General features: G+C 36.9%; 4 protein-coding genes across 10 annotated transcripts in view; 1 reads left to right on the forward strand and 3 right to left on the reverse strand.

The window, feature by feature from the left end:
- Window positions 1-1,844: 1,844 nt before the first annotated feature.
- On the reverse strand, window positions 1,845-4,898 carry LOC135697093 (GATA zinc finger domain-containing protein 10-like). The gene is made up of 3 exons (XM_065216681.1): window positions 4,889-4,898; window positions 4,304-4,585; window positions 1,845-2,140 (listed from the first exon to the last, which is right to left on the reverse strand). The coding sequence occupies exons 1-3, from the start codon at window positions 4,896-4,898 to the stop codon at window positions 1,845-1,847; spliced, it is 588 nt and encodes a 195-aa protein (XP_065072753.1).
- Window positions 4,899-28,550: 23,652 nt separating this feature from the next.
- LOC135697135 (synaptic vesicle glycoprotein 2C-like) lies at window positions 28,551-57,049 on the reverse strand. Of its 7 annotated transcripts, none has more exons than XM_065216728.1 (12): window positions 56,879-57,049; window positions 44,499-44,617; window positions 44,220-44,438; window positions 42,047-42,209; window positions 41,861-41,930; window positions 34,762-34,795; window positions 33,924-34,065; window positions 33,717-33,855; window positions 33,118-33,586; window positions 32,890-33,049; window positions 32,696-32,823; window positions 28,551-28,777 (listed from the first exon to the last, which is right to left on the reverse strand). In XM_065216728.1, exons 2-12 carry the CDS (start codon window positions 44,500-44,502, stop codon window positions 28,722-28,724), a joined length of 1,584 nt encoding a protein of 527 aa, XP_065072800.1. In that variant the 5' UTR covers window positions 44,503-44,617; window positions 56,879-57,049; the 3' UTR covers window positions 28,551-28,721. The 7 variants fall into 7 exon arrangements, with proteins under 7 accessions (XP_065072800.1, XP_065072802.1, XP_065072798.1 ...); XM_065216730.1 differs by having other exon boundaries at window positions 44,499-44,633; XM_065216726.1 differs by having other exon boundaries at window positions 44,499-44,637.
- A 964-nt stretch (window positions 57,050-58,013) lies between these two features.
- lovit (loss of visual transmission) lies at window positions 58,014-66,229 on the forward strand. The gene is made up of 5 exons (XM_065216733.1): window positions 58,014-58,489; window positions 58,550-58,770; window positions 64,360-65,557; window positions 65,615-65,920; window positions 65,999-66,229. The coding sequence occupies exons 2-5, from the start codon at window positions 58,556-58,558 to the stop codon at window positions 66,227-66,229; spliced, it is 1,950 nt and encodes a 649-aa protein (XP_065072805.1). The 5' UTR covers window positions 58,014-58,489; window positions 58,550-58,555.
- Window positions 66,230-66,359: 130 nt separating this feature from the next.
- LOC135697136 (tetratricopeptide repeat protein 21B-like) overlaps window positions 66,360-72,089 on the reverse strand; it is a 7,146-nt gene continuing 1,416 nt past the window's right edge. The window contains exons 1-4 of the mRNA XM_065216732.1: window positions 71,014-72,089; window positions 70,760-70,957; window positions 67,532-67,772; window positions 66,360-67,465 (exon numbers count right to left, since the gene is read on the reverse strand). The exon at window positions 71,014-72,089 is cut by the window's right edge and continues 1,416 nt beyond it. Of these exons, the coding sequence (XP_065072804.1) occupies window positions 66,407-67,465; window positions 67,532-67,772; window positions 70,760-70,957; window positions 71,014-72,089 (2,574 nt within the window). The 3' untranslated portion in view covers window positions 66,360-66,406. The remainder of the gene's footprint in view (window positions 67,466-67,531; window positions 67,773-70,759; window positions 70,958-71,013) is intronic.

The raw sequence follows: 72,089 nt of genomic DNA on the forward strand, positions 1-72,089 counted from the left end.
GCTGTGCTGCCATTTTTCCACCAATGAGAGTGCAGCACATGTTTGAAACGATCGGTGATGATCCTCTGGAGATGTTAATGCTTATATCGGCATGATATAACCGATTACAAATATTTTACTTTTCGGTTCGTTTATCGATTAATCGATTATTTGAATGAAACTCGGCCACCACTAAATGAATGTGAAACGTCATTTCAAATATTAGGACCATACATAAATAATGATACAATTTGAAAGGGACCGGGGCTAATCACAAATTACGTCCCCACGGTTATGAAATAAACACGAGTGTTGACCGGTTGGTAAAACTTGTAAAACTGCACACGTCTAAAAATAAACCTAGCTGAAAAGTAGCGCTAATAAATATTATTAGCTGAGTACAGGTTGTTTAGTTGTTGAAAAAACACTTTTGATGTTTACACTAATAAAATTCGACACATTTTTATTGGCGAATTTCCATGTGAAATTCCACATGATATTCATGTGTACACACATAAACAGAATTCACTCAGAAGTACACATGACATTTATGAGTCAAATGAATAGTATGTGTGGTTTCACATGAATTTTATGTGTACACATAAGAACTATGTGTCCGATACATATATATAAAAAAGTCATGTGTGGGACACACAAAAATTAGCATTGAATTTTTATTACACGGTAACCGCAAAATATCCAATAATGACTACAAAGTAAGCATTTTCGAGGGAAACTGGGACTACCCATTAAATGAGTAAAATTTTACCCATTTATGGACAGTTACTTTTTTTTTTTACTCATTTAATGGGTAGTCCCAGTCTCTCTCGAAAATGCTTACTTTTTAGTCAATGTCGAGTCTTTTATAGTCATTATTTGGTATTTTGCGGTTACCGTATAGTGTATGTTATCAAGCTAGAGTGTTTGGTTGTGTAGAATTGATGGCTTCATGAGTAACATATTCACTTTATTAGCTTTGCAGCTACAAGTTGAAAGTTGATTAGCATGTGTATAAAAGTGACATTAGCGTTTATTGGCTGTTGTTATTCAGACTGACAAATTGAATAATGGTTGTGAAAAAGTTGAGTAAATGCTCTTCAAAACTATTTTGTTAGCTTCTGCTTGTAGCTGTATCTGCAACTTTGTTCAGCTACTTTACAGCACATCGATGCAAAAGTTGGCTCAAAGCAGAAAATGTTAGTTGGCCAATTCTGCTATATGTGCGCGTCTTCCACCCAGGGGTGCTCATCTTGCCCCGGGGTGTCTGAGAACGGTGTTAAAAAGTTACTTTTTTAATTCATATTGTAATTAGTCACATGTTTATCTATTGAACTACAGCATTGATTAGCTTGGAACCCAAGAGAGTACCAGAGCTGAGCCAAAAAGTTGAGCACGTTTCTTCGGGACCTTCTAGTCTTAGAGTTACATCTATGGTTTAGGTTGCGAATGAAGGTTTCGGTTCGCGAGAAAATGGCCTTACAAGGTTTGTTTATAAAATGGAGTTGAGGCCATTTCAATTGTTGGTCTTGACATGTTGGATTCAAACTGAGCCTGTGTTCCATTTGGTGAATTTTAACTTAAATTTGACAAATGGAACTTTTCAAATAATCCTGCTGTTGTACCAGATTGATAATTTTAACAAACACCTTCTCGAAAATCAGAAGATAAACAACTGAGGGATTTTCGAACATTATAATTTATTTCCGATGTGTAAAATTTAAGTGATTATTCACCAAATGGAACACAGCCTGAATTTAAGAAGTTTGTCAGGTTTAGAATACAATGTTGTAAATATAAATGTATCATTTAAACGATGGAAAGCTCCGTAAACCTTTTAAAAACGCTCTTATACCATAGATGTAGCTCTAAGACAAGAAGGTCCCGAAGAAACTGTCGTGACCGGACCGAGGTTTCCAGCCTTGGTCACGGCTACCCGAATTAGCGATGCAGCTCCCACGGGTCATTTGTTTATGCTGCTGCTGCTGTTTCTGTTGCTGCTGTTTTTGCTGCTGCTGCTGTTTCTGTTGCTGCTGTTTCTGTTGCTGCTGTTTCTGTTGCTGGTGGTGGTCCGCCACCTCCAAAATTTCTTTTGCTGCTGTTTCTGTTGCAGCTGTTTCTGTTGCTGCTGTTTCTGTTGCTGCTGTTTCTGTTGCTGCTGTTTCTGCTGCTGGTGGTGGTCCGTCACCTCCAAAATTTCTTTTGCTGCTGTTTCTGTTGCTGCTGTTTCTGTTGCTGGTGGTGGTCCGTCACCTCCAAAATTTCTTTTGCTGCTGTTTCTGTTGCAGCTGTTTGTGTTGCTGCTGTTTCTATTGCTGCTGTTTCTGTTGCTGCTATTTCTGCTGCTGGTGGTGGTCCGTCACCTCCAAAATTCGTTACAAGAATCCTCTCAGAGATATTTCATCCATCAGGTGATAATTATTTTCAAACTTGCCACACTGATATTTATTTCAAAATTATCAATATCTGTTATCATTATTCATCAAAATGACTACCTATTTCAATATAATCATTGAAATCAGTGTCACCAATTTCAACCGCGTACATGAATATTACCGTTCTATTCAAGTTTCAGATGAACTAATTATCCATTAGGTCATGGCTATTTATCCATTACGTCATGGTAAATTTCTTCAATTTACTTTTCCATCCATCATGTTGTATCAATTCTTATTTACCATGAATCAGGTCATGGTAATACTTATTAACCATCCACTATACTATCTATTTTGCCTTGAAGTTTTCTAGCTTCGTGAAATAATACATATTTTGCCTCGGAGACCTTTCACTCCGGAAATTTTCAAGAATCTTTATTATTATTATTTTAAGCATAGTATATCATCCTTCACGTCATGGTAAATTTCTTCAGTTTACATTTTCATCCATCATGTCGTGTCAATTCTTATTTACCATCCATCAGGTCATGGTAATTCTTATTTATCATCAATCAGGTCATGGTAATACTTCTTTAGCATCCACTATACTATCTATCTTGCCTTGAATTTTCTCCTTTCGTAAAATAATACATATTTTTTTCTCGGAGACCTTTCACTCCGGAAAATTTCAAGAATCCTTATTATTATTATTTTTAGCATAGTTTACCATCCTTCATGTCATGTTAAATTTCTTCAGTTCACATTTCCCTCTATCATGTCGTATCAATTCTCATTTACCATCCATCAGGTCATGGTAGTTCTTATTTACCATCCATTAGGTCATGATAATTCTGATTTACCATCCATCAGGTCATGGTAATTCTTATTTATCATCAATCAGGTCATGGTAATACTTCTTTACCATCCACTATAGTATCTATCTTGCCTCGAATTTTCTTGTTTCGTAAAATAATACATATTTTGCCTCGGAGACCTTTCACTCCGGAAATTTTCAAGAATACTTATTATTATTATTTTTAGCATAGTTTAACATCCTTCATGTCATGGTAAATTTCTTCAGTTCACATTTCCATCTATCATGTCGTATCAATTCTTATTTACCATCTATCAGGTCATGGTAATTCTTATTTACCATCCATCATGTCATGGTAATTCTTATTTACCATCCATCAGGTCATGGTAATTCTTATTTACCATCCATCAGGTCATGGTAATTCTTATTTACCATCCATCAGGCCATGGTAATTCTTATTTACCATCCATCAGGTCATGGTAATTCTTATTTACCATCCATCAGGTCATGGTAATTCTTATTTACCATCCATCAGGTCATGGTAGTTCTTATTTACCATCCATCAGATCATGGTAATTCTTATTTACCATCCATCAGGTCATGGTAATTCTTATTTACCATCCATCAGGTCATGGTAATTCTTATTTACCATCCATCAGGTCATGGTAATTCTTATTTACCATCCATCAGGTCATGGTAATTCTTATTTACCATCCATCAGGCCATGGTAATTCTTATTTACCATCCATCAGGTCATGGTAATTCTTATTTACCATCCATCAGGTCATGGTAATTCTTATTTACCATCCATCAGGTCATGGTAGTTCTTATTTACCATCCATCAGATCATGGTAATTCTTATTTACCATCCATCAGGTCATGGTAATTCTTATTTACCATCCATCAGGTCATGGTAATTCTTATTTACCATCCATCAGGTCATGGTAATTCTTATTTACCATCCATCAGGCCATGGTCATTTACCATCCATCAGGTCATGGTAATTCTTATTTACCATCCATCGGGTCATGGTAATTCTTATTTACCATCCATCAGGTCATGGTAAGTATGCTGCGAAAATTTTCTAAGTTTTTTTTTACTATCTCACTATACTCACTTTTACACTATATGCTGCTACCAGCTGCGCCATTGTCGTGACCGGACCGAGGTTTCCAGCCTTGGTCACGGCTACCCGAATTAGCGATGCAGCTCCCACGGGTCATTTGTTTATGCTGCTGCTGCTGTTTCTGTTGCTGCTGTTTTTGCTGCTGCTGCTGTTTCTGTTGCTGCTGTTTCTGTTGCTGCTGTTTCTGTTGCTGGTGGTGGTCCGCCACCTCCAAAATTTCTTTTGCTGCTGTTTCTGTTGCAGCTGTTTCTGTTGCTGCTGTTTCTGTTGCTGCTGTTTCTGTTGCTGCTGTTTCTGCTGCTGGTGGTGGTCCGTCACCTCCAAAATTTCTTTTGCTGCTGTTTCTGTTGCTGCTGTTTCTGCTGCTGGTGGTGGTCCGTCACCTCCAAAATTTCTTTTGCTGCTGTTTCTGTTGCAGCTGTTTGTGTTGCTGCTGTTTCTATTGCTGCTGTTTCTGTTGCTGCTATTTCTGCTGCTGGTGGTGGTCCGTCACCTCCAAAATTCGTTACAAGAATCACTTCAACGAGCTTAGGTACTTCATATTTATACCTGCTAACCTATCAAAATTCTCTAACCAATGAGATTCCGTTTACATACGGACTATCATGCTTCACGCTCACCCGATTCTACTCATTATTTGTTCAACTCTAACTCTATCTACTACAGAAACGTGCTCAACTTTTTGGCTCAGCTCTGGTACTCTCTTCGGTTCCAAGCTAATCAATGCTCCGCTCGAAACATAGGAAAATTGACGAACCCCTCATTTTATCTGTCAAACTTTCATAGCGAATCAAAACAAACATAGTGTAGTACTAGAATTTCGACTAGAATGGGGTACGTTAATCGTTTTGCTTGGGACCAATAGGCTAGTCAAGTAGTGAGCTAATTTAAAATCGTTTTTGACGTTCTGGTACCTATGGGATTTGACATTCTGGTGCAGATTCAATGAAAAAATTAACAAGTTGCTTCGGCCGGCGCCAGTGGTGTAGTGGTCAACGTGACTGTTTTCTCACCCCAATGAGTCTGGGTTCAATTCTGAGGCATAAAAATCTCTGGTCACGTCTTCCTTCGGACGGGAACTGATGATTAACTCTGATGTTGACATCAAAGCATCGTGACTTTCTTAATTTGCATTTAATCCAAAGATAATACCAAGGAGGTAGCGTACTTATCTCTACTAATTATAAGTAACCATAGCCAGCATTACCGCGGGCCTACGCTCTGGACCCGCTTAGATTGATATGAGTTCACGTAATTATACTGATTAGACAATAGTGGCGGCGTGTCAGGTCCTTGGATGATACCGGTTGGAGCTCAGTAAAAGAATTAATAACATAATAAAAACGGATTTCAGACTCGACATTTTTCGATTTTCATGAAATTAATGTAAGTACTCCTACTTACATTTTCCATGGATCGATGAAAACGTATACTGTAATGGATCATCATGAATCCAGAATCAACCCACCCAACTGCTTGGTAAATGCAAGGCATGTAACCACAGCTGCTAAAAATCCCAGCTTTTATCATTGCGTTTAAGCAGGCATACGATTCTATTAATCATCGCGGTTTCCCTGCTCGCTCTATCATGTAACGAGGCTATTTACGTAGCCCAGCATCTTCCAGGTTTCGATTATGTTTGGACAACACTTTATTGCCTTTTCTTTCACGTTTTGCACAGGGATGGCATATACATCTTACATGCATATCATATTACTCAGGTTGTCCTCAATTCGACCCATGTAAATCACACTTCATGGTGCTCAGGGAAAAAAAATATAGCCCGAACAGGAGCATACCTTTTAGAACCATTCGTGTATTCACCCTCTGCTTAAAAGGTTTGATTGCGTGATTGAATAATGAAAGAATGAAACGATTTTTTTCACCACCAGTTAGTAATTGTTTGCGTGGAAGCAATGTGATTTTGACTATTCATTTATAGTTTGGAAATGTTGTTGCATACACTGTCGATTATCATAGCAAATTCCCATGAACTGCTTTGCTGAATATGTCAAAATATTATTTGATATTTTCATTTTCTTGACTTAGATTTAAAAACAAAAGTATCCGTAGAACAACCATTTTTTCCCTAGATTAGTTTTCCGTCGATCTTGTTTTGCGTGCTGAGAACCAATGCTACCGACGCCAGGGAAGCAGCTCCCACACCTGGACCTCGACTCATCAACTCATGAACCGGGGACCAACGGCTTTACTTCCCTTCCGAAGGAAGGCGTGATCAGAGATGTTATGCCTCAGATCAAACCGGCGGCGCCGACTGGGATTGGACCCAGGCCTGTTGAATTGAACAAACATTGTTAAGCACAATAATTTCTATCTTTCACATGTATTAATTTTTTGAATATACTTAATTGATATTAGAATATTTGATGATATTTTAAAATATATCTAAGTTGTCTTTGCCCTTGGTTTGATTATAAATAATGCTGTTGATTATTGCAACAACATTCTATCGGCTATTATTTTTCACAGTTCTGTACCAGTGCACAGTGATTTGAAACAAACAATTCGTGAATCTTTTTATTTAAACATTTGATATTTTTTTCTTCAATAGGATGTATTTGGATGCATTTTTAAAATGACAAGAAATATCGATTGATAATAATTATTTATATTGATCTTCACCGCAGGTGGCGCTGCAAAATTTAACTTCTTAGTTTGGCTAGATGTATGGCCGATAAGCTAAAGTTTAGTAGAAAATATATATAGGAGAAATGGATGTAATTTGAGCAATCGACTAATTTTTTTTAATAGCGACCAAAAATATCCATTAGTACCGTCCCAATGACGCGTTCATCTAGATAAAATTGATACATAGCAGATTTTTATCGATGGGCTCAATCTTATATCCATAGGCCAACATTAGAGCCATTTTCCTATATACAGCAAAAACGATATAGTGGTTCTCAGAATTTCGTAAAAAATTGTAGTTTTGTTTCGTATCGCAAAATATTAGACCTGTTTTTTTCTCATTAGGGTGACCATTTACATGTTAGGGTGGCAAAAATTGCTTTTTTTAAAAATAAGTTTTGAACCCGATTTCAAAAATCAAAATATATCTAATATGAAAGGTAAATGAAAATATTTTTTTGGAAAAATATAATGGTATTAAAACACAGGGATTGTATTTGTTTTTTTATGGGTTTCATGGTTTGTAGACAGAGGATAAAAAATGTTTTTTTATGTTTTTCCTTTAAAATTTAGGCATTTTTACGCAACATATAAAAAAAAAATCAGTGAAGTGTTCGTTTTTGAGTAATATTTTTTTATGTTTCCAAGTTTTGGATTTTTGCTCCATGCTCCTATGCGACTAGACTACTATTCGTTGTGACCATGTTACATTTTTTTATAAATTTTTATTAAGGAGATTTTTAGCCTAGTTCATCTCCGAGACCATGTTACAGTCGCTATAAATCAATGGACATACATAGCTAACATAGTCACTGAAGACGCATGGTAGTCTAGTCGCATAGGAGTATTGAACCAACGGGTGTTCAATAAAAAATGAGAATTTTTTCAGTCATATATCTAGCAAAAAAAAAATTATTTTCAATGAATTCAGTATTTTTTATTAAAAACATAATGTTTATGTTAAACGTCAATGAATATTGGAGAAGGGGCCCTGGTCAGTCGTACGACGCAACTTAGTCGCGATGCTCTCACAAGAGCGCTGGACGGCACTGGAATCATTCTCATTTTTTATTGAACACCCGTTATAACCCAAAACTTGATAACTTCAAATAAATGTAACTCAAAAACGAAAAAAAAATAAAAAACTGATTTTTGAAATGTTGTGCAAAAAAACCTAGATTTTTCAGGAAATATATAAAAAAAATACACTAGCAACCTTGCAATCTGATGCTATCATAATTTTCAGCAACGTCAGGAATGCTCACGAACCCCCGATATTCAGCCAGGAACATAATCGCAATGTGATAATGAAAGCAAGGAGTTCTCATTTATTGTCAAAATGTTAAAAGAATAAAAGGGCTCTCAAGGCGAGTGAAATGTATAAGCAAGTGACTGCATGTAGTTTTCCTGCGATTTTAGGAACTGAACCGAGTTGGGATGCAGACATAAATAAATAACGAAAAAGGTTTCCGGTGATCGATCTATTGTTTTTAGGGATGATCGCGATAAATAGTTATGCAACAAAAAATGTGCTAGAGATGTTTTAGTTAGTGTTGACTATGAATCTGAACAAATTTCATCTTGTAAGTGTAAAGTGTTTAACCAGGTTTGGGTCAAATTTGTCATTGAAGATCAAGTTTATATTTTTGAAGTGAATCTCTTAAATAAAGGATAACAAACGCGGAGAGGAACCAGCCTGCGGCTGAAAATCTCATACATAAAGAGACAAAACAATAAAAAAGGATAACAATCAATATCTTTGCGGCAGTTTTTCCCCCCAGAATATGTAATAAAATTCATTGAAAAAAATGTTTTAGTCTAGCTGGTAATATTATTTTTTTTTTCCTCTGTTCGCGACCAAACACCACTGCGACCAGTAATTTGATCTATTGTAGCATATCCCTTGTCCTTAGTTTAGTACATGTCGTATTACTCCATCACTATTGAGAAATGATGAAGTTTTCGATTTTTTCACAGAGTTGTCATTCTTGCAATTATCGCAAGGATCCGACTCTAATTCAAAGGACCCGCTATTTATACCCTTCGGAGTGTTGAAACACCCTCCAAAGGCGCGCCCCTTTTTCAGTCAAAATTGGATTCCTTAGTAACAAAATTATGGAATGACACCGATAATGACCATGCATCAGAACCCTAGTCTTAACCACTTCAAACTAGGGAACAACGAATAGAAAATTAGGAATCACATAGATGAAGACTCATTTTTTCCTTGTTTCAAGATCATCCTCGGTGGACAAAGCCAAGTCTTATCACTATCAAGCGTTAGCGTTAGCGTTGTTATGATATACTTCGTAGATTGGATACTAGCGACACTCATCTTCTGAAATTCTCAGTTAGACTACTTTCAGGAATAATGCTGGGGAGTAACCATTGGTTCCAATCTAAACAAGAGTAATAGACTGTCGCTACTCCCGGCCATGCCCATCTTTACCATAACTAGGGATAGGGAAGGAAATGTTGATGTAGTACTTACCTAATGAGAGGCCACTGACTTAGCAACACCCTACGCTACGGAGTTGGACGGTTGGGTAGGGTATTCGGTTAGGATTCACCACAAGTTGGCGATGCAACAAAAGTACACACTTTGCGACGATTTGCGTGTTCGGTAATTTTTAACTGGAACAAATCTGTAAATGCAGAATATTATAGATTTTTCGGTAAAAAAATTAAAGTTCAAACGAAGTTTCGGTAATCTGAATGTTTAATTACCGAACATTGTAAAAAAATACAATACGACTGTAAAATGTGGTAAACGCCGAATTCGGTAAAAAATTACCGAACACACTGTAAATGTCAAATCCGTTTACCGAACTTCGGTACATTCAGACTGTCAAATCGTGGGTCGGTTTTTTTTACACATAACCGCAAGCTGAGAGAAGTGTGACCAGTGTAAAGTGTGACCAGTGTAAAGTGTGACCAGTGTAAAGTGTGACCAGTGTAAAGTGTGACCAGTGTAAAGTGTGACCAGTGTAAAGTGTGACCAGTGTAAAGTGTGACCAGTGAAAGTTGTGTAATTTTTTATTATGGAACAGGTATGGAAGCAAATACAAGACCAGGATGAACGCATCATTGAATTTTTTGGAAGACTCGAACGATTGTGCAATATGCTGGAAAAATCTGGCTATTCCAATTGGACGTGGAATGAGGGAAGTGTTTGAAATGTTGATCCAATCGTTCTTCGTTTTTGATACTGTACCGGCACCGTCAGACAAAAAATTCTTCCTATTCTTCGGAGCAATGATTAGCATTGAAACTTTGTCTACAACAGCATAAAAATGTATGCACGCATTGCAGTAATCTTGCAGTCCTTTGTAGTTGAGTAAATATCATAAATTGTATACCAAAATCATAACAGGGCCATAATTTTAATGATGAATAAAAACATGCAATATCAATGTAAAAAAGCACTTTTAATATAAACAATCCGGAAAAATTAGAAAAAAAAAACATTTATATTTTTAGTTCTACGGCACAATCCGGTAAAAAGCATCGAAACGTTCGTTAAAAAATACTGAATCGTTCGGTCATTTTGACATTTCATAAAAAAAAGAGTTTACGGAACGTTCGGTAGTCAATTCGTTTACCGAACGGATTACCGAACGTTCAGCTGTTGAAAGTTCGGTAAAAAATTACCGTCTACGGTAATAATTTCTAAGTGTGTATATGTATTGTTTATTTGTTGTTTATTTAATCTCTCGAAAGCCGGCTATCGAAAGAACCTACACACTTAATCTAGCTCGGTAAAATCTCCAACAGCCGATTACTTCGGCATTCATTTTTGCTGATATCACTGCAAAATATCTGTTTGTTAGCTGATATCTCAGCAAAATTTTATTTGTTAGCTGAGTCTCGGCAATTATTTGACTGAATGTCAGCAAAATAAATTGCTGAATTTCTCGGTTTTTTTTTTTCCTTTGGTTTGTTTTTTTCCGTCGATCTTGTTTTCCGTGCTGAGCACCAATGCTACCGACGTGCCAGGAAGGCAGCTCCCACACCTGGACCCTACCTATCGACCCATCAACTCATGAACCGGGGACCAACGGCTTTACTTCCCATCCGAAGGAAGGCGTGATCAGAGATGTTATGCCTCAGAACATCCCGGTGGCGCCGACTGGGATTGAACCCAGGCCTGCTGGGGTGAGAGGTAATCACGCTTACCACTACACCACCGGCGCCGTTGTTGGAATCTCGGCGAAGAAATTAAAGTGTGTATTCATTTTGTTTAGTTATCATGAATTTTAAGAGACGGAGAGCTTGGGATTAAACCCATGATTTTCTGCTCAGTAAGCAAAAACGATCCCTCCAAGGTCATCGAGCATCTCATAACCATAACACTTCGCGACAAAACACGACTATGTTTTTGCTTGATATGCAAATAGTTTCCGAGGTTGACCTCAAGTTGGTGATGCAACCAAAAGTAGGGGAAACGTCTCTAATGTTAGCCTATGGATCGAAGATTGGGCCCATCGCTAAAAATCTGCTATTTTTCTCAATTTTATCTAGATGAACGCGTTATTGGGACGTTACTAATGGATATTTTTGGTTGCTATTGAAAATTTAGTCGATTGCTGAATTTATGTATGGTCCCAAATTAGGGACACTTAGGCCGACATTTCCTGCATTTCCCCTATATATTGTTTATTTGTTGTTCATTTAATCTCTCGATAGCCGAATATCGAAAGAAAATATTAATTTTGTTTAGTGATCATGAATTTCAAGAGTCATGACGGAGAGCTTGGGATTAAACCCGTGATTTTCTGCTCAGTAAGCAAAAACGATCCCTCCAGGGTCATCAAGCATCTCATAATCCACAGCGCTTCGCGTCAAAGTACGAATATATGGATGAACTATCTATTATTGAATAACTATTATTTACGATAATTACATGAAAGAAATAAAATATAAACTACAAACAAAACGTGACTACTAAAATCTCAAAAAGATATTCCCACAAATATATTTCACGCTACCAGGAATCTCAAAACCATTAGACGCTATTATGATATTCTGCACATGTTAGACACAAGAAGAGGCCAAAAAGCAAGCGTCCGACACACAAAACCTGCCAAATCCACTTGCAGTCACAATCAACGATTCTACGAATCGCGAGCGCTCGCAAATCATAAACGCCCTCCAATCTCCTCCCGTATCCAACAACACAAATCTCCATTACAACATCTAACTAATTCAAAACTCCGAAAATCATTGATCTATAGAAAGTGAGTGGAAGCAACCCTGCATGCAACCATTCATCATGATACACTTTTTCTGCCTATCTTTCTATTAGGCCTGTGGACATGCGTTAGCTTCGAAACTTCTAACCAAAATGGGAAAATGTTCAGACCACAAATAAAAAAGAAAAAAAAAACTTAAAAAAAAACTTTCAAAGGTAATTACAAGTAAAATAAGTATTGATTATTTTACGCAAAAACTCTTGTATCGTATGCTAATGCTTATTGACTGTATCAAAAATAATAAATAATAAATAAATAATGATTACTGAAAAATCCTGTTCCCCTAGTTTGAAGTATCGGTGGTCATCCCGTAACGTACCTCGAAAAGGTGACTTAATATGAAGATTTCGAATTTTACGGTCGAAGCAAACGTTCACGTATATGGGTACTTTAACTAACGGGCAGCCAATTTGATTGTTGATGTCAAAAATGATTCTTTATTGATACCTATTGTATGGGGATAATGAAATACTTCATACTCTGTTTAACAAAAGTGCGGATGTTGAACTAAATCAAATAAGTCAGGTGAAACATTTTAATACTATTAAGAATTGTTTTCCACTGATATGATCGATGATTTTTGCTTAACCACGTCAACCGCTTCTTTTTGGAAAAATGAAGTGTTCCATACTGCAATTGAATACTCCATATTCATACATGGAAAACTGCAATGTTGAATAGTAATTTGTCAGAACCATACTTTGATTTTAGCAAAACAAACTACTTACTTATATTTAAAAAAAATGAACTGTATCGACTGGCAAACTTTTATTCCTAATCATGACATAGAACAAGCAGTTGATACATTATATCAAATTATGTATGATATTTTAGAACGAATTGACTATGAAACAAAAAAAAAAGCACAATACAAAAGCACCAGTATGGTACAGTAGGCAGGTTTTCAATCTTAAAAATAGGAAGCAGAAAGCTCATAAAGCTTACAAAAAAAAATCAATTATGAAAATTTTACGCATTTATGAGTAATTTATAAATCCTGATGAATGTGGGCGCCTTAGTGGAATAGCTGTATAAATAGAGAGAGAAGGATTAGTAATTTCCATTTCATTCCACTACTTTATTTGTTTATCCTGACAGATATGCGTATTTTAGCGGCGCCGGTGGTGTAGTGGTAAGCGTGATTACCTCTCACCCCAGCAGGCCTGGGTTCAATCCCAGTCGGCGCCGCCGGGATGTTCTGAGGCATAACATCTCTGATCACGCCTTCCTTCGGAAGGGAAGTAAAGCCGTTGGTCCCCGGTTCATGAGTTGATGGGTCGATAGGTAGGGTCCACGTGTAGGAGCTGCCTTCCTGGCGTCGGTAGCATTGGTGCTCAGCACGGAAAACAATTTTGACGGAAAACAAATTAAGGAAAAAAAAAAGATACGGGTATTTTTCATCTACAATGTGCAGACTTCTTCGGTGTCTTGAACTAATGCTCGATACTTATTTATAGAGTATTTTTTTTTTAATTATATTCACTTTAACGCTCTTGGGTCATTTGTGACTTGTTCGGGGTGAGATTTGAACTCGAGGCTTTGGTGTGAAAGGTATGGATGCTAACCACTATGCCGAGGTCGCCCCCGTAATTTATAGTACAAAAATTAGAAAAAGCTATTCATTTATGAGTAACATATACTCATAAAAATTTGAGTGGTAGAATATAATATAATGTACATATTTGAGGGGTAGAATATGCATACTTTATAGTCTAAATTGAATCCATTAAAGTAATGTTGGCATATTGTTCGGTTTATTCTTTGTTGATCACTATAATAACATTATCAATCAGTGTTGGCAAATTCATCAATCAAATAATAATTTTCCGCTCTCATACGCTCTCAATATCACGCATGATATTGGAACAAAATATCATGCTTGATATTGATTTTACAAGCTCCTTTGATATTGCGAGGCTATTAACAACGCACAAAAATCAAGTTGAGAGCTGTCCCGAGCCTGGTTCAACTTTTTTCAATTCAAGTGAGTTGATCAAGTCAGTTAAATGGCATGGTTTACACGTTGAATTCAACTGACTTGATCGGTTGACTCAGCTTTATGGAAGCTCAATCTCACCACAGTTTGATGAGATTTGCAGTTGGTGAGTTTTGTTAGCTTGATATTCCGAGCTGCGATATCACAGCTTGCAAAATCAATCGCAGATGTTTGCTTGTTCATTTTGGTATACGAAAATCAAGCGTGATCTTGGGCATTAGTGAGATTTGATTTTTTGATATTTTTCCAACACTGTTATCAATAAAGCAAGCAACTTGCTCGGCTTTATCAAAAGATTTACTTTGCACTTCATAGATCCTTGCACAATGAAAACACTGCATGGGCTCCATATCAAGATACACATGTAAATGGTATTGAATCAGTTCAAAACAGTTTTTTGTTGTTTGCACTACGAACTCGTTCGTGACTTTCTCATTATTTGTTACAATTGCTTGATTGAACCAATATTATGTAAAGTTCGAAACAAGCTTTGAAATGATTATCAAATAAGAAACTTGAAACTAATGTTCTGCCCGACAACAACTGTGTCTCAGAGTCGGCGCACTACTGGGCAAACTGGAAGGGCTACGCGGACGAAAAGGCAATCAAGCTTTCAATTAAACTGAAACACAGCGCGGATCAATTTAAACACTGTATTTTTTCCAATTAACGATAGTGTGGATTGTGTGGTGTTGTGTTCGATTTTCTTGGCACATACCCTTGATGGCGACTACGACGACTGCAGACTAGCGAGCGCTCGCTGTGGTTCCGGAATGATCCTTAAAAGCCGATCTTGTCGGCAAGATGGCGGTACCACCGCTCGGTGAAATTCCGGTACAATTCCGACAATGACGGACGAAGCGAGGCTGACCGAACGTCGACTGTAGTGCGACGGCGGGTTGGTTTTACCGGGGCTGGTATAGCGGTTTGTGGAGATGGTTCCGATGCACAGGCGCTTCCTTCTGACGAAGCCGGTCGACGACGCCGGTCGCAAAGCCGTCCTCTGTCGAACCGGGAAGGGAAATTTTCCTTGGCGTTTAGGTCCTTCGGCCCGAGAACGATGTTCTTTACGTTTAGGTCAAGGTAACTAAATGTCACCTAGACCGTAGCGTGCAATGGCGTTCCTTGACTCGCCAACCAGAAAACCATTTGATTGGTTGAAAAGAAAGGTCCTAGCGAGGAGGTAACATCCATTAGTGCCTTCGACCAATTTAGAGGATGTATTCGGTTAAAGTGTATTCCACAGACACTTCTGGTCTACACGCTCTCCTGAGATAAAGTGAACGATGGCCGTTTTCTAAGCATCGCAGAACCCTTCAGCTCATCACCCGTGACTCCGTGTCACCATTTTGCCGCGGCTATGCGCGCCTTATTCAGCAGCAAGTGTTAAATTTTTTTGAATGCTCGATCACATGGTGCATATTTAAAATATTGTATTGAACGGTTACAAACTGATCAATATCAAGTCAAATGGTCGGATATGCTTTTGCTGTTTTCTCTCAGATCTATTTATTTTGATGTTTATGTTTTCTTTTTTGAGGATGTTTACAATTAACATATGTAACATAAGTCCTGGGAAAAAATCAAAAGCATGCCATTTGAAATCAAACAATTTAATTTTAAAATCTTCTTCAGGGTATTTTATTCTATTTATAAACTGTTGAAAAATGCATTTACAGTACACTCAATGGACCATTATCTTCGATTTTGCAGCGAAATTGTTGAATCAGGGTTTGGACGGTGTCTTTGACAATTTCTTTTAAATTTTGCTTGATTCGATCAACCAATTGTTGCTCAATTTGAGCTTCCCAGTCGTTGTCGTACACCGTAGCCTTGAGTACACCCAATTGGACGAGCCTAAGGCACGTTTGATGGATTGTCCTTTTTCGGACAAATGGTATTTTTTGCTTAGTTAGCATTTTCCATTCGCAAAAGGTTCGCGACGAAGTGCACGGCAACATTTTGGTATTTTTCGAGTTGTTGCTGTGTATATTTCAGAGCACGATGATGTTTCCGATAGATTACGTTGTATATTTTTTGAATCCGATGGTTATGTCATGGTTGAAACATGAAATTTTCGTGCTAATTTGCGTGTTGATTGACCAAATTTGTTTTCAGTACTTGACAACATTTTTTGGTTGTTCTGGCACTCAATTTTGTTTGGCGACCGCAATTCTTTTTATTTTCCGGTTCTTTGCCATCACGAAAATCCTTCAAAACACGATAAATAGTTGATTTTGATATTGGCTTGTCTTTGAAAACGCTTAGAATTTCACTTGTACTGAGCCGTCCAAAAAGGTTGGCGAGTTGTGCACATAAATTCAGCTTGTACGACATTTTAAATGGAAACTACTGCGCAATTTGAGTTTGACAGTTCAGTAGTAGTATACACGGTAAGAAAAAAGTACCCAAAATTGAGTTCCTTTCACTCATCACGTGGCTTCCGTGGGGCTAGGTAAAATTAAGTTAAAGAAGAAAACTCAATTTTGAGTAATCCTGATCATGAATCCACGTTGACCAAGTTGACAAAAAAATAATAAAACGGAGCAGACTGGAACCGAATCATGGACGTTGAGATTACGGGGCCCGTGTGTTGACCACTCGTCTATCAACGCTTGTGAAATTGAAATGGTTAAAGGCGCATAAGAGCAACCTCAATGAAAATAAACTTATATTTGAGTTAATTTATTATTACCCAATAGTTGAGTAAATTTTAACCAACGCCGCTTTTCTGATTCACTCAACGGCGGACCTCAAATGATAGAACCCAACGTTGAGTTTTTTTTTAACTTAATTTTGAGTATTTTTTTCTTGCCGTGTAGATAAGCGTGACAAGTGCATTGGTTGACATATGTGTGTTTGTTCATGCCGTCAAATAAACACCTGAAAGTATTCCCAGGACTTATGTTACATATGTTATTAGCCATTGCTGCATTAATCGTACTTTTTCATCACCAAAAAATTAAATAAAAAGTAAACAGAAATATTTAAACTTGACCATAGTTCGGATTTGAGAAAATCGGACTACATACACACTTAAAAATTATTATTTTTACACGAGACGTAATTCAGCTTTGACGTAAATCATTGAACGTAAACAAATATGGTATGTAAAATTAAGTGTTAACTGAAACATATGCAACTCGACGAAAAGTGCGTTTGATTGAATTAATTTTCTCGTCCTTTTAAACTGATTTTTATGTCAAAAGGGTCGCTTGCATGTGTCGGTCTCAGGGCACTGAAATTTACATGTGTTTTTCGTAGTGTGTAGTTAACACGCATACTAAGAGAGTGAGATCTACATAATGTCTTGCACAATCATCACCATACTGAATGTGAATTGCAGACGTTATCGACGGTTATTGATTAACAACGCTGATTATCACCCATGTATTCTGCGCACCTTCCGTGGTGTAAATGGTCAACGTTAAAGACTTCCATCCATTTGATTAAAACTGAGCCCAGATCAAATTCGCCCCCAAGAGCTCATGGATCTGCTTCTGATGTGATGCAGTGCGTGGATCCAGCGTTCCAGCGCAATCCAGCGTTTGTTTGCAGATTTTGCACGCCTACTCAATCATCCGATTACAAAAGGCAACAAAAGACTACCAGTTCAAACATTGACACAAATGCGTGGCGCAGCCGAGCAATGTTTTCAATTTAACAAAACCTGATGACCACCCACATTAGATCCGGTTCTGACACATTACGGCAAAGTGATAGCTAAATCTGGGGTCTCCCTTAGCTCAGTCGGCAAAGGCGCAGCTACAAAGCAAGACCATGCTGGAGGTGGCTGGGTTCAATTCCCGGTCCGGTCTAGGAATTTTTCGGGTTGGAAAATTTCTCGACTTCCCTGGGCATAGAAGTATGATTGGACTTGCCACACAATTATACCAATGCAAAAATGGTACAGGCATCGAAAGCTCTCAATTAATAACTGTGGAAGTGCATCTAGAACACTAAGTTGAGAACACGCAATAAGCTAATTTGCGATATGCAATAAGCTTGAAAAGCGAAGAAGAAGAAGAAGAAGATAGCTAAATCTTTTGTCTAACAGTCAAATTTACTTCAACGCAACGCAAACGGATCTACCCAACAATCAATTTTAGCTGCAGATCAGCTTATACAGACAAAAATTAGCTGCATAAGGCAATTTTTGGCTGTATAAGCTAGTCTGCAGCTAACATTATTAGTTGGGTAATGTGGGTGGCCCTTAACTGTAGTAAAAGTATGGACGACTGTCACCACAAAAATGACAAAAGTTGTTCCAATCGAGCAAAGCAGTGCATTTTGACGGTTCGATTGGAACAACATTTGACAGACGTCCATACTTTTACCACTGACAAACAGACGTAACTCTTCATTGTGTATCTTCGATCATGCATTTAACGGTTGATTTGAATATTATCAGTTCCGCGAACTACTCGCCGCAGCGCTGGCATCGGATCACTTTGACGTTTCTATACATTCTATAGAACTTTTATGCAATATTGTTTACGAGTTAGCGAGCAAGCTTGTTTTCCGCGAGAAGCCAGAGAGATGTCGTTACTGAGGTTATATGTTTTGAGATACTATGTTTTCAAGAACAAGTTTTTCAAAGAGTTACGTCTGTTTGTCTGTGCTTTTACTTAGAACTTAAAGGACTTTACATAACTGTAGTACCACAGAGGTAACTCGGCGGAACGGCGATCGAAGAAATGATGTGCCCAGGTTTTTTTTAACTTTATTTTTGAGATTTTTAGCCGTTGGCTAGTTCATCTCGTAAAGATGTGCCCAGGGTTGTTAATGGATAACCTTCGATAACGTCAGCGTTAACGTATGCAATGGTAATTTTTCATTGCAGACGTTATCGACGGTTATCGCTTAAAAACCCTTGCTGTGCCAAATCCGATCTTTTGTCCATCAGGGAGGTGCAACTCAAACAGCAGAGACATATGACATTCTTATCCCCGGAAGATACACTAAGATGGAAGCCCCATCACGGAGATAGGAGACCTTATGCCAGCGAAAAATATAACCGTTACAGAAACCAACAATTTAAGACTATGAATTGACTTTACGGCATCGGTTTGTAGCGTAATGTATGTTGTTACAACTGAAAATTGGGAAAAAAAACTCTAGCGAAAATCGCATTAACCCTCGTTCTATACGTTATACATAGTGTCGAAAGCAGTGCGCTGTAATCGCACAATTATGCGCTATAATGCGCACTACTTCCGACACTATATATAACGCAGTTTCGCAGTTTTCTGCTGTAATTACAATATTGGAATTTAATAATTGTGTACCGTAAGTTCCCCATTCTCTACTCAATGCATAATTATTATCATTATGTTTCCAAAAACTTGCAAATTATAGCAATATAAATCAATAGCATGGGATGTTGAATGGTAATATTGGTTTTCTTGTAATAATTTACAGAAATAGTTTTGATAAGTGTGCAGTGAGCGATGATGGGAGCATGAGTGGAAAATGGCGACCTTACGTTCAATTGCAGATAGAAATGTTCAAAAGATCCTATCTGCTTTGCTCGATTTCTTTATATACTTTCTCTCCACGGCTATGTAAACAGATTTCATGCCATTTTTGCCACATATTTTGATAAAAAGATTCTTATCTAGCGTCCAAAACCGTCAAACACAACACAGAATGTTTTTGCAGCTGACTTATTAACGAAAGAGAAAGTCGACGAAGAGCATCGATCATTGCTGCTAGGACCTTTTGAAATGTTTATCTTAATTATCTTTTCACCTCTACCTGAAGGGGAAATTTCTCACAGACTCTTAATTGCCTTTAACATTCAATCATATAAAATAACGTAACAAATTTTCCAACCCCATCGCACTCTGATGAAGATGCTGTGTGAAGTAAAACAGCGTGATTATGTTTATCTCGCTTCCTCTCACATCCATAGCCACGCTAAGTGACGATGAGTATGAAAAATAGGCGTTAACCTTTACCGTAATCTGGTGTTAATGGTTGTATGGAATATGAAAAGAGATAGAAATAAGTGTATTATATCCACAGCCAGTTAGGTGTTAATGGGGGTTGAAAGATTTCGCAACTAGACAGTCAGTATTGAGCATCGCGTGGATCAACCTCAACGTTAGTTGTTTAAAGTGCCGATATGAAACAAGATTATGACAATATAATTGATGATTCTGAAGAGAACACAATGTTAAGTGATTGTAACATTCAGAAGAAAACCACAATTAGTGATTCAATTATAAAAACGAATCATAAAGAAAAAACTGCTCGTAATTCTCGGAAAGTGGATAGAAGTGATTCAAATGTGTGTCCTTTATTTGCTACATGCAGAGATAAGAATAAAAATACTTTTTCAATTGATTACATATTGGGGTTGTCACCAAACCCTATTGTGGATCGAAATGATCAACTATGTTCATATAGAAACAAGTGTGAAACACTCGAAAATTCTAACCATGTGAGTGATAGTCAAATGTTCGTAGAACTATCTTCATCAAAACCAGAAAACTGTGAAATACATAATACCTTAGTGACGAATTTCTTATACCAAGGATGGATACCACACCAATCAGAATCAATTAGGAATAATTATAACATCGGATTTACAAATGACATGTGTAAGTATTGATGGTCTGTTAGTTGAACCAAGTAAGCATATTCAGTTGTTCATTCAAGTCCCATTTAACAAGGTGCTAAAATGAATAAATGTGGTTTAATGTATTTGACATTCTGCTTTTGATTTGTTTGCCTTATATTCTCAAATAAATAACACCAAACAATTCCTCTGTAAAATCGTGGTCAATTGAACATGTTTGAACCGAGAATGTCTTCATTTCTTGCTTCTTTAACGAACCAAGCAATTGAGTCTATAAGCACAAAGCGCTGAAGATAATATGGACTGTACTGTTTAGCACCTACCTGTGAAATCTAGGTAACGAAAAATTAACCCTGCGAGATTCTTTTATTTACTTTTGCGACAGTGTAACCCATTTAATCAGTGGAATCGTTGTTAGCGTCTTAGATAAACATTTTAAAACAGTTACATTCATTACTAGATCGTTACCAAATGAAAGATAAGTCTCAATCTACTGATCTTGTTGCTGATCAATCAAGTTATAAACGATCAATTGATTATATCATGCATAATTACTTCGTAGTGACGGTAGCTGTCGTTCTACCGTATTGTGTGTGCCACGAAAGGAGGGTTCGATCCCCACTCCAGCCGGTGAAACTTTTCGAAACTTTCCTGTCTGTGTCTACTGTGTACCTTGTGTTGCTTGTTGTCTAGTGTTAAGAGTTTAGTCTGTGCAATCTCTGTTTAAAGACGGTGTCAATGTTCATACCTTCCTTCTCAAATTTATACCTGTCGTTAACAGACACTTCCACTAATGTCAATTGAGAGCTTACACAGTACGAAAAAAAAACTCATATGTTATCGCATTGGAACAAAAAACTTCACTTAAGGTTTGAAATACAGATTTAAAAAAAAATTGGATTCATCCTCCTATGGTGCGGTGTAACCCTTCTTACTAATGTAAAAAAATGATATATCGTTCTATAAGATTTAGAGATGAACCAGCATTCGGCTAATAATCTCTTAAATAAAGACTTTAAAAAAATCTTTAAGATTTGGCACACATAAGATTCTTTATTACTTCCCTGGTGGCACCCCGAACATGTTCAGATGTTGCCAATGTGGACATGGGCACTCACTACGAGTCTCATTGATGGTATTTTCGGATTCTCATGTGATTTTATCGGTCACATCATGGGTTTTGATTAAAAACAATTTTGGTCCCTTCTCTGAAAGTCTCCCCAAAAATGTCTAAGTGTAGTTAAGCACTTTGTATAACTGCCAGTGATTTTATTTTTGAATCCTCAAGTGATTTGATGTGCTGGATGAGTTTTGGATCAGTATCAGTTCGCTTCTAACATACCAAGGCTCATACTCAACGGAACATGTCCAGTAGACTGATGCAAAATTTGAAATTTTCGCTCCACAGTGCTCAAACGGTCCCAAAATTTGAACTCATTTAGTTAGAAACTGACTTGGCACAATCCATTTGAAGTTTATATGGAAACTACTATGGAGAAACCATAATTTCGGTTCATATCTATCTCAAAATTCACCAGTTCACTCTACATTAGAAACTGATAACTGAGTTTGTTGAAAACTTTCTCAGCTACAACTTTGTTCAAGACCACTTTTCGATCAAATGTAAGGAACAAAAATTATTAAGGATTCAAGACACTGATGTTTTATGATTATGCTCAATCAACTGTTCAGCAGGCAACATTGGTGTTTATGGCGCGTAGAATACAGGACACAAATCATGGCTACTATGTCACACTGCAGAATACAGTGTTGCCCACAATCTAGTTGCTTAATATTGTCATAAGGCTATCAATCTCTTAAACAATTAATAACAATTTCATTTGACGTTTGACTGAAAAACGATTTTCTGCAAAGTTGTTGCTGATAAAAATTCCCATACGAATAGCAATAGAATTTGTTAGCAGTACAATATGTAAAAAGACTAGAAGACAATGAACAAAAAGTTTTGTTTTCCCATAGTTATTTCCATATAAACTTCAAATGGTTCGTGCCAAGTCAGTTTCTCACTAAATGAGTTCAAGTTTTGGGAGGCTAACCAGGAAACATTGGACTGATTCGAAAAATATGCAACAGTGATTAAATAACAACCAAAAGGCATTGAAGTGCATGAGACGTCGATCCCAACCAGTCGATGGGTGAAAGCATTGTAAATAAAGAAAATAAAAATGAGACGTCGAAGAGACCCCCTAAATCCACACTCGAAAATAAGCGATAAGAAAAACGCGAAGACGGCAGTGGATGGCTGTCGAAAATCAGAATAGGAAAAAACAGAATGACAAGGATGTGAAGAAGAATGAAGATAATTATCAAGGTGAAGGGTGAGCCGACGTACGCTGCTCTCCTTTGGAAAGTGAGAGACGCTCCGGACTAGGAGAACTAAAGGGAGAACTTGGTAAACATCAGGCATACCCAGAAAGGCGAGATGCTCTTCGAGTTGAACAAAGAACATTCAATGTAGAATTCAAGCTTTAAGGGGTTATATGTACCTAGTCAGGAGACCAATAAAAGATTTTTTTTACTAAAGGCTTTTCCATTTATTTAAATAAGTATTGCTGCATTTTATTATTTAAATAAGTATTGTTGCATATAATATTAATGTTTCAAGCTGCTATGACCAGCGGTACCGGTGATGTAGTGGTAAGCGTGATGGCATCTCACGCCAAAGTTCCTGGGTTCATCCCAGTCGGCACCGCCGGGATTTTCTAAGGCATAAAATCTCTGATCCACGTCTTCCTTCGGAAGGGAAGTAAAGCCCTTGTTTTCCGGTACATGAGTTGATGGGTCGATAGGTAGGGTCTAGGTGAGGGAGCTACCACCCTGGCGTTGGTAGCATTGGTAATCAGTGCGGAAAACAAGGTCGACGGAAAACAAATCAAGAATAAAAAAAAAACTTCTAGGGCCTCTCCGAGAGAACCTAAAAAAAGGCGTTTTATGGAGACCTAGATATCTTAAGTCTGCAATCTAAATACAGTACCCGTTCGATTTAGGCACGGTTCACTTTTGGCAACAAAACCGCAAAACCGTTCGTTTTTGGCACCGTGCCAAAATCGAACGGATTTTGGATACAATGTATTTTTGCTCCTTGTGATTACAATCTTTAATAAAAGATTAATTATTCATAACGTCTAGGTCATAAATATTACATGCCAGGCCATCAGAGATGTTCCAGATTTTTAGGGGGTTTGCCAAAAACTTAACCTTCTCCAGGATGGTCATCGCCACTTGTGCGCTAAAAAACATGAGGATTGATACCCATATTGAGGTGATTCAAAAGATTAACATCACTGGTAACTTTACTCTTTCAAGGCAATAATGGTCAGATCTCGTTTGTTTCTCAACAGATCTTGGATCTGTGGGCAGATTTACATTTAGAATTCCTTCTATTATCAAGAAAAAATATGAATTCAAATACATGTTCATAACAGAAAAATACAAGCAATGAAAAATTCAATTTTTGACATGCCCCCCCCCCCCAAGAATTGGCAACATCTCCGGTGGCCACCACACATTTTCAAATGATTTATTAAAACTGATATAAATTTGCCGTCAAATGCAACCGGTTTCTTTTATTTTCCTTGATTTGTTTTCCGTCGATCTTGTTTTCCGTACTGAGAACCAATGCTACCGACGCCATGAAGGCAGCTCTCACACCTGGACCCTACCTATCGACCCATCAACTCATGTACCGGAAAACAAGGGCTTTACTTCCCTTCCGAAGGAAGGCGTGATAAGAGGTTGTATGCCTCAGAAAATCCTGGCGGTGCCGACTGGAATTAAACCCAGGCCTTCTGGGGTAAGAGGCAATCACGCTTACCACTACACCACCGGCGCCGCTATATGCATCCGGCTTCATCAAAACTGGTTTATTTTTCGAAAAGTTAATGCCATTTCGATTATGACAAAATTTTGCCTGTCCCGATCATTTTGTCTATCCGCTATAGAGTTCTCTACTTATTTAAATAAGTATTGTTGCATATAATATTAATGTTTCAAGCTGCTATGACCAGCGGTACCGGTGATGTAGTGGTAAGCGTGATGGCATCTCAAGCCAAAGTTCCTGGGTTCATCCCAGTCGGCACCGCCGGGATTTTCTAAGGCATAAAATCTCTGATCCACGTCTTCCTTCGGAAGGGAAGTAAAGCCCTTGTTTTCCGGTACATGAGTTGATGGGTCGATAGGTAGGGTCTAGGTGAGGGAGCTACCACCCTGGGGTTGGTAGCATTGGTAATCAGTGCGGAAAACAAGGTCGACGGAAAACAAATCAAGAATAAAAAAAAAACTTCTAGGGCCTCTCCGAGAGAACCTAAAAAAAGGCGTTTTATGGAGACCTAGATATCTTAAGTCTGCAATCTAAATACAGTACCCGTTCGATTTAGGCACGGTTCACTTTTGGCAACAAAACAGCAAAACCGTTCGTTTTTGGCACCGTGCCAAAATCGAACGGATTTTGGATACAATGTATTTTTGCTCCTTGTGATTACAATCTTTAATAAAAGATTAATTATTCATAACGTCTAGGTCATAAATATTACATGCCAGGCCATCAGAGATGTTCCAGATTTTTAGGGGGTTTGCCAAAAACTTAACCTTCTCCAGGATGGTCATCGCCACTTGTGCGCTAAAAAACATGAGGATTGATACCCATATTGAGGTGATTCAAAAGATTAACATCACTGGTAACTTTACTCTTTCAAGGCAATAATGGTCAGATCTCGTTTGTTTCTCAACAGATCTTGGATCTGTGGGCAGATTTACATTTAGAATTCCTTCTATTATCAAGAAAAAATATGAATTCAAATACATGTTCATAACAGAAAAATACAAGCAATGAAAAATTCAATTTTTGACATGCCCCCCCCCCAAGAATTGGCAACATCTCCGGTGGCCACCACACATTTTCAAATGATTTATTAAAACTGATATAAATTTGCCGTCAAATGCAACCGGTTTCTTTTATTTTCCTTGATTTGTTTTCCGTCGATCTTGTTTTCCGTACTGAGAACCAATGCTACCGACGCCATGAAGGCAGCTCTCACACCTGGACCCTACCTATCGACCCATCAACTCATGTACCGGAAAACAAGGGCTTTACTTCCCTTCCGAAGGAAGGCGTGATAAGAGGTTGTATGCCTCAGAAAATCCTGGCGGTGCCGACTGGAATTAAACCCAGGCCTTCTGGGGTAAGAGGCAATCACGCTTACCACTACACCACCGGCGCCGCTATATGCATCCGGCTTCATCAAAACTGGTTTATTTTTCGAAAAGTTAATGCCATTTCGATTATGACAAAATTTTGCCTGTCCCGATCATTTTGTCTATCCGCTATAGAGTTCTCTACTTATTTAAATAAGTATTGTTGCATATAATATTAATGTTTCAAGCTGCTATGACCAGCGGTACCGGTGATGTAGTGGTAAGCGTGATGGCATCTCACGCCAAAGTTCCTGGGTTCATCCCAGTCGGCACCGCCGGGATTTTCTAAGGCATAAAATCTCTGATCCACGTCTTCCTTCGGAAGGGAAGTAAAGCCCTTGTTTTCCGGTACATGAGTTGATGGGTCGATAGGTAGGGTCTAGGTGAGGGAGCTACCACCCTGGCGTTGGTAGCATTGGTAATCAGTGCGGAAAACAAGGTCGACGGAAAACAAATCAAGAATAAAAAAAAAACTTCTAGGGCCTCTCCGAGAGAACCTAAAAAAAGGCGTTTTATGGAGACCTAGATATCTTAAGTCTGCAATCTAAATACAGTACCCGTTCGATTTAGGCACGGTTCACTTTTGGCAACAAAACAGCAAAACCGTTCGTTTTTGGCACCGTGCCAAAATCGAACGGATTTTGGATACAATGTATTTTTGCTCCTTGTGATTACAATCTTTAATAAAAGATTAATTATTCATAACGTCTAGGTCATAAATATTACATGCCAGGCCATCAGAGATGTTCCAGATTTTTAGGGGGTTTGCCAAAAACTTAACCTTCTCCAGGATGGTCATCGCCACTTGTGCGCTAAAAAACATGAGGATTGATACCCATATTGAGGTGATTCAAAAGATTAACATCACTGGTAACTTTACTCTTTCAAGGCAATAATGGTCAGATCTCGTTTGTTTCTCAACAGATCTTGGATCTGTGGGCAGATTTACATTTAGAATTCCTTCTATTATCAAGAAAAAATATGAATTCAAATACATGTTCATAACAGAAAAATACAAGCAATGAAAAATTCAATTTTTGACATGCCCCCCCCCCCCCAAGAATTGGCAACATCTCCGGTGGCCACCACACATTTTCAAATGATTTATTAAAACTGATATAAATTTGCCGTCAAATGCAACCGGTTTCTTTTATTTTCCTTGATTTGTTTTCCGTCGATCTTGTTTTCCGTACTGAGAACCAATGCTACCGACGCCATGAAGGCAGCTCTCACACCTGGACCCTACCTATCGACCCATCAACTCATGTACCGGAAAACAAGGGCTTTACTTCCCTTCCGAAGGAAGGCGTGATAAGAGGTTGTATGCCTCAGAAAATCCTGGCGGTGCCGACTGGAATTAAACCCAGGCCTTCTGGGGTAAGAGGCAATCACGCTTACCACTACACCACCGGCGCCGCTATATGCATCCGGCTTCATCAAAACTGGTTTATTTTTCGAAAAGTTAATGCCATTTCGATTATGACAAAATTTTGCCTGTCCCGATCATTTTGTCTATCCGCTATAGAGTTCTCTACCACCGTTAGTATTAGTGAGAAGTTTAACTAATACATGCATTTTACTGGTTGAAAATAAAAAACAAACCGCTGTCAAGTCGAACACTTTGACAGCTGATTTCGTGGTTGAAAATAATAAACAAATCGATTTTACACGGCTACGCTCGCTAGGTTGTATTAGTGAGATCTTGCGTCGAGAAGTCAATAGAGCTTTTTGACGTTTAATCGGCGCACACTACTGCACCATTTAAATCGAACGAGTGCGAGCAAGAGCGAAACAGATTAGTGGGAAAACAAACCGTAAATTCATTCATGTGCGCTAGATAGAGAATCTTGGCTAACCGAACGTCGGTTATCTTCATTATTTGAAATTTTGGAGATGTGTACTTCTGAATTAAAGCAAGATTATGAGGAAATTTTTGACAACATAATAACGACTCAAATCTAATACATAATTTTAGCCTACTACACAACAAACATAAAACGCTATTCTTTGAATGAACAAAAAATAATAAAAAAAAGCTAAATCTAAATAATCTACAAAAAAAATCGTCACTTAATTCCGTCGTTTCCACATTCCAGGTCCCAAAATTGGAATCAAACGCCGACGACAAGGAACTGATCGAAAGCCACGTCAAGCTTACAGTGCCAAGCAGTTGGAAAGGTTCACTTATACATTCGGACCACACCACAGCTTACTAATTCTTAACGATGTTTTCAGATTGGAAAGTGAATTCAAACAAGATAAATATTTGTCAGTCAGTAAACGGCTTGAGCTGTCTAAATGTTTAAATTTGACTGAGGTACAAATTAAAACTTGGTTTCAAAATAGGCGGACCAAATGGAAAAAACAGTTAACTTCCAGAATCAAAATTGCGCACCGTCAAGGCTTATATACAAACCCATATCTAAGCACCAGTTTCCCTTTCATACCTTCAGTTTCTGGTTACATTCAATCTCCGGTTTCAAATTTCGGATTCTCAGCAATTGGTGATAAAACAAAATCAAGACTTGATGTGTAAATAACAATTTTGCAATGACAATAAATGAAATGAATCATAAAGTTTATTTTGTTCTTCTGAATAGCCTATACATTTGAATTAATAATATTGTATCAATATAAACAAAACATTGGTACAGGTAAGCAAATTTAGTGTTGTAAAACCTTAACAATATTATCTACACTTGTATCTTTATACTTGGAAACTGGACTTACGGATAATCAATCTAAAGCTTCACTTCCCGTGCTAGGCAAGAAGAAACACAGTGCTCCGCTAACTGAAAAGAAAAACAAAGCATTTTAAATCAATTATTCAACCATAAACTCTTAACAGCTCCAGCATCAAATTAACGTAAAAACAGTCACGACCTTCTCCGATTCTGATTTAACTTTCTGGAGAAGTATCAAAACTAACATACACTCAATTTTATTTTTACGCGATTTTTTCGTTTAATCGAAATCGTTTGATCTCAGTTTGCAACCAAATTGAATGCAACTTGTTTAAAAAAAAATTACAAAACAATCAATTAAAAATCAGGTCGTATTAAAAATGCTGTTCCTATCTTGCATGAGGGCAAAATCGATAAAATCAAAAGAGCGTAAAAACAAAATTGAGTGTATAATCAGGTTCTTAAAAAGACATGAGTTAAAATCTAATCCACGGAAAATTCACGAATAACATAAAAAGTGTTAATGTGACTGTAATAAAATAAAATAAATGATAGATGATGAACTAGCTCAAAAGTGGCTAAAATAATCCTAATAAAGCTTAAAAACATAGTTTCTGAGTTATAAGCTTTGGCACAAACATATGTATCTATCTGCTCTGAGATACTATTGGTGATGAAAAATTACCTCTCGTAGCGAAAACAAGAAGTAACGAAATGATGATGTGTTCAAAATTGATTCACGGTGAGGTAGTGGTATTTTTCGTGGTATACAAAACTCTACCTTCAGTGATTAATCCGCTACAAGTGAGGTGGACATTATTTTTTTTTTGTAAAAGACGAGCCAGAGGCTTATTGTATTCAACAAAGTTCAAGATGGCGTTACTATAAACAACTTTGCTGTAGGTTTTAACTTTCTAGCTCATGTATTTGCTCATAAATTAGACTCTAAGTTTTATATTTTCTTTTAGCAATCTCGGAGGCGAACCAGCCTCAGGCTGAAAGCCTCCATAATAAAGAAAACTTAACTTAACTTAACTTTTAGCAATTTTGATATGTTATACAAACTTGTTTAAACTGTCAAACTACGAAATTCTGTTGCCGCTTCAACTTGCTATCATCAATATTTGATAAGTTATTTTCACTTTTTGTTCAAACTTAACTCGACTTCCAATACCGATAACTCCTAAACAAGCAAAAACAAGCAGACAGTTCAGTAACGATTTGCATGTTTTTGATTGTTTACACGCAAAACAAACTTCTCTTACAACCAATGAAGGATGGATTTATTTCTTCCACTAAAACCAACACAGGATGATTTTCTTGTCGCACTCACTTAGATTTATTTTTGCCGAAATTGGCACCACCGAGCAGCTCGGCATTTTATTTTGCTGGATCTCAGTGAAAAACATTCCTGCGTCCATATTTAAGAATATGTTGATGTCGCGATACATTACATCCAACCGGGGGATGTAAGATTCGTTTACACTTATGTGAGATTCATGATCGGAGGATCTTAGTGGAGACCGCACGATATACCGAGCTGCGGTCCAAAGCAAGAAAATGGAGAAAGAGTGTACTGGTGAAACGAACGTTGCGATTATTAGACTTGCTCCACTCTCTCTCCATCCAGTATTTATAGTCGAAAGCGTAGACAGAACACGAAATAAAAAAGGAAAAAACCATTACATCGCCTGCGAGGTTAACTTATACCATTTGCTGCGGAATTGGCTGCGGAGGATGATAGGAAATATAACTAACATTGAAAGTAATAGATTTTTGGTTTGCGTGTACAAATTCTGCATACTTTTCATGCAAATCTATAATAATCTCAAATTTCTCAGATGGGTGTACGAGTTATTGGTATTGAAATATGAGATATTTAAATAAAAAAAAGTATAAATAACTTATCAACTTATTGGGAGGATTAATCACTGCTGATTTCAGATAGAGTATTGCATACCAAGAAACATTCCTCAAGACACCAAACTTCTACAAACAGCCATTTCAGCGCAAATAATAAAACGCGTGTTTTGATACCCATGGCACCTTTGTGCCGGCTGTCAAAAAGTCACATTTTAAACATTAAATTAAAACAAAAATGTAATTACATTACTGTAGAGTAAAGTTGAGCATGATTACGCTCTTGGTTTTCAAATTATTGTGATTCTTTGGGGGAAAGCCTGGCTCTAAAAGACCAGGCATCACCTTACTCTATGCGTTGAAAATTGTCTGAAAAACACCAAGTTGAGAGCAGGCAAAACTCTCGCGTATGAAGCGACAAAGTCAGTTAAAAAAAGAAAAACGAAACGAAAACGAAAAATCCGAGGAAGCTAAATTTAGTTTTCGAACTTCTCAATTAGCGAACAATTTTGATGAATAAGGAAAATAAGTAATTTTAGTAACAATTCTAAAGGAGGCTACATTAATCCTAGGGGGATAGCCCCCCTCCCCGTTTTTACCCCAATGACTGTATACATGTTATTTGGACGAAGGTTCGATCTTTGTGAATATACTGTCAGTCCGGCTACATTAAACACTCGTAGAGATATGTGAGATACGCATCACCTACATTTCCGGATGTGCCCAATATGTCGATCTTTCAATATGTTCTCAATTTATTCGTAATTTATTGTATGATGATTTTTTAAACATGTGGCCAATGTGGTCTTAGGAACTCGATATTACTGCCATTGTCCTTTTTACTAATTATTTAAGTTCTTTTAAGTCCGTTTTAGGTTAAGTTCGAATCTTTTGCCTTCCTCGGGGGCTTCCGGAAAATATCTGAATGTGGTTCTTGACCCACGACGAGCATGTCAGTGATATACTTTTGAATTATCATGTGATTTATTGTGTCACATGTTGACATAATCCGGCCACTTCCCATGAGGTTCCTGGCACACGGGAACGTATCGCACGATCGGTGTAGGTCTGAGAACTTGTTATGGTTTTGGCTGAAGTAAGACTCTGACTACTACGCCGGAACCCGATGACGAATTCAAGAAATCCGGTCTATGGTAAATATACCATTTATTTGGTCCTTTTTGTGCATAATCTTGTGTAGTGGATTGGAAAAACAAGTCCACCAAAATTTAAAAGTGCTGTAAAAATATTTACAAAGTCAGTGTATTGAAAACTAAAACGGCGACGTATCAAAAATTATCATGGCGGCGCACCGATTCAAAATCGGCGCACTCCTAGTTATGAGTGCCCACGAGGAAGTGAACAGTTTTTGAGATGCAACTAAACTCATCGACACAATAAATTATATTAGAATGAATGAATAAGTTGCTCAACCGCATTTTATTCAGAAATTATCGTACTTTTTTCTCCATGAATGAAGATTTGAACAATTTAGTCGGAATTTGAATAAGTAAGAAGGGTCATATCTCACCAAAGGTTTTTTTTAAATTTTCACATAAATTGATAGATTTCAACGTTTTTAACCCTGTAGTAAAACCAAATTTAAAAGGATTGCAAATTTATAAAAATACAATCATTTCAAAAATTCTGTCCCAAATCTCAGCGTGAAGGAATTTTAAGCCATCATCATCTCGTTAGTTCTTAATGTTTGCCACGCGAATCGCAAGCCAGTGTTTAGATGCATTTTGTATAGTAAACATTAAAAAAAGAGGTCAAACATATCTTACAATATTGAAAAGCTGCATCAAATTTCATCAATATTTTAACTGCGGATTTGAGCTGGAAACCGTTGTTTAAGGCTCAAACATTACGTGAATGGAAGTAGAGCGGTAGCGCTGCCAAATAAGCCACAAATGTGTCTTAATAATGTTGATTTGATTTAATCTAGTTTTCGATCGGAATGGAGCTCAGTTTTTTTTTCGATGCCATTTAACACTCCACTTCCGTTCTCATAGCGTTTGAGGAGTTTTTTTTTCTATACAAATTTTGAATTCTTGAAATATGCTCCTTCGATATGAATATCTCTGGATATAACAGATGAAAATGTAATACCAATGCCATTCCTTCAATAACCATTGTGTGGCTTAAACTTATGATTAGACTTACTAAATAACATAATCGAGAATATCACAACTGGTACAACGCAGTTTAGATCTATGAGGTAACCGAAAAGTAAATTTCCTATCAATGCTCCTCCTCGTCCAAACGTTAAAGATAAAGCAGCGGCCATAACTCTGTGAATATATAAAATGTTTTTGATTTGAAGCTGTATGGCTGGATAATTATTCCTCGTGAACAACCTTAAATTAGTTGGAAATAGATCCACCATAACACAGTATACCGTACTAATCGCCATGGACGTCAATGCCTCAAATACACATGAAAGAACTAGATTCTGCTTCGAGTCCATCACAAAATATAGTCCCACAGTAACTGCTCCTGCCAGTAGTAAGCTGGATACTGCAAATAAAAAGAAAAAATATTTACATATGTGACAACAACACCAACAACATGTGACTACAAAGTACTTAAGAAGAATTTGGCACCCAAACGATGAACGCATAAAGGCAGCCAGAAGCTAGTGGGAATACATGCAAGTCCAATGAAAAGTGTATGCAAATAGACACTTGTATCAATTGAACCACCACAGAAATCATCCACCAAGGTTCCATTAACATTATCCAGCACGATCGACGACACATCGCATACTGAAGCCGGAGTGTCGGGAAATCTTTTCTCGTACTCCTCGAACCGGTCGAAAAGCTCCGGGAACCAAATCATGAGTGTGTAGTAACTGCTTGTAATGCCAAACTGAATTATACACGTAAGAATTGTATTCTTGAGATGAGGTTTTTTACAAAGAGCTTTAGTCTGGTCCCAAATTTCACCAAATAATATCTTCAGATGATTTGGCTTCCGCATGCTTAAAGTACGTATTGATCTGTTGTGCGTTTCCATAACACTGTTAACTTTATCACTTCTTTTCAAAACTTCCACCTGAAATGAAACGAAACGAATCGAACAGGTAAACATGTGGAATGTACTAGATTAGAATATCATAGTAGAGCAATGGATTAGTGATGTTGATTAGTACGGTATATATATAAAAACGTCTTAAAATGCTTACCGGATATTCGGATCGATTACGCCCAGAGTTGGATTCATAAATGTCTTTTATAATTTCAAGAGCTAAATCTGTTTCACCACATTCAATCAAGAATTTGGGGCTCTCGGGGAACATATGCAGGGCTACTCCAAGAACAAGACTGAAGACAAAGAAGATCGTATTAGTGGTGCATTGCATCAGCACATCCTTTATGACAAATTCGCTTACCTAGGAAAAGCACATACTGCGACGAACAGGTTCCAGCTACTGAAAGCCCAAGTAAACTTGAAACTTCCTATCATCCATTCGTAGCTAATTCGGAAAGTTAGTGGAATCAAAAGCCAGGCAATGATGGGAAGTAGAATAATTCCTTAAAATGATAAAGTAAATAGTAATGCTGTTTGAATATGAACCTGTATGGGAAATAATAGAGAACGTTCAATAATGACGTAAGTAGTTTTTTGGGTTTTCTCCATCCAAAGATTACATCGAATATTTATGTTTTGTATTCACGATAAACATGTGGTGAATTTCATACACCTCCACACCCCCACCCTAATGCTTACGTAATTATTGAACCTTTTCATATCAATAAAAACATAAAGTACAATTTAAGAGATAATTTTCAAATAACCAAAGATTCAAACGTCATTTTGTCGAAACTCTTAGTTCGCCCAAGCAAACTAACACCACCATCATTTAGAGAAAACTTTACCTTGTCTGATGGTGGTGTTAGCTTTCGTGGGTTAGCTAAGAGTTGCAACAAATTGACGTTTGAATCTTTTTTTCCGCAGAAGAAACGCCTATTTGAAAATTTACTCTTGTATTGTAAAAAACTTGCCAAACCGGAAAGCTATAACATGTTATAAGCAATGATCTTGATGGCATTTTTCTTGCCGAGATTTGTTTTAATGTTATAACTCTGCAGTCTGAACAAGACATAACTCGATATACAGCACCAACTATATCACCTATACGATGATCATCTCTTAAAAGGCGAAAAAAATGATCACCTAATGGGTGACAGGATGTTTTGAACATTTCATGTAGATTTCATGATACGTACCCACTGTCCAGAACATTTCCATCCAACAGAGGACCTGGAGAAATGAATTAAAAGGATATTAGTAATGACTGAACCGCATCGCATGTGCATTGATTTCATTTAAAATATCAGGTCTGAGGCCTTAACCCTTATGCGCGCCAGATTTTTTTTTTGCTGTTTTCTACACTGTGATATTTAAATGGGGGCTGGGTTATCGGGAAACTTGTCGCGCACATAACAGTTAAACAGTCCAGTCTGCTGCGGCATGGTATTACCAAGCCGGATGTGGATTCGATTCCCTGCCCAGTCTAGAAAATCTATCAGACTAAAAAATGTTCTCGACTTCCTAGGGCATAGTATCATTGTAATTGATTAACATAGAAAGCTCTCTTTTAATAGCTGTGTAAATGATTCAAAAAAACACTATGTTGATACTTCGAGGGTAGGCGTAAGCTCGTAAGGGGCTGTCCACATGCCATGTGGACAGTTTTTGAGAGGTTTTAGAACCCCCTTTACCCTCCCCCTCTATAGAGTTCCCATATGCCATGATTGGAACACACCATAATAGGAACGTATAACCATGACTGGTACATATCCTATAATGTGTTTCACAAATTTATGTTAGGTATGTCAAATGACTTTTGAGCCGTATAAAATTGGCTTTAGTGAGTTTATAAAAAAAAATATGTTTATATTATTTTCATCACAAAACTTTTATCTTTCAAATAAAATCTTCCATTTAAAAAAAAATTAAACGGAAAAAAATTGCTATAACCAAACCAATTTGTCAAATGACTTAAGAGCGCTCTACTGTATCTAGTTAAGGCATTGAACACCAAATTTAATTTCTTTGTATTTGTTTTAGGAGTTAAGCTATATCATGTATCTATATAATCAAATTTAGGAACGGAGGCCAACCAGTCCCAGCATTGACTATAGCATTTAAGTTGCAGTTGCAGTCCTTTACAAAGCCAAAGTTTTTAATTGAATTGTAATATTTAGCTTTATCAGTACCCACTTTGACTATTTATAAACTCATTGCCAACACTTGTTGGATAAGATCTAAACATTATAGGAGTTTCTATTTAAAAATCAATCCGTTTGTTTGATACCATACTAAAACATGTTCAATGACTCTATTTATTAATGATACAGTTTCAGAAATTTTGATGAAATTTTCAGTGATATATGTAGGGAATATGGAGCAAGATGAAATTTAGTATGTTCCTGAGGTATTTTTTGTGGTATTTTCGTGTGTTCCTAAGGTGTTCTGTGGGATTGTTATTAATCATACAAGGAATTTTTTTAGCGGCGCCGCTGGTGTAGTGATAAGCGTGATTGCCTCTCACCCCAACGGGCCTGGGTTCAATCCCTGTCAGCGAAGCCGGGATTTTCTGAGGCACAAAATCTCTGATCACGCTTAGGGAAATAAAGTCGTTGGTCCATGGTCCATGAGTTGATGGGTCCATAACAAGGGTCCAGGTGTGAGAGCTGCCTCCCTGCTGTCGGTAGTATTAGTACTCAGTACGGGAAACAAGATCGACGGAAAACAAAAAAGGAATATTTTAGGAAAGCGGGTTGATGCCCATAGACCAGGGTGGCTTTTTTGAACCATATGGTTATCATGTCCCACTTTCCCCTACATAGTTAACATGTCAACTTACTGCAGTCATCTGCACGTAAATGGAATTTTAAATTTAATGAAATAGTAAGCATATTATTAAAATACATCGAAAAACCAGTAAGCCGAGGATAGGGCAAACATACCGTTCCGATTCAAATTTCGGGCGATTCAAATTTCGGACACTTTCATTTTTAATTAAATATTACATCCAGTTAGAAACAAAGTAATAATGTTAGATGATCGTGGAGGGCACTAGTCAAAAAAAAATTAAAATTTACAAGACATGTGGATCATATTCGACCGAGATAATCAACTTTTAAAAGTGTCCGAAATTCGAGTTTAAGTGTCCGAAATTTGAATCGGCACGGTACTTTAGAATAAAAAAACCAATAAATGATCCATAACAAATTGAAAAATGCTCCTTAAAAACAAACAAATGATCCATAAAACCCCAGTGAAAATCCCTTAAAATGTGTGAACGATCCATAAAAAATATCAATATTGTAAAAATTTACCACTAAATATGAATGAGCATTGAAATTGTAAGAATTACCCATACACATATTGCAAATGATCCAATGAACAGCAATGAACCTTAATCTAATGAAAGTGATCCATAGAAAATAAAGTTTGCGCTCTTAAAAATATAGGCATGATCCGTAAACTAGACACATACTGTTCATGTTTAGGACATTAACTTTTTGATTTTTTGTTCCATAAATCTTGAAATGATGTTCCATTGTTTTTTTTTTAGTTAGAAGTGCGAAGCGACGGGTAAGCGTCTAGAATTAGCTTCCATAAAAAGCTTCTATAATAATCTTCATAACACTCTGAACACGATGCTTCTGGTCAAATATGTAACGGCAAACTTGTAATGTTTGAAAAATCATAGCTTAGCTATTTATTGATGCATTTCAAATCTATGGGCGCTACTTGAAATTTTCAACATTAAAAATTTATTCGGTATGAGTAAGTTTAAAATCGATTGATAAATTGCGGAGTAATGCTTTTTCAAACATTACCAATTTGCCGTTACATATTTTACCGGTTGCATCGTTTTCGGAGTGTTAAGAAGCATCTTAGGAAATATTTTTTAGAAGCTTCCTTTAGATGCTTATTCTATATATCTTATTGATGCCCATCGCTACGCTCTTCTGACAAAAAAAAACACGGGCAGAACAGTAAACCAGAGTAGCTACGCAGTAATGGGGCAGTTTTCCAAGGTTAATGAATCAAATAAAAAAAAAATAGTGTTGAAAACATGACCAATATATGTCTTATTTATGGATCGTGCCTATATTTTTAGGTACGCAAGCTTTATTTTCTATGGATTGTCGGAGCCGTACCAGACTCCAATGAAGGGAATGGTGGGACTTCCTAGTTCTCTTGCGGTAAAACTAATCGTGTCCTGACAAGACAGGAAAGGGAAAGGGTGCCGCTCAAACAGGAAGTCTTCGTAAAATGAGTGTTCTGCTCAGGCGCTTGGGATCAGTGCTGAGATTTGTCATTGTCATTGATAGACTTTTGCGCGATATTGACAAAATTGTTTTTCACATAGTCAATGGATAGACTTGACATTCTGAGACACATTACTGTTATCCAAGCGGTTCAGGACGTAGATGCTTATTCACTTTAATGGCTTCATGTAATTGTTTTGCTCAAGCCATTTAATTTCATTTCAAATTTAGCTAATAAACAAATCAGCACATGTTCGTCACTGACAAAAATGCTACTGACAATTGACATGGCTTGCCTTGACGATGACTGTTAGCTCAAACGAGTGACCAAAGCAGAATTTTGAGTATCACCGTGTATTGTCGAAATTTTGCAGCACTGCTTGGGATAACGAAAAACTCTTCTTGTCCTGATAAGGACGGTTGGGATTCCGCAAGCCCGTCGACAGCAAGCACTCAACCAGCACTCAACTTGCTCGATCGTTGGTTGAGAGAAATTTAACAAATGGGTGGGGCTTACGACGTTCACTGACTGTCGTTCGCGTTTGGGCGTGAACATGGATCACATTCATTATTTTAAGGTTCATTGCTGAATGTTTTATGGATCATTTGCAATATGTTTATGGGTAATTCGTGCAATTTCAAAGCTTTTTTTAGAAATGTGCGGTACATTTTTACAATTGTGCTGCTAAATTTTACATAAATTATGGATCTTATTGATATTTTTATGGATCATTCACACTTTTTAAGAGATTTCCTGCGGTGTTTTATGAATAATTTTAATGTTTTTAAAAGAACTTTTTTCAATATTTTATGGATCGTTTTATCAATTCTAAAGGTGCATACTTAAGGCTGCCCGAGGATAGATCCCTGTGGTACACCACTCTAAACATGTACTATTTGATAATATATTATTAACGTCAACATGCTTTGATCAAGATACGCCGTAATCGAACTGCAGTTCTTACGATAACCTAATTGTAAAGAACAAAGGAGGGTATTCGTTTAGTTTAGTTCGTTTAGAATAGATTCAAATATTTTTGACAGAGCACAGTTAGTTAATTTTTTTCTGAAACTGGAGTATCGATCATTCTAATAGCAAGAATTTTAGCAACTTTTAATGAATTTGGGAGTTCTGAAGTGATTACATAAAAATAGAATAAGAATGTTATGTAACGAAGTGCAACACGCATTGACGGTTTTTAAGATTAAGTTGAATCAGAATTGTACCAACGGAATCGCATAAAGCAATGGCAATGGCGTTAAGTGGCATTGGGGTTTGTAGTAAGGCTTGTAAATGTTTGTAAACATGTTCATACTGGCTATCAAAAATGTTAGTTTAAATTATATCGACTAAATAACATAAAATTATATTTGGATACCAAATAATGCCTGTGTGGTATTGTTTTGGTATTGCATTTGCTTAATTTGGTATTGGAATGATATTGTGGGATTTTTTGTTTGTTTTATTCTTAGGTATTTTACCTCTTCAATCAACACCAAATTATGGTATCAGGAACATAATTAGGCATTCATAAGTTATTTTCTTCTGCTCGGGATGGTATATCCTACGCTTAAAATCTACATAGTCTAGCTTCTAGGACTAGAAGATTAATACGGCTTTTCTAATACCTCCCGTTAGCCTCACAGGACCTTTTTTAAACCTGCTAGTTCGATAGAAAGTCGCCATTTTCTTTTGTTAGGGAGCCTCGACCAGGGGGACCGATCCGGCGTAGTAGACGTAGTTTGCTACGTCTAACCGCAAAAGAACCAATTCCAATCCTAGGACCAGCCGCCCGTTAAGGAGATTTTCAAGCTCGGTGTCGAACCCCCTAACCGTATAGTAGCATTACCCTCTTTGCACGGTCATTCCGGTATCGTTCTGGGGCTGGCCAATCTCCATCAACGAGGGAGGCTTACAAAGCCACACACGATCGGTAAACCCCGCTAAACCATCGAACGCTTAAACAGCCATGCGCCATCGCCACCGTTTCGGGAAACATCAGCCACTATTCGTCGTCAGCAGCAGCAGGAAGCGCTCGCAGGACGTCGCCAGATTGTCGACATCACCAACAAGAGAGCAGCGGTACGTACCAAAGAAAAGCCCACAAAATCCCACACGCACACAAACTGTAGATTGTGCAATCAAACTACTCCATCAGATCATTAATAGACAGTATTTCTCAACAAATATAATAGCTTTCCCGTTAAATCACATCTTTTAATTCACATGCCAAAATATCCCTAATCAGGAGACTGTACGCAGCACATTTTATCCGTGAAACCCCTTATGATTACTAATTAGTAAGCCGACTCTGAGACCCACCTCGCAAGGTCTCTTCCTACTGAACTTGAACTGAACAAACGACCAGTTACAGTTTTAACACAGACAAACAGACATAACACAAGTTGTTTATCGAACAAGCATTTAACGGTCAATTCAAAAGTATTGTAGTTGGTAGTACAGCCACCCGTGGCGCGCATAGTTAATTCCCTTGCGTTTGACGTTTACACCCTACCGCCATCTGTTCAGCGTACTACCCACCACAGTGTACTCAACAGATGGCGGTAATGTTTTAGCGACGATGTTTTACAGTGAGAAATATTCAATGTGTTATGTCTGTTTGTCTGTGGTTTTAATGTACATACACTCAATTTACAAATTTTACGCAATTTTCGCCTCTATTTTTCTGTGGTCTCAAATTTGAACCAAATTTAATGCAACGTGTTTCAAAAAATCAAGCGGTATTAAAATTGCAGTAACTTTCCTGCATGAGAGAAGAATCATAAAAAAAATCACGTGAAAACAGAATTGAGTGTAAAACGATAACTATTGTTTCTAACTGTGAATTCTACTATTCTAGCGACAAGCAGGTTATATATTCGTTATTTTTTTATTCACTCTTATTCACAATCGTTTTGTACTTATGAGTGTCTCTGACAGAATAACTTGAAAAAAAATCAGTATACAGATATGAACCAGATGATGATCAGTTTTTTTTTTTTTAAATCTTTATTTTAGAGATTTTTAGCCTGAGGCTAGTTCATCTCTTAATGATGATCAGTTCCTACACAGAGATGAACCAACCAATCACGTTAAAAAATAACATATCAAATCAGTATACTTTTTAATCAGCAGATGCCATTATGAATGAGACGAACCAGCCTACGGCTGAAAGTCTCATTAAGAATAGGTATTACTTTCAATAGAAATGTTAACAACATTAAAAAAAAAACATATAAGGCATTTATGAGCATAAATATAAGGCATTACTGACTTAAATACAATGACGATTGTTCTTAGTTTATTTTAAGTTCCACGGCAACTGACGAATCAATTTTATTTTCCACTCTCTGAATTCCATGAAACTTCGCAAAAAAAATACATTTTTAATATTTTTAAACATATGTTTATTAAAAGCTTATCAACAATGCTAACTTCTCTGAAGTGGATATAATGGACGCTTCAAAATTCACCAAAATCAAAGATTGTAGACTATTAGTACAATTAACCTTAATTTCCACAAACAATTTTGATTGTTTTATGGCAGAACCTATTTTTAAGTCCAGAAAATCGTTTCCTATGCACAAATCACATTAATATTATGTGAAAGAAAAGTTCAGAGATTTTGCTAATAATTTATGTTATACGATTTTGTCCAATTTTGAAGTGTCCATTGGGCCCATTTCAGAAAAGTTAGCATAAGATATTAAATAAAATTAAGTTGTAATACCTTAATAAAGCACTTTTTCTATTTTTGTTATTGCAGTTAATTTTTCATTTTTTTGACAAAATGTGTGATTCTTTTCAGCGTCTATTTTTTTTCTGAAAAGGCAATCCAGTTTCCTACAACTTTGTTCAATTCGCTATGATTTATTGTAAAATATCCAATACGCAATTTTAAAAAATTAGGCGTGAACCAAAATGGCACAAACTTGGTTCATTGCTCTCCAGTGAACAGTTTTGTTAAGTTTCAGTGAATTCAATAGAAATTGTTTATTTTTTATCTATTCATTTGGCCTGCACCTGCTCTTCACTAACCTTTTCTCGATATTTTGTAGATTGAAATTCTCCTAGATACGGAAAACATATGCCCATAGCGCCTGTTATTCTGTCAAATGAAAATAAACAATTAATAATAATTAACAGATAAACAGTAATAATAATAATAATAGTTGTTAAATAATCAACTGAATGCAATGTAAAGCTTGTAAAATTTTCACTTACGCAAAACCATTGATGAACCTTAGCAGCATAAAAAGTCCGAAAATGTGTGTTATCGATGAAAGTAGCCCGGCAAATCCGTCGAGGAGCAGGGCAGCAATCAGAACAATGCGTCTTCCTTTTGTGTCAGCTAAGCATCCCCAAAAATATGAACCGATCACCATGCCTGTTATTGGATGTATAGTACACTTTATTTTATGTCTGCGAAAAAGAAATACGGCATCCGGCGGGATTTGAACTCACAAATCAGCGATGTTATTCTCTCTAAAATAATGCACAAAGTGATGATACCCATTCTCACACATAGAGCAACTGTACGTCGACTAAAAATGTAACAGTTAAGCAGAGGAGAGAAAAATAAAGTGTCTCAGTGATGGCTGCGTGCTCTCCTCAATTTTGTGCACTTTGACGAGTAAGGAGAAACTTCATAATCAAAGAATATCAATCTCTATGTGACCAGCGGTATGGTATTTTCTGCAATTCGGGACATTCCGAAATGCAAGTTAGATTAGGTTTTCTTTATTAGGGAGGCTTTCAGCCTGGGGCTTGTTCGCCTCCGGGTGAAGAAAGAAAAATGATGGAAAAACAAACTTGATTAGAGTCATGGAGACTCGAGCACTTCTGACTCAGAATTTTTGGTGGTATTTAACTGATGAAGATCGATACATTCGATACTTTCTAAATTTCGATTGAGTTCGCAGTATCCAGGTACAAATCTGTTTTTTCGCTCCCAGGAAAGTGAAGGTATGAAAATTGAATCTATTAATAGTTGGTCGTTGTAAATAATCTAATAAAAAACAACAGAAATTATATTTAGCATTGTATAACGAGCGCTCGAAACAGATCGCAACAACACAACAACAGATCTCCTTATTAGCGTTCATTCAGCCGATCCAACCTACTTCGAGTTGCTTGTGCCCGAGGGGGGCGACTCTATCTAAAATGCAGGGATGATCTACTCGCTGAGTAGACAGAAAGATTTATGAAGATTTGGTAGATTTCCAGCATAAATATAGAGTTCGATGCTAGTAGATAGATTAAGATGTGTGATTTAAAAAAAAAAAGATTTTCTGAAGGTAGATTCGACTGCGTGAGACTTTCAAGCATCTCAGGAATGTGTCACTCCCCTCGCTTGTGCCGGAATACATTCATCCAAAACAAAACCGAATATGTGCGAGTAAGTTCTCATTCTTGGTGTTCATTGAGACAACCAGGTAACGTGCGATTGTACAACCTTCCACCAGAGGTACTAGTGTTGGGAAAATGCAGGATAGTGATGAGAGAAATTCCTTGCGGAGTTGGGCCTCGACATTTTCACATGTGTGTGAGGATGGGAAAAAAGAGATTCCCTCCTCACTGCATTTCTTCAATTGGAATGGGAATACAATTTATGACAGGAATAAGGATAAATGCTTCCTCCGTAAGATAGAGGGGCACCGGAATTCCTGCCCGAAGTGCAAGTCCTGAAAGCGACCAGAAAAGCATCTCCAGGACGAGGAAAAGCAGCAGCACAATGGAAATCAAAGCAGCAGCAGTACGTTCGCTGATGTGATGGATAAAGGTGCGTCTTTGGACAAGAACAACTACTAACAATTTTTTTTAAATACCTTATTAACGTGATTTTTCGCCGAAAGCTAGTTCATCTCCATTATGTAGTTATTTAAAATGCTAGGTGGATTCGAAAAAGTAATAAAATCACATACACATTTTTGCTGTATTTCTTAAACGTTAAGATAAGAAATATTAATGTTCTGTTTTAAATGGCATAACAAATTATTATTGATCTACAAAAAGTCCATAAACTAAGAAAAAACTAGAAAATCAAAGGTAACACTAGATCTCATCGTTTTATTGTAACTATCAACAAAATCAAAACGATTTAAAAATGGGGGATTTATAAAATTCATCGTTGAACAACTTTGCACAACCCTAAATTATGTCAGATTCAGCCCAAATTTTGATTAGCGTCGTCTTTTTTCGAGCCAATAATCATTTTGTATAGGGTCCATTCAATGGTAATTTGATCACACATTCTTTGGCACTCTAATATACCAACTCACCAAACAACTAATATAATACTACTATGACATCCATAATTATGATTAGCTGATCCGAAAGTGTAGCTCCAATCATAAGTTCTAGTTCGAGAGCGAGTAAATAAGCTAAAGTCACTTACCTAGCATCGGTGCAGCGGTTAACCAGCCTTTATCTTCAGACTTCATCTGAAAATCACACGTCGCCGACGGTAGGACGAAAGAAATAATTGTTATGCCGACCGCTGTATTTGCGTAGATTAATCCACATATTGTTAGCAGCAAGTAGTGGAACTTTCCGAACCCAGCCAGAATGAGTGCATTTTCGTAATCGGCACTGCCTCCTTGAATGAAATCCAATCCTGCAGAAAAAAAAATTGTTTGAAGAGTATGTAGCTAAAATACGCCAAATTTGGATGTACCCATAACTAGCTCTGGGGTGATGAATATCCGGTTCCGTTCTTCCTTAGTATTGGCCTCCTCGTATGTCCAATTGGAAAACTGTTAGGTTTTAGTGTTGATAATGAAAGCCGCGAATAGCCTGCAAATCACAACAACTAGCTATGCATCGTTATCTAAACTATTTTCTTTGAAAATGTATTATTGTTCAACCGACAGTCTATGGCTTTTGTCGTTTGTGACGTGTATTGGACACACACCTACATATCTAGATAGACAACAAATTTTTCTCAATGCAGTGGCATTGTAATAAGAAAACTTCGTGTTCGTCTCAAAGTGCATTTGATCGACGATGTTAGTAAACATCTAAACACATGACACAGTTCTTTTCAAGAATCATACCTTAAACACAATAATCTAATACTCCACTTTTTGATGATTGTGTTGAACAAATACTCCACTGGAGAATTCCGCTACCGAAATCAAGTGATTGAATCTTAATTAGAATTTATTTTTTCTTAAACATTTTTGCACAATACACGAAGCTCGAGCAAACGATTTTTTCAATTTTTGCAGGATGGTTATATAAGGGATACATGTACTTGTTCACTTATCTAAGCTAAGTGAAACTATAACCAAATATTCTACTTAATAGACAGGCCTTATTTCACACCGCTATTCTTCACCAAACATTTCAGGGTTCAATAGACCAATACATAAATCATATCAACGGTATGATACGATGTCACCACTAGGTTGCTGGTCATCAACGGATATGAATTGCGCACTTGACTTTCACGATATGTAAAAATAAAATCTTCTAGGATTGCTGAATCCCAGCCGCGAAAACAATTTACTCAGCTTTCTTCTATTTAGCGACCGAGTGGCAGATAGTAAGAAGTGTACATCCGCTTTCACCAACCGCACTTTCCTAACTGCTGAAACTAACAGAACGTTATTTAAAATTAGAATGCATTCTACACTATAACATGTATGCAAAGTGCTCTGTCGTGAAATTTATTTGCAAAGGGATGTTTACAGATAGATATTGAAATCAAAAGTATCCGTTATTTTTTTCAGCAATGACAAAGTGGCCGTAAGTATACATCTGATATCTGATAGTTAAATTATCTAATCGTGCTTAAAATGATCTAATGGGAAGTCGAATTACTACACGCATTCGCTAACAATCAGTAACGGGTGCACGAAGTTTGTGCATCACTTTTATTTTCTTTGTGTTTCTGCACCCCACTAAATTTGTTTCGCGCCACGACCATTGCATATACATATGTAAGATAAATCATGGCACTAGTGACACTATTGTCAAGAAGTTCGCGTATCCTTAAACTTGCACTTGAGTTAAAGCATACACACAGAGTGGTGACGTGAATATCGTGAATGCCGTTTTTTTTACTGCATCTGCTTAGGTTGTGTTCCTCGTGATACTTCAATGTGTTGCTGATATGAACTGCAATTGTGTTTACGTATAGCATCATAGCTCTGAATGTGGTGAAAAAGTGATTAATTTCCACGAAAAACAACAGACAACTTTAAGTCATGTTACCGCAGAATGAGACTTTACTACAAATGAGAATCTTTTGAATTCAGAAAATAGACAAACCGGACCTGACAAACTGCTCCAAAACATGATCAACAGTTGAATAATTCAGATATTTATCGTTTTTGCAAGGATCCTGCTGGTGTTCACGAATATTTTTGTTGAGAAAAACGGGAAATTAGAATAGTGCCCTAGTAGTTATGATGTTCCCGACTTCTTGTAAAAATCAGTTCAGATCTGTGGAAAATTGTAAAATAAGACAATTGCAGATGGCAAGGTGTTTAATGAAAATTCACAGAACCGAAGTGGAACTTCGGATCAGAAAGTGGATCCACTTTTCATTGGCGAACACTAGCGCACCTAGCGGTAGAAGGTATCTTCTGCCTGCAGTTAAGATAGGCAGCATGCTATGATAGAGTGAGTGCGCATAGAAAGCCACAACGCATCGCTTGTTGAGTAGAAAAACGTACCACTTTGTGCCTAACCAATTTGTTTGCACTTCCCCTTCTGTTCTGTGGAAAATTGCTTTAATTGGGTGGTTCATGCTGCTTTTGACAGCACTCACCACTAGAGGGCGAGTAGCCTTCAATCGTATGCGCTGGTGTAAAATCGACATAATGTATGGCGAAATTCACACAAGAAATCTGGAAGATCATAACCACTAAGGCACTATTCTAGTTTTTCAGTTTTCTCAACAAAAATATTCCAGAATCCTTGCAAAAACGATACAGAATTCAATTTTGCAACTGCAGATAATGATTTGAAGCATCTCAGATGAATCCATTTATCACCACCAGAGGTTGAATCGATCGCTTGGGTTTCTATTAAAAAGGCGTATGCCTTGTTCATGCTTTCGTAAGATATCTCTAGGACCCCTCCCTCCCATGTAAAATAACGGAAGAAATCCCCCTAAATGCTTACGTAACTATTGGATAGCCCCATGTTTCTTGATTTGCGTTCATCAAATGCAACCACACTGCCACCTACGTAGTACTAGAGGCAACTTCATATATTTGAACCAAGGTGGCAGTGTGATAAAACTGCATTTGCACACTAACGGGCAGGAACTCAAAATTTAGTTGAATGTGCGAATCTTAGTGTGGCTACTCAAAAGTGTGTAAACGCACTTCGCTCACTGTTACGTAAACTGCCATTCTCGAGAGACAACCATATTCTGCGTAATTTTGAAACCAGGAGAGTTTTTGATTATGACTTATTTTATTAAAATAAGTATAAAAATATACACACAACCGGGAAATATAAGATTCAATTACAGATTTAAATGAAAAGTATACAAATTTTGCAATGTTTTGCGACATGAACATTTTCTGTAATGGGGTCACTGGAAAGGTTTTTTTTTAATAATTATGTAATTTTAATGTTAGCTTTTTTAATAATTTCGTGAAGGTTTTATACAAAGATATGCATTCTGGAAAAACTAGTTTGTAAACTGAAGCCCATTGCAAGAACTGCCATTACATTAGTTGTATGAAACATATGCAAAGGATGTAATAAATCCAATAGTAAATGGATGTAAGGGAATTTGTTTTTGCGTGTACCGTAATCATTCAGGAGTTTTCATGCTGCGGTGCCTTTTTATTGGGATTCCATTTATTGGGTGAATAAGTGGAATGCTTTCACTCTGTGGAATGCATGCGGCCAGCAGACTGACCAAACATTTCAAAGGTAATGAAGAACAGCCCATATTGCACTGCTGGCGTAAAACGCTCACTTGTAGAAAAACAACGATTACTTTTCCTCATATGCTTTTTACGGGTAACGGATTGTGCTTGTTTTCATCAGGAGGATTCTCAAATAATTCCAGATCATGAAATCATAAATCATACATCACACAGTTGTTCGACTAAAAATTAAGCTTTTATTAGCATATATCGTAAAAGAATGGAAAAAATCACTTTTCGTATATTATTTCGATGTTCTACTTTATGAATAACTGTTTAACACTCTATTGAGACCTCATTTTGTAAGCGATTTAAAAAATGCATTGGAAATCATGAAATCCAATGGAATCTATAAAATGAATAAACATTCTGACATTGCTATGTTATAAGATGGATCCAACCGTACATGTCGATTTGTTTCAGCATACTCAGCGCTGAAGTAAGGGGTTGGCAAAAACAGCCAAGGGCGACTAGCTGAAGGTGTGATCCATAAGAGTATTTAGCTCGAGCTCGAGATATGTTCGAGAGTATCGAGCAAAAAATTATGCTGATCGATATTAAATTGAATTGGTAACAAGGTCAGATTTTGAAAAGAGAAAGAATGTACTTAGAAATTCTCTTAGAAACTTTGAACCCAAACAAATAACTTGAGTTCTGTCTTAAACTTGGATGAGCTTACAGGAAACATTTCCAAAGGAATTTAGATGAGATTTGAGATAGTTTAACGGTTATGTCGAAACGAATTCCTCGAAAAAACTGGAAAGTAATCTTAAGGAATCCCGAGGAAACTTTCACAGTAATTCTAAAAAGAAATCCAAAAAGTTTGTGAGATTTTTTTTGAGAATTTTAGCCGTAGGCTATTTCATCTCGTCAATTTTGTGAGGAGAACTTCCATTTAATTCTGTTGATAAATGAAAAGAAAGATAGTTTTGAGTAGAATAACAGGATCATTTTGATTAGAATTTCAAGAGATTGTAAGGAAATGTCCAGCTGCATTTGAAAGAATCTACGAGCAGAAAGTTTAAATAATTATCCCGGCGGCTCCAGGCCTTTTGGGGTGAAAGGTAATCACGCTTACACTACACCACAAGCGCCGCTGACAAGCAACGTTGACTTCTAAAGAATTCTGACAGGAATCTGAATCAGGAGTTGATTCCAAAATAATGCTATGGTAAATTGAAATTCTTAGAAACGTTATTTAGTAGAAGTTTAGAGTTATATTCCATTGTAGTTTATCCTTAAAACATCTGATGAAAGTGTCATGGGGGTTTCGAGATGAATTCAACCAAATTATTAAAAAATATAACGGTATTTTCTGAAAATTCGATCTGAGTTTAAAAACAAATTACAAATGCATTTCGTAACGGGGAAAAATCAATAGGATTTTGAAACAAGCATTATTTTGATTGTAAATTAAATGAACTATTTTCACCACGGTACAAGGAAACTAAAGTAGTGTGTTCGATCTACTTGTTAATCATATTAGAATCAAAATATTCGTAGAATAGGAAATACGACAAAGTTCTTTAGAAAATATCACCTACAATATCGTGTGGCTTGGAATGGCATGCAAAATTACAGTGAAAATTTGAAAACAATAGAGGGATATCTAAACATAATTTCGGAGGGTTCAAATAAGTCGTTTAGATGAGTATTCCAAGAAAATTCTGACTCCAAATGCATCCTAAAAATAATTCCAATAGCATTGTGATAAGAAACCAGAGGTTGGATAGACTGAACACTTAACAACACACAACTCCTTGTAGACCAGTAGGGAAACTTACGGGTTGCGAAAAGTTCCACTGGCTGTAGCGGGAATCGAACCCTCACTTCGTGGCACTAGTTCACGTTCACGTTCACTCGTACGATCACGCAGCCCACAATAGATTCATAGGAATTCTAAGGTGGAGGAAGATTCCAAGAGAATTCTGAGGAAATTTCAAAGATCTTCTGGATGCGTACATACAATGCAAATTTTCAAGAGAAATTCAACTGAGCAACATGTGATAAGGGCTTAAGTGCAAATTGTAAACAATTACTTTAATCGTCGATTTCTCGTATATAACGACTCATTTAAACAAACCAACACCAGCATTCGGTAGAGGAAGTTTGCTCTATCAGTTGGTATAGTTAGTATGCCTGAACGTGTTGTGATTGGTGAGCAATCAACGTTCAATGTCGTTGTTCACGTTTGGCTTGTGGGCCTTTTCTTCACATGTTTCTCGAGAAAGAATACTAATGCTGCGGTGAGATCTTAGGCAATCAACTGGAGAATTCCAAGTTAAATCAGAGTATTATGATTTGTCATAAGGTTTATTCATTTTATAGATTGCATTGGATTATCAGTTAAAAACTACGACTGTGATATCGAATGATTTTTATCGTTGTTTCACATACTTAGTACATGACATTCCTTTGATTTGAACGTGTTTAGGGATGGGAAAGATGTAAATGAATATTTTCCGATTATTTTAAAGTGAAAAACTGTTGATATGTCATTGGTGGAAACAGACATCTACACAGCAAAAAAAATATAATATCGAGCAACGTAATTCAAGCTGATGTATGAAATAATGATGTAATAGCATAAAACAGATACAATATTACATCAATGGATGTAAATTTGTTTGCAAAATCGTTGTACACCGTACAACGTAACATTTCACAACCAGCGGAATGACCTCTGTGCAGCTGTTTGGATGTATGTAATATTCAACAAATTTTTATTTCTGTGTTGGAACTATCCCAAGCAGCACACTTCCATCAAAATAAGTTGCTGAAACTTGATTGTGACTGGAATGGGTTGCACAAAAGTAACCACAATTGTTCAGTGACAAGTGTGCTGCTAGGGTTGGACAGTCATTTAATTTTGCACTGCAGGAAACCCCAATAACAAATTATTGTTTTTGGGATAAATACTGTTCCCAATACGATATATCTTAAATATGTATCGTTGAATCGATAAATATGACACTTATCACTTTTTACATACACGGCCAATGAGATCAACCCAAATTTGAGTTTAGTTTACTCATAGATCTCAAAAAGTGCAGGGGGGGAGAGGTAGCTCATCGATTCTTCCGGTTCGCCTCCTAGCATCGTGCTATAAGGTACCAGGCGATAACCAGGGTAGTTGATCGATAGCTCGATGACGTCATTTCGTTGGCGTCTGCAATGGGAAATTCTCATAGCAGGCGTTAACGATGGGACGTTGTAGAGTTGTTGAATAGCAACTATCGTGGTAACTCACCGATTACCTGTCGATCTGCCAAATTTGGAAAGACGTCTGCATTGAATTGTCACATAATATAATATACCGCCCACTATATCACAAGAAATTGCGAGTAGCTGAGTGGAATGGAGATAAGTTAAGCATTGGGTACAGGACCAAGTCTCCCCTGGGTGGTGCCAAAAGATGAGCGCAATAGAATCATCAAGTTGCCATAAGGCACGGAATAAGACTATTGCATGACTGGGTAGTCAAAGTCTTCTATTCGTTAGTCATTTCAGGTGGATTAGAACAGGTTTAGGTGGGCGTTGGCCAGATTTGTATTTTTCAGATGTAATCCTGGATAGGACCCTGTCATTGAACGTCGCGTGAAAGTGGAACTTAATGAAGGCCTAAGTACTTTTTCGTAGTTTTTAGTTTTCGGATTTGAAAGATCGTCGCTTACAGTGGCCTGCTTACTGAGCAGAAAAACGCGGTCCCAGGTCCTTACATATCAAAGAGATTTATGATAAAATCGCTTGTGTATCGTGTATTTTGCGAAACTCGTTGTTGTCGTTGGTTCCGGGTTTGAATGGATACACAAATTTGAGCAACGGTATTATGTGATATGAGGGGCTCAGTGGTCTTAGAGCAACCGTTTTTGCTTACTGAGCAGAACATCATGAGTCTAATCTCAGGCCCATCCACATTCAAGATTCGTCAATCGTTTTATTTGTTAATATGACTACATGGTAATAACACCAACTCGGTGATTAAAAAGGTGCTCGTCTGCCTAGTGGCAAACGTTTTTGCTTACTGAGCAGAAGACCGTGGGTTTAGTCCTAAGCTCCTTCGCGTTATATGATCGTTAGGACATCAATTCAGCTTATCGTTTACCAAAACGAACCCTGCTGCAAACCCAACCCTCTTATCCAACATCCCAGTGATTCCTCGTGGAAGTGCAGAGGTGTTCTCGGCTTCCATCAAAGCGAGTGTCATGTCAACACAATCCTTCCCATTCCTTTCTTGACCTGTGATCGGGCGCTGGTATTGCCTAATTTAAGATTACCAGTTTTTACACATTGAGGATGATTGCTGGTGCCAAGCATCGTCTATTGGTTCTCTGTGTAATTACAGCTGATCTGGCAGTAACAGAGTAGCAACCGTGGGCGGTCAATCAAGCTCAAGCTCAAGCTCAAGCTCATAGATCTCAAAAAGTGCAGGAACTCAGCGATGAGTAAATTTGCTTCATGATTTCCAGGTTTTCCAGGGTTTTCCAGGAAAAAATCCCTAAAATGAGAAAAGTAAAGATTGGATTCTCCGAGGGAGGCAACACATTTAAAACTTAATTCTTGATGCTCAACAAATCTCACACTAGCGAATCAATCTTCAAAAAAAAACTTCTTTTATTTCTTGTATCATCTTTTTGCAAGAAATCAATCTTCTTTCTATCTACTCAGCGTGCGTGCAGCTAACCACAGAAAAACACAAATTTTCCTGCATCATAGGTAGAGTCGCCCCCTTCGGGGTTCTCTCAGTCCATTGCTTACTCTTGGACTGAGTAAAATTTTCGTCAATTTTCCTCAGTATGTGGCAGATTTGTTATTTAATTGTTTAATTGTTTTGCTGTGTGCTAAAGGTGGCTGGGTTCAATTCCCGGTCCGGTCTAGGAATCTTTCGGGTTGGAAATTTTTTCGACATAGTATGATTGTACTAGCCTTGCTGTACTTGCCTGCTTATACTAATGCAAAAATGGTACAGGCATCGAAAGCTCTGAATTAATATCTGTGGAAGTACATCTAGAACACTAAGTTGAGAGCACCCAATAAGCTAATATGCGATAAGAAATAAGCTTAAAATGCAAAGAAGAAGAAGAAGAAGAAGAAGAAGAAGAAGAAGAAGAAGAAGAAGAAGAAGAAGCGGTGTCAAGTGTCTCTTTCGCGTAATATTAAATAACTGTATTCCATATTCTGGTAACTATTGCATGGGCACTAGAGTGATGCAAAATTTGAAATTTGCGCTCCACAATACTTAAACGATTCCAAATCGGATCCTGACTAACCTCTCAAAATTTGAACCCATTTGGTGAGAAACTGAGATGGCACAAATCATGTAAAGTTTGTATGGGAATTACTATGGTAAAACCAAGATTTTTGTTCATGTCTATCTAATAATTCACCATATTGGTCTGCTTCAAATGCTTTCATATGTACTTGTAGGAAATTTTTCCAGCCACAACCTTGCTCAAGATCACTTTTTGATTAAATGCAAGGATCGAAAGTTATCAATGGTTCAATGCGCTGATGTCTTATGATCATGCTCAATCAACTGCTCAGCAGGCAACATTGGTGTTTCTGGGGCATTGAATAGGATACAAAAATCACGGCTACTATGTCTCACTGCAAAATACAGTGTTGCCTACAGAGCAGCTGCTTTTTTTTTACTCTGTTCGGGACATAAAACCACTGCGACCAGTAATTTGATCTATTGTAGTATATCCCGTGTCCTTAGTTTAGTGCATGTCGTATTACTCCATCACTATTGAGAAATGATGAAGTATTCGGTTTTGATACAGTTGTCATTCTTGCCTTTATCGCAAGGAATCGATTCTAATTGAAAGGTCCCGCTATTTATACCCTTCGGAGTGTTGAAACACCCTCCAAAGGCGCGCCCCTTTGTCAGTCAAAATTGGATTCCTTAGCAAAAAAAACAAGACATGACACCGATAATGACCATGCATCAGAACCCTAGTCTTAACCACTTCAAACTAGGAAACAACGAATAGAAGATTAGGAATCACATAGGTGAAGACTAACTAACTCATTTTTTCCTTGTTTCAAGATCATCCTCGGTCCACGCAACCCGAGGACTTATCACTATCAACAAGGCATAAAAAGTAACAAGGACTAAGATGTGTTCCTTTGATTACTGTAAAATCCTGTTCCCCTAGTTTGAAGTAGTCAAGACTAGGAATCGGTGGTAGATCTTACATCCCGTAACGTACCACGAAAAGGTGATCTACCCACGTTACGGGGCGAGCAGCTGCTTAATCATGTAATAAGTTTACCAATCTCTTAAATAATTAATAACTTTTTACAGTCTCGTTTTACATAGAAATGATCTTCAACAAAGTTGTAGCTGAGAAAATTTTCTATAAGAATGGCTGTTTCAAACTGTTTCGCAGCTCGATATGGAAAAGACTAGAAGGCAATGAACAAAAAGTTGAGATTTCCCATATTAATTTACATGTAAACTTCAAATGGCTTGTGCGAAGTCTGTGTCTAACCAAATGAGTTGTAACTTTGGGAGGCTAATCAGGACCCAATTTGAAACCATTTAAGCACTGTGGAGCGAAAAAGTCAAATTTTGCATCAGTCTAATGGGCACCCGAAGCATGCGTGAGTGTTGCGTACGTGGTGTAGATCTTTTATTGAGTAGTTAATGTTGTGCTTAGGTGAAAACTACTGAAAAATAGGTACATGCTTACAAGTGAGCAAATGACAATTAAGAGTTTGGTAGCCCCTGCCTGAAAGTCACTCTAATAAAGAAAAAAATAAGGTTCAAACAAAATGATTAATTTTACATTGAACTAAATGCAACAAAAGAAACCAAATGTTGGTGTAGAACTTTATTACGTAGTTGTGTTAAGTGCATGTTTACATGTCTGTACATCAGTATTATTTCAAAGAAATCGGACGTTTTACTAGTTGAATCGTTCTAAACGTGTAATTTGCATAACCTTAGTGATATTTTTTAAATATTTCTAGCTATCGAACAATTTTAAGTATGACACTTTCTCGGGTAAGGTTTAATTTCCTAGATTTTTCAAGACTTTTCTGATACAGTAATTTTCCGTTTTTAATTTGCGTTAAAAATTAAACTAAGCTTTCTTATTTTCCGCATTTCACACCGTAGTATACTCCAACCGAAACCCGCATGAACATTTTCTCTAGTTTTGAATTGGTTTGCTTTTCTCAGCTGAATCCCACCAAAAACTCTTAGTCAGGAATCTTCGGGCCCCCATGCCTCAAATAAAGTTTAAATACCTTTTGTTTTGTCAGAGTATGGTTTATTAGAAGCCGGAGATGCGCTAGCCATAGACTAAAAGTCTCCTTAGTAAAGAATTAAAAAAAAGGTTTATTAGAATTGTAAATCAACTGATTCTACCAAATTGTGCTGGTTTTTATGCTTTCTTCATTGAGTCCGGTGGCTTCTATCGTTGAGCTTATAATAAATAATGTGTATCGTAAAAGTATGGTTAATTTCAATGAGATGACACTACATGAAGATGGATAAGAAGAGAAGCTACATTTGTGACTTCTAAATGTTTACTGATCACGCTGGCTCCCAGTTGACCAACTTTTTTAAAGACTTTATTAGGGTGATTTTAAGTCAACTGGCTAGTTCATCTCCAAGTAGTTTACAAGCATATTAAGTCCACAGTACCCATGTAGACTCCAGCGCTAAAAATAAACCCTCAGAAATGGAGACGGCACCAGCGTAGTGGTTAATATCTATACATCTCACTCCAAAGTCACGAGTTCAAATCTCATCCCTGGAAAATAAGAGATAAACTAGCCTACGCCTAAAAATTTCTATAAAAAATTTAATAAAAATCTCTGTAGAAGTCACCAATGACGCACGATTATTTAAGTGACTATAATAAAACAAAAATAAAAATAATAAAACATATAAAAATGCCCCCAATTTTTTTTGGGCTCGGCCAAACAAAATATGATTAATCAAATTTCTATCGGCTATAGTATGTCAAAATCTGAAAATAATATTCCTTAGTATAAAATAATACAGTATAGCACTATACCTAACCTTTTCAAAATGGTATGAGCGAAATCAATTCTGATGGATTATTTTTAGTGCTGGAGTGGTGGCAAAAAAATGCACCGTTTACTCTTTGCCTGTACCTTGGGGTCAATATGATCCCAGGCAATTTTTACAATCTTAATTATTCACCAATACAATTATTTCAACGACAATCTTGCATACTCATGTCTTTTTGGTTAACCTAGCTCTTATTTGAAACATATATGAATTCATACATAAAACGTGTTTTGAAGAAATATCGCATTAAGCATTGTTCAATGTTTGAGGTACACCTGCGAAATACGCTATACAATTACAGCAAATTTAAAAAAGGTTCCTTTTTTTTCCTTGTTTTTTTTTCCTTCGATCTTGTTTTCCGTACTGAGTACCGACACCAGGAAGGCAGCTCCAACACCTGGACCCTTCCTATCCCCCCTAAACTCATGGACCGGGGACCAACGGCTTTACTTCCCTTCCGAAAGAAGGCGTGATCAGAGATTTTATGCCTCAGAAAATCCCGGAGGCGCCGACTGGGATTGAATGCCTTGTGGGGTGAGATTAAATCACGCTTACCACTACACCACCGGCGCCGCTCAAAAAAGGTTTACCCCAGAATCTTCAATAATGATGAAAAAATACAAAAAATCTCAAAACTGTTATCATTATGCAAAAAAGATGCAACGTAACTTCAGATATTTTTGTCTGCGAAATATTTATTTCTAATTGCTTTAAACGAAAATTTGTCAAAGTCCAGTATTTGTTCCTGAACTTCCGGTGATTCATTAATTAAAGTTCGGAATCTCAAAGCAACCCCGTATTATAACGGGCTCCAAGAAAAAACTGTTTAAACTGCGACAAGACTATACACTCATGGTGGAAAACTATTTGACTATTGACTATTTTATTTGAAAACAGTATTCATTTTTTCCTCCCAACATTAAAGCTAAAGTGTATGTTTCATTCCCAAGATATTTGATACGCACAAAGCGAAAGAAATAATTTCAATAATCACTTCAATTTACCGAACAGAGAGAAACAACCACTGCATTTAGCCGCCTCAAGATAATTAATACCCAAGAGACAGAGGAGCTGACGACGAAAAGAACACCACACAATAGATGTAAACATATTTACCAGTTCGGTCGCATCGGATCGAATTCTGAAAGTAGAAGAAATATGTTCCCCTAGCACAGCCGGGAAAAGACCTCGAGGTACATTTCTGTCGCGAAAAAGGATTGTTCCGTACTTTACTTAAGCTGGTAATTAATTTAACTAAATATTTCACAACAAGTAACAAACTTATGTAAACACTATCTGCAACCAAAACAATAAGTGAGTGTCTCATTATACCACCTATTGTTAACTGTCAAAAACGCAGAAACCGTAAAGCTACGCAAATTTGATCACTATATTTGACAATTTAGTTTTTATCATATGCATACTGTTCTTGAGAAGGACACAACATATCTAGAAAAACATTTCTAAAAGTCCTATCTGTATTGATTGGCTCTCTTTATAGACTTTTGCTTTCGCTAATAACTCAGCTGCTAAACCTTTCCCTGTTGTATTTGAATCTCCTTAATTAAACTATGTGGCAAAAATAGAGTGAAATCTGTTTGTATACCCTAATAAAAAATAACCATAAACGCACGATAACCCAAATCATTGAACTATTCCATAAATGGTTTGGATGATACCCAGAACACGTCGTTAAGCAAATTAACCATACAATTTTTATTAGGGTAGCAGTAGTTATCAAAAGATAAAAGCGATTAAGAGAATCGATCAAAGTAGATAGGGCCTTTTGAAATGTTCAGAATCATAAGGGCCTCACTCATTTATTTTCATGATATCCTGAAGTCAATAACATAACAATGGACATACTTAGGGAAGAATCATTAATTCTATTTCATTATTTGCAATCGAACGTATTGTTTCAATTGTTCGAGGATTATATAATTTAATGAATTATAATTCAAAATATGCTGTACAATCTGTTAATAAAGATGTACCTTTTTCTCGGAAGTTACCATTATTTTGCCAATCTTGATTAACGAGTTGATCAATGTTGATATAAAAATATTAATATTTTTATTAAAGTTGATCTCTAAATTGAAAACATCTTTGTCTTCAGTGCATAGACATCCCTATTTCGTCGCACGAACGAAGACGAGAAGAGAGCTAAACAAATGCTCTTACGAACGAACGGGAAGCTCAATACAGCACTAACAGAATTCGCAAGCTTCATTCGAAATTATACCCGCGATCCAGTCGGATGTAGACTTTTCCTCGCTCAGCGTTTCGCCGAATCAGTGTAGTTTTTTCTGAAAATCTAATCAGAAATACGTTCAACTGTGTGTTTGAGTTATTTGTGATTACATTTTGATTGACTCGAATACAGTTCGTTTGCATAACAACTAATTTAGCCTTAGTTCTATTCATCGATCACATATGACAAAATAGTCGTTAATTAAATTAGTGTTGATACGAATTTTTCACATAGCTTTTCCTTAAAAATATCAAGACCGCTTCTTGTTTCGTTGCATCATGCATGCTGAAAATCTTCTTCAGATATTCAATCTGAAAACGTATTAGAAACGAACGGTGTTAACATCGTGTTCGAAAACTGTCAGAAGCAATTACCATTGGATTATACTTTGTGACCGGATTTGCTAACTTTGGTTTATAAGTTGAGAAAATGTGTGCATTATCATTCGTTACTTAGTTCACGTAATCGAAAGAAAAGTAAATGAAAATCAAAATATAGTAGTTGAGTTGCTTAGAAAATAGTCTTAAGGTAACCAGAAGACCATGGACAAACTACATGACTATCAAGGATGGACGGGAAGGTTCCACGAATTCAAAGAAGGACTGCGAGTAAAACATGCCGCTTGGCGCGAGCAGAGAACGGGTGGATTTACTCAGTATATCCGAGACAGCATAAGAACGCCGAATCAGCGGCAAGACAACATCGACTCTAATGCGCCTTGGGGAGAGAGCAATGTGGATTTTTCTCACATATATCGGTACGTAAAATTCAATTTGAATGGATAGCTATTGGCAATTTATTTGCAAAAGGATTTTGTTTTATTAGGTAATGAATACAAATGACAATCATAGAATTGTATTTGTTGGTGTCAACGATGCTGGGGTGATAAGCTCTTGCCTTGAAATAGTGAGAATGTGTATTTTAAAATTTCCCTAATGCTAAAAATGTACATTTTAAAATATTATTTATGCTAGTAAAATATTTTTTAGAAAAATAAAAAAAATATGCAAATTTGCATTTAACTTAAAAATAGCTGCCACTGTGCTTTTCAGCAATAAAATTACGAATTTCAGTAAAAGTGTGTTGGGGAAAATCACTCATAATCTATGAAGAGCTTTGAGTGGGTTGGTTTTTTTCCTTTAAATTCCCTTATAATTGCTTATCTTTTGACAGATACGCGTATTTCGTCTACTACTTGCAGACTTCATCAGTGCCAAGTACTCAACACCAAGGATGGAAATTCATTTACATTCATTTACATTCATTTGCCTCTAACTTTTTTCATCAACAGAATATCGTTAAATGATGTTTGAAGTTTTTGTAGCTTTTGATATTAACTACAACTTTTGTTAATAACAAAAATCTAAATCTCTTATGCATGATGCAGCAGAGCTGGCAGAACATGTTATTGTTTTTCAGTGAATGCAATTAACATTCACTGAAAAACAATGGTGGGTTCTTATCGCTCTGATTCATCATGCATAAGAGATACAGATTTGATGTAGTTAATATCAAAGACTACAACAGCTGCATGCACTATTTTACTGAATTCTGTTGATGAAAAAAGTTAGAGGCAATTTGCAATGTAAATCAATGCACGAAATGAATGTAAATGATTTTCCATCCCTGCTTAGTATATAACTCGTAGATAAAAGATGTATTCTTCAGTGGTGTTGAGTACTTAGCACGGATGAAGTCTGCAAGTAGTAGACGAAATACGCGGATTTGTCAAAAGATAAGCAATTATAACGAAATTTAAAGGAAATAAACCAACCCACTCAAAGTTCTTCATAAAGGGATTCCGTTAAGAGGTTCGACAAGTTTAAAGGATCGTTCATAATCGATTATTAATTTTTCTGAACAATGAGTCGCTCAAATAGAATGATATGGATCTGATTGCATAAGAAAGTAAGCAACGGTGATTTTGTTTATTCATTTTTACCCTTAACAAAGCAAAGATCCACATAAAGTAGCGGACATCACTTTCAAAATGATAATATGGTATATTTAATGCGCTTATCATTGTCTTTCTGTAGATCATTATTTATATTTTCGTGATTCAGCCATATAATTTCAAAAGTCATAAAATAAGTATTATCTGTTAAAGTCGTAAAGAGACTCTGAAATGTTGACGACACAAATTTTGAAGGATGTTGTTTATTCTACTAGAGTTAGTTTTGCCCCATCAAAGTACTTTTATTATTTGCTAGTTTGATTTCAAATATTTTTCACTCGAAATACATATTTAGAAAAAGTAGCAAATCTTGGAACGGGAACCTAAAGTTAACAAAAAGGCAGAATACGCAAGGAAACTTTATCATACACTGAGACAAATAGACTTAAGAATTTCATAAGACTCGACTTATGAACGACAAATATGAATTTCATAAATGCGACTTATGAAAGATTTTTATCTAACATAACGTGGCTCTTATACGCCTTTAGCCATTCCATTTTTCTTAAGCGTTGAAAGACGAGTGGTCAACACACGAGCTCCGTAATCTCAACGTTCATGGTTCGGTTCCAGTCTGCTCCGATTTATTATTTTTTTTGTTAACATTATTTTTCATAAGGCAAATTAATGAAATCATACTGATTTCTTGTGGCTGCATAAGTGTTTCTTATGGAATTCTTACATTCTTTTGCTTGCGTGTATAGCGACAATATAGGGTAGAGAACTACTTGGGCATAACCGTTCAGTTCCGTCATATCGAGCAGAAACATCAAGTATATCAATGATTTCTAATTGAACGAATCAGTCATAAGTTTGGTACAATAGTTTAGCTCAATTGCTACAAATATATCTATTAGAACGCATAATATGAATATTTACATCCAACTTGCTCAAAAACAAAAGAAACACTCCTAGCTAATCATTTTTTTCTGCCTTCATCAATAGAGTAAGGTGAGGCAAAAGTTCGTTTTGAGGTTTTCGGCGCCTGTACAAAACATAACTCTTTGTTTTGGTACTTGTTTAGAAGGTCTTTTAGAACCAGACTTTTTTCTAAAGACAACGAAAATCAGTGGTGTTTTCGAACAATACTCAAACGATTTTAATATAGTAATTTCAATATAAACTTTATGTCTATGTCTGTTAATGCCTAGTCAATTTCATACTAAATGAGTTCAAATTTTGAGTGGCTAATTAGGACCAGATTTGGAATCGTTTGAACACTGTGGTCGAAAATTTCAAATTTTGAATCAGTCTTCCGAACCCTCTTCCGAAAACATCGTTCTAGCTACGAATGGACTGAAAAATTATCAAATTTTTGTAAGAGAAAATTTTAAACCTTGAATGAGGGATCCTGTGTATGGAATTAGTTTGATTAAAAATGCTTGGAGTTTTTTGAAACTAAGGTTGACTTTATGTCCCACCTTACTCTATAAGAGAATCCATTGACGTTTCAATGTGTTTGGACAGCATTGGAATCAAGAAGTAGCGATATATTTTTAACAATATCTCAACAATGTGTAAATATCAAATCGTACGTACGGTTAGTATGGGGAATAAATTTAGAAGTCATCATTGATAGAAACGTTCAATTTTTTATTGTGTAAGCCCGTTCGAGATTAAGTGCGGGTTGTGCTTACTATTTCGGAAATTAGATAAAGCCCTACAAACGTAGGGTAGAAATAAAAACTAAAATACAGTGCCATTTGTCAAGTCGATTGGAATGAGTTCTGCTCGATTGGAATGATGTTTAACAAATCGTTAACGGATAATCGGCAGTTCCAATGTAGACATGTTTTCACTCTACTTATTTACACCGTAAACTAAGGATAACTAATCGATAATTTTTTGCCGTTTATTTTATCGCTCAATGCGATAACGATCACGTTATGTCGATAATTTTTATATATTAGGTGGATCACCATTATATGGAAAAAAGCATACCTGACCTCATCAAGCGAGAACAACCTTTTTTGGTTCCATTTGGCGAACAAATTTTTATGCAAAATTTAAAGACGATTGGTTATAAACCGGCTTTCCACATTTCGTTTGAAATTTGTATGGGAATTAGTATGAGAAAACCTAGTTTTTTTTTTGCATTTCCATCCCTAGGGACCACAACTAATCATGTTCAAATATAGTCCAGAAAGTACCTAACAACTTTGCTCAAGGAAGTACGGTGCTAGAATGTATCTAAAAAAAGTCATAGCCGTTCAAATATTTATGGTTTGAATTAAATGCCAAAAATCACTTTTCCTGCCAACACTGCCGGTCAGATAATAATTTAGGAGTATCTCATCGCATCGACTTTGTATGTTCAGATGTATTATTGAATTATTCAAAAACAATCGATCTATCTCATATGTGAAGTTGGAGACGGAGGGGGGGGGATTATGACCCCCCACTCCCTTCACTCATATCAATCGAAGTAAAGATGCAAACTGATATAACGTCGGAATTTCTTATCTTATTAATTTGGTATGTTCAGAAGAATTATTCAAAAACAATTGCTAAGCATAGTTTGGGAGAGTGGAGAGCTTCCCCAGCTCCCTTGACTCATATCAATGGAAGTAGAACTTCAAACTGAAATAACTTCTTTGTTTCTCATCGTGTCAGGTTGGTATGTTCAGATGTGTTCTACAAAAATATTTGCTTAATCTAAATGGTGAAGAGGGGAAGGGGAGGGACTTACTGTATCCCCTCCAACCCTCCCTTATATCAATGAAAGTAAAGTTACAGTCTGTAATATTTTGGATTTTCTCATCTTCTCGAGTTAGTATGTTCGGATGGGTTATCCAAAGACGTTTGCTCAAATTGCATAGGATTAGAATGATTATTAGAGTGGGTCATCGTGATAATTTTTTTCAAAACAATGTTTTTTTGTATCCATTTGGGGTCCCAAACAACTGTGCAAAATTAGCGGCGCCGATGGTGTAGTGGTTAGCGTGATTACCTCTCACCCCAAAAGGCCTGGGTTCAATCCCAGTCGGCGCCGCCGGGATTTTCTGAGGCATAAAATCATTGATCACGCCTTCCTTCGGAAGAGTAGTAAAGCCGTTGGTCCCCGGTCCATGAGTTGATGGGTCGATAGGTAGGGTCTAGGTGTAGGAGCTGCTTCCCTGGCGTCGGTAGCATTGGTACTCAGTACGGAAAACAAGATCGACGGAAAATAAATCAAAGAAAGAAAAAACTGTGCTAGATTTGGGAATGATTGCTTTTAACCTGGCTTTCTGCATTGCGTTTGAAATTTGTATGGAAATTAGTATGATAAAAACCTTCTTTTTTGAATTTTCATTCCTAGGGACCACAATTTGCCAAAGGATGTACGGTGCTAGAATATTCCTAGAAAAAGTTATAGCTGTTAAAAGATTGTTATTTCGAATTAAATGCAAAAATCACTTTTCCTACCGACGCAGTATTGGTGTAACAAGGGAAGTCAGATTCCAAACTGAAATAATTTCGGAGCACTATATAAAATTGTGGTTCCTAGGGATGCAAATGCAAAAAAAAACTAAGTTTTCCCATACTAATTCCTATACAAACTTCAAACGCAATGCGGAAATCCGGGTTATAGGCAATCGTCCCGTTGTTTGGAACCAAAACAAGGTTGTTCTCGCTTGATGAGGTCAAGTATGCTTTTTTCCATATAACGGTGACCCACCCTAATGATCACACTTGTGTAGTTTTTGTATAATTATTATACAAATAATGCTCATGCTCATAGTGTATCCGCGGCATAATTGTTGCACGTAAAGAATCAAATAACCATTTATGGGCCAAATTTAAAGAATTTCGCGAAAAAAAAGGAGCCTTCTCATTAATGGGTAATTTGTTTTACCCATGACTGAGTAACTGTTACCCCTTTTTCGTGATATGGGTGAAATTTGATTCATAAATGGGAATTTGATTCTTACCGATGACCTTCGACTTGCAATGCCCTTTGACCTAGTAAAATCGTTGGTCCCCGGTCCATGAGTTGATGGGTCAATAGGAAGGGTCCAGATGTGGGAGCTGCCTTCCTGGTGTCGGTAGCATTGGTACTCAGTACGGAAAACAAGATCGACGGAAAACAAATCCAAGGAAAATACATATGTAGGAGGTCTTCTAGCTATGTAGAGGTACTGCTTTTCTTCATTTATTTTGTAGTATTCTAGTTTTAATACGTTGAACTATATTAACTCTAGAACCATTGGTACTGGAGTATACATTGAAGAACGAAGATAGACATTGTAAATACCCCTGAAACACGAAGATTTGTTTTTTTTTTATTTGTATTGGAGGAGACAGGATGAAAACTAGTACCAGGTTGAAAATTAGTTTGCTTACTCTAATACATTTTACCAAAAAATGAACTAAGCGATTTCACAATTCAACGTCTTTCATCTTTAATTATAGGAAAAAAACTAGAATGGAGCTCATCCGGGTGTCTGCAGCCGTGATGGGAATTGAATTTTCTTACGCAGCGGAAACTGCATTTGTATCACCCACTCTGCTGAAAATCGGCGTCCAACATCAACACATGACCCTTGTTTGGTGTCTGTCACCGTTGGTTGGATTCTTCTTAACACCAATTCTAGGTTCTATGAGTGATCGTTGCAAAAGCAACTTTGGAAGACGAAGACCGTTTATCATATTGCTATCCATAGGAGTATTACTAGGTCTGCTACTTGTACCCAATGGTGAAATTTTGGGATACGCATTTGGTGATGTGAATCCATACTCGAACGAAACCGACTTTTCAACACAAAGTGTACTTCCGCACAGGGCCACTGCCCAAGAAACAAACTATCAAGATGATGATACATTGAAGACATCCACAAGACCACCTCATCCTTGGGGAATACTTTTCACTATACTTGGAACAGTATTGTTAGACTTTGACGCAGATGCGTGTCAAAGTCCGTCCAGAGCATACTTGCTCGATGTAACGATCCCAGAAGATCATGCTAGAGGCTTATCGACATTTACAATCATGGCTGGGCTTGGTGGATTCATGGGATATTCCTTGGGTGGCATTAACTGGGATAATACAGCTATTGGAAAAGCTTTTGGAGGTCATGTAAGAGCCGTGTTTTCTCTGATTACAATTATATTCATACTATGCGTATTTTGTACTATCGCGAGCTTCAGCGAGATTCCACTATGGATATTAGACGAAGAAATACAAAGACAGGATCCACCACCCGTCTGTAAGATTACAAAAGCTATGTCCGAACAAGATGTTCTTGAGAAAATTGAAACCGCATCGTACGGAAGCATCGAAGAAGAAAAAATGCATCACCACCAGAATAATCTGCGAAGGTACACGATGCCGGCATCAAGTGTAAACCGCGACTATGATGTGCTCCCTGGAAACAATTGCGCTGAAACCTCATTCACTAAGAACGAACCTACAGAGAACGTAGATATTACCGATACTCTATCTAAGAGCGAAGCAATTACTCTGAAAACATACCTAAAGTCTATAATATTCATGCCCCACTCGCTTCGGATGGTTTGCTTAACTAACCTTTTTTGCTGGATGGCACATGTTTGCTATTCGCTGTATTTTACGGATTTTGTAGGAGAAGCGGTATTTGGAGGGAACCCAAAAGTAAATAGGGATTTTTATATTTCATAAAAAGTTTGCATTAATAGTTTGTTCTTTCAGGCGTTAGATGGAACAGAAGAATACATAAACTATGAAGAAGGTGTCCGGTTTGGCTGCTGGGGTATGGCTATGTACTCACTTTCTTGTGCTTGCTATTCATTGGTAATCGAAAAGCTGATCAAACGTTTTAAGGCCCGAAGGGTTTACGTAGGTGGATTACTCTTTTACTCTTGTGGAATGACGCTCATGGCTCTAGCCAAACATCGTGCTGGTGTCATAATATTTAGCTGGACTGCAGGTGTAATGTATTCCACACTATTCACAATGCCATATTTGCTAGTGGCTCACTACCATTCAGAGGGTATTGTAAGTATGATTGCAGAACTCTTTGAAATAGGGTGAATTATTAACATTTCCAACGGTTTTTTTTTTTAATCGTTTCAGTTCGAAGTAGTCGCTGAAGGCGATGTGAAGCAAGAGGCCACTGTCAGAGGGTTGGGAACCGACGTAGCTATCGTAAGCAGCATGGTATTCCTAGCCCAATTCATACTGTCCATTTGTATGGGATCAATCGTTTCATGGACTGGTACAACAACCGCTGTCGTCAGTGTAGCTGCATTTTTGAGTTTTTGCGGTGCAATATCCGCAACTAAAATTATGTACCTTGACCTGTAGTTCGTGGAGGTTCGGATTATCAACTATATATAAAACAAATTAACAAAATCAAATAAGATATATGCATTATGTCTATTTAATGAATATTATATGTATGTTGTATGAAATATCAATAAATATAATGTACTGGACGGAATATCTGAAGATTTTATTTTCATTCGATGACCGACGATACGCTCAATTTTTCAAATTGTTTCTGCATTTATCGAGAATGTCCTTTTTAATTGACGGATAGTCTGGATGGATCTTCAATACTTGCTGGCAAATGTCAATAGCTTCAGCATATCGTTTAATTTTCATATAATTAAAGGCTAACTTATAGCCGATGTTTGGTTTCGATTTGGCGCTACATTTCCATGCCGAATCATAATACATTGTTGCATTGCGATAATTTTGCTCCTTCTCTGAAAGCAGTCCTAAAAGTTCATATGCCTTAGTGCATGACTTGTTGTGCTCTAGAACACGTCTCAGTAAATCTGTAGACATTTCAAATTTACCAGCTTGAAGGTACAAGTCGGCCAACAGTAACCAAGACTTTTCGAGATAATCAGCTTCCTCGAATGTCCAATTCGTTTTGGCAATTCTTTTCAACTGATTTTTAGCTCTTTGTGATTGTTTTGATATAACGTATGCTGATGCCATACCATAGATTGCTCCCACATGTTCTTTATATTCTTCTTGAGTGGCAATTGCTGTGAAATCTTGCAATGAACGATCGATATTGTGCTTTTGTCTAGATGCAAGCAAGTGAAAATTTTCCAACAATCGATGATTTAGTGCTTCGTTATCAATGACACCAGGACGAGGCTTTAGTTCCTTCAGCAATCGTTCAGCAGTTCTTAGGGCCATTGCTCTGGAATCTTTGATTTCCAGATCATCAGCTCCAATATCGATCACCCCTTCGTTCGGAAGATCTCCGTCTGGATTCAAACAAATTTCAATCATGTTGTAAATAGCTTGTTGACCCCATTCCGGATCTCTACGACAGTTGTTGAAAAATCTAAGAGCACTGTTTGGATTGCCCCCATACCATTCATTCAAGCCCTTGCAGTAATTCAATCCAGCCTCGGTATCTGGACGTAAACATTCATCTTCGGCCCGGTGCAAAAACTGCTGAACATCATGTAAGCTTCCTGATCGCCGCATGACCTCTATCAACCTTGCCAGCGCCGTCCAGTAAGTCGGTTGTGATAGCAGCAACTGAGAGAAATGAAAGGCAGCATTTTCGAAATCCATCTGAAAGGTAGATTTTGATTTAATTTTTAACGTAGATTTGTATCCAACAAATAATTAGCAACAAACCCTTCGGAATGATAAATCAGCCATCATAACCGAAGCTGCCTCATTGTTTGGATCAATTTGTAGTATGGTAGCGCATGTCGACTGACATTGGTCCATATTGTTCAAGTGCATATAGGTTCGAGCTAATGCAGACAGTAAACTGACTTCGGTCGGGGTTATCCTAAGTGCTTCGCGATAGTGATGAATAGCTTGCTCATTGTCCCTGATTGCAATTGACTGCTCTGCCATCAGCACACAAATTCTGCAATTGGAATTATTTTTTGTTGGTAAAGACATTTTCTTTTTCAACCAATTGTGCTATAAATATTATCCCCAACGGACTACTGGAGAGTATCCATGTTGTTGTAATGTCGATGGCATAAATTTTAATTGCTGAATAAAATTCATGTTTAACTACTGCTGCAACTTAATTAGCGATTCCGTATTTTTTTATCCATCTGCTAGTATGTTTGGAATACCTTGATCTATTCAAAGTTAGTGAATTACATGATGCACATATTTGTACACATAAATGCTTTGCAAACTTGAATTTTTTTTCCCACCTATGGTAATATCTAATCATACTCACATTCAATATGTTGATGACTATGACGTCCAATGTGTTCTAGACCAGTCAATTTGGCCACCAATGATCTTATTTATGAATTATCATGTTGATTTGAGGTGTTGACGGGTTTTAATTTAAGTCAGATTCTGGCCACTTCGCTAGGCGTACTCAGAACATGTCTGGACGGTGTTGCCAATGTTTTCCTGGGTACTTAATTTGACCACCATTAATCTTGTTATCGAGTTCTCATGTATTGTGATGTGCCACATGTTGTATCTGATACGTTTGGGTTGCCTATAGTCTAAAAACGGTATCCATAGTAACTGGATCCTGTTCCGGTCATATCTCGAGAAGCGGTTGACCGATTACAAAAATATTCATTAGTGTTCTATAGGGCCACCAGCATTTCCAGCTCAAAACGGAAAAAAATAAACATCAAAAAAGTTAAGTTTTGTGTCCAAAGTACGACCGCATTGTTGACGTGGGGACTACGAGATTATTTTTGCTGATCCATAATAATATATTGATAACAAAATAAATGGTTTAGAAATTTAACTCCAGAATGAACAATTAATTATTCAATGTTTTGAAATCGGGCGGCTATTGAATAAATCCTAATTATTTTTTGGAAATTAGAAAATCAGGTCCTTTATGGTTCATAATTAGGTTCCAAACATGTTCACCCAATTTTCGGAAATTTAGTAATGTTAGCAATGGCAAAACAACTTTAACTTAAAGTAGCAAACGTTTTCATTGAATAAACGGAATACAATTAATTAAACCCCAAATATGCAAAATATATTTTTTTGTTATAGTTATAGTTTTCATAACTTTCATTATTTATTTTACCTACCTATCGACCAAACAACTCATATACCGGGGATCAACGGCTTTACTTACCTTCCGAAGGAAGGCGTGAACAGAGATTTTATGCCTCAGAAAATTCCGGCGGTAATCACGTTTACCACTACACCACCGGTGCCGCTAACTTTCATTATTCTTTCTCCTCTTTTCTTTCGAAAAAGATTTCAAATCGTCAGTTTCGTGCAATACTGGCACAACTTGAAATCTGTGCATTTCTGTGTTAAGTTTAAATTTTATGAATCTTTTTTTATGTCCATAGGACTGAATCGAGTGTGTTTAATTAATTCTATCAAATATCCGGTCAATAATCCAAAGATTTTTACTGCAGGTGTGCCCCTTTGTTAAGCATTTATTTTTATTTTTTAGGTTGTGGCGATATTCACCAATATTCTTTAAGAGATGAACTAGCCTATGGCTAAAAATCTATCATATAAAGAATAAAAAAAAAACCAATATTCTTGTTTTCGTTTGACCCATACAAAAAATGCATTCTGAAACACTCTTTTTCGAGCCGAGATGGTAAGTTACAAAAAAAAGGAATCATGCTCAGAGAGTGAGTTAATTTTACTCATTCGTATGGAGGAATTTTTAAAAGCGCAGGTTACTCATAAACTGAGAGTGACCTACGCTTTTAGAAAATTTGCTATACGAATGAGTAAAAGTGACTAACATCTGAATAAAAGTTAATCACTCTCTGGGCTGGTTTTGTTTTCAGTATACAATGCAACGAACTCCTCTTTAAAGTACTCCACAGTCAAATTTTCTACGATTCTCTTACTTAAGCATTTAAGTTAGCATTCTAAGCCCAACCATTTTTTTTTTTAATTTTGCTAATCTAGGTTAATGTATAGAAAAAAGCAAAGAAAAAATACTACTGAGTATTTAGGCTTGTCTCTCTGTTCTCTTGAGAGTAATTACGGCTGAAAATTTTGATCAATATTCAAGAGATAACCATTGATAAAGAACAATCATCTTTATATAAAAAAAAATTAAATTCAATCTGTACAAAATGGTGTAATTAAAATTGAACTTTATTCATAAATGCCATGTCATAAGCGATGAAAACCTGTCACTATTTCATCACACTTTTTTTATTTGCACCTTAGTATGGTCCACAAAGACGTAGTTCTAAGTAAGAAAGTCTAACCAAACGAGTTCAAATTTAATCAGGACTCGATTTGAACCGATTAAGCTTCTTCTTCATCTTCTTTAAGAGATAAGCCGTTTAAGAACTGTATAGCGAAAGTTTCACATTTTGAATCAGTCTAGTATTCAATTGGTCAAACAGATAATACGTCTTGTACGTTGCTCCCTAAAATCACAGAGAACAGACATGGAGGCTCGAACAACATTTCTCTAAAAACTTGTGTAAAGATTCCTATTTGACTTAAGCGCCACTAACGGCGACTTTCCCACTTAAAAACCCTCTTTGACAACATGATGGCGCTGGCGTTGCACAAATTACACTAGACACTAAGTGCAGGTAGCGCCAAGTGGCAATTTTCAACAGAAAATGTATCGATACTAGCGCCAAATTGGTCGAAAGTGGAAAATTTATAGAGAAAATCAAGAGATGCTAACACCACGTAACGGCGACGTTCCCACTTATTTTACACAAGTTTCTGACCGAGCTTGAACGTCTGTTCTCTGTGCTAAAATGATAAATTTTGCGATTCGATAGTTATAATTTTTTAAATTGTTTTTAAGTTGCAGCTTTAAAGGTTTCAATCAAAAATCTCTTGTTTTTGCTGAAATACGTAGGCTCACGAACAGTTTATGAACAGCTAACTCTCCCTAATAGTAACAATCATACATACTTCACCAGTATTTTATTTTGCTCATGAAGTGTTCCATTCTGATCCACTGCTGAACGTTTCAGTATTTTAAACTGATTATCGCGAGCTTCCTTCAAAGTGTTCAACGATGAGCTTAAATACCCGGCTTTCTCTCGAACTCGTGCCAATAAAAGAAGCTGTTTTGTTCTGGTCTGAAGTTTTGAAATATCCTCATTTTCTCTGAAACAAAATAAATCATGGATGAAACAACAAAGCATATAGTCTTAGGTACTTACTTTTTAGAGAGCTCAATTTCATCCACCAAAGTTTGTTCTGCGTTCGAATACTTTTTAAGTTTCAAGTATAACTCAGCTAAATCAAGCTTAAGCAAACTGTTTTCCGGTGTGTTGATTGCCTCCTGGTAGTAGGAAATTGCTTTCTTATACTGATGTGTTTTCACATAAGCCCTTCCCAATTTACTGGCTAGCAATGCATCTCTTGGATTCTGCTTATGAGCTTGTTTGTATGCTTCAATGGCATCATCTGCTTCTTGTATTGACATATACGCATCACCCAACATCAAATAACTCGACGGACCCGGACAGTTAGAGACCAACTCTCGAAAGCATTGAGCATAAGCTAAACGGTCTTTCTTATGAACCAGGTAAAAATGAGCCATTTTTGTTTTCGCCTGTACATAGTACGGTTGATTGGGTCCAATGTTTTTCAGCAGTTCAATAGCTTTAGAGAAATTTCCTTGATGCATATAAAAATCTGCCGTTGCTACGGTTAGCCTTCCTTCTTCCGTTGTTGATGAAAACTCGGTCGAAACCAATTGCATCAATTTCAATGCCTCTGAGTTTTGATTCATCAAAACATGAGTATTAATAACTTCCAAGTACAGTGTCAACATGTCCGATACACCAAGGGCTTTTCCATCAGATTTGTTATTGGAAGGCGGTCTACATTGACTGCCATTGGAATTAATTCCACAGATTCCCATTGCAATGAAAAAGCTTTTTAAAGCTTCATCGTAACGCTGTTGATTTTTGTATACGATTCCCAGCAAAAGGTGGTACATTGGATTGTCCCGAACTTTAAAGTCGTGACTAAGACATATTTCCAAGCTCTGTGCAGCTCTTTGGAATGATTTTTGCTGGATATGAATATGCGCAATCAACAAATGGGCTTCTGAGTATGTAGGATCAATTTCTTGAAGAATTTTTTGTAAAGTTGCAGCAGCAGCGCCAATTTCACCGCTGAGAAATTGCACTCGTGCCAATAGATATGCAGCTTCTACTAAACCTGGACAAGCTTTAACAATTGAATCCAATATATTTACACTGTGTCTTAGCGATGGGTGCAACGATTC

This window comes from Ochlerotatus camptorhynchus, unplaced genomic scaffold (genome assembly GCF_037179485.1).
Source record: "Ochlerotatus camptorhynchus isolate MF236.1 unplaced genomic scaffold, CSIRO-AGI_Acam_v1.1 ptg000067l, whole genome shotgun sequence".
Lineage (NCBI taxonomy): Eukaryota > Metazoa > Arthropoda > Insecta > Diptera > Culicidae > Ochlerotatus > Ochlerotatus camptorhynchus.

Coding starts and splice junctions, on each gene's coding strand:
- LOC135697093 (XM_065216681.1), bottom strand. Junction 2,141..4,303: donor TCACGACAATGGCGCAGCTG/GTAGCAGCATAT, acceptor CACCAGCAGCAG/AAACAGCAGCAACAGAAACA.
- LOC135697135 (XM_065216728.1), bottom strand. Junction 33,050..33,117: donor GGGTGCCAAATTCTTCTTAA/GTACTTTGTAGT, acceptor TTTTATTTGCAG/TATCCAGCTTACTACTGGCA. Junction 28,778..32,695: donor ATTCTCGATTATGTTATTTA/GTAAGTCTAATC, acceptor TTTTCTTTTCAG/TTAGCGGAGCACTGTGTTTC.
- lovit (XM_065216733.1), top strand. CDS start 58,556: ATGGACAAACTACATGACTATCAAGGATGGACGGGAAGGTTCCACGAA. Junction 58,771..64,359: donor GATTTTTCTCACATATATCG/GTACGTAAAATT, acceptor CTTTAATTATAG/GAAAAAAACTAGAATGGAGC. Junction 65,921..65,998: donor ACTACCATTCAGAGGGTATT/GTAAGTATGATT, acceptor TAATCGTTTCAG/TTCGAAGTAGTCGCTGAAGG.